Raw genomic sequence first — 71,700 nt, forward strand, 5'->3', positions numbered from 1 at the left:
ATAAAATATAAAATTTAATTTTACTATTATAATATTTTAATTACCTGGACAAATTGAAATGGTTGAGTACATTGATTGAATCTACTTGTAGCACTATGGTACAAAGAATGAGCAATTTGACTTGAATCTTATGAAATTATTAGAATAGATACATGATTATATAGATTAGAAGGAAATTATAATTATAAAATTAAATCAAAACATAGTATAAAATAATATCAAGAAATTATTACCCTTACCTCTTGAACTAGTGGAGTCTTTACTAATTTATCAATTTGACATCTTTTTTTTTCTTTTTGCTTTTTCCAAAGCATTTTTCAATCGACGAGATGATCTATCTCCTTTTATTTTTAGGTTTACATTTGATTCCCTTGATTTTTTGGCTTTCTTTCTCATTATGCCCACTTTCGTCAAATTGACAAACCTGTTTTCCATCACTAAAGCTTCGAGACTCTTCAATTGATAACTGCTTCAAAGCTGTCTCAACTTTGCTCAATGTCTTTTCTCCATCACTCATAGCCATATTAAATGATTGCTCACTCATTGCAGCTCTTGTTGCTAAATTAGAATACCATCGAAACAAAACTTTGTAACGAGTACTTACATCTATTTTAGGATCATTTGATCTAGTGGATGTAGAAGAATTTACCACAACTCCAATCTTCGCTTCCTTGATCCATCTTTTTAATATATATTGATCTGGAACTCGTTTAAAATTCTCAAAGGAAAGCACCTTCAAAGCATGAGTACATAAAATACCAACAAATTCAAATTTCTTACAACTACAGCTGACTGTTGAACTTGATGAATCAAATGTAACTGTATGATGACGAGGTTTTCTTAGAGGAATGACTTTGTAACTAGTAGTACTACCAAGGATTTCAGTTGTGTACAATTCACAATCCCAAGTAAGCCAAAGTTCATTAGAAAACATTTTAAAAACTGTTAAAGTATACACATCTGCTGCATGCTTTAATATCTCCACTAGAACTGGCAAAGATGGCTTGCTCTGGCTGTCTTTGTAGTCTGCTTTCAACTCCTCATAGCGTCTATCAACTAGCAATCTCTGAAAGTGCTGAAAAAAACGTAATAAATCATAGTTATAACCAATATACTTTTTTATTTGGTTATTCATACTCTCACTTCTTTCAGTAGTGGACATGTCAGCACAAAAAGTTTGTCGTCAATAAACCAAAGCCCATTTCTCCTTCAATTCAAATTGTCTATGTAGCCAATTATTATCTTCTAAATTGTATTTTGCAAGCATATGATCCCATGCATTTAGAAAATCTTCCTCTTCATCATGATCATAAACACAACTACTAAAATCTTTAGCAAAACTGCTAAATCTCTCAAATGTATCACTAAGATGTTTTGCTGCGTTTTGATACATATGTCACACACATAAACGATGATATGTTTTAGGCCATTGTGAAGCAAGTGCTTTCGCCATTGCAGCATCTTGATCTGTAAGGATCGTCATTGGTTTTTTCCCTGACATTGCTTTCAAAAATGAATCAAATAACCACATAAAAGTATCACATGTTTCATCATATAACAATGCTGCACCAAATATAACACTTTGCTTATGACGATTAACACCAACAAATAATGCAAAGGTCTACCCTCTTTATTTTTTCTATATGTTGTATCAAAACATACCACATCTCCAAAAGATTCATAATCTAATTTCATCCTACCATATGTCCAGAAAATATTTGTGATGAGATCATCAAGATCAACTTGGATAGCATAAGAAAAATTAGGGTCATCATGTTGCATATTTTGTAGATACTCTAAGACACCACCAGTATCTCCAACTTTCATTGCTTCTGTTCTCCTAGAACGTAAGTAATTATTGTAGTCCTCAGGAATAAAACCAAGATTCTCGAGTCCACCAACTTTTCTTGCCAAAAACCCAACACTCTCCTTTGGTGCTATTCTAAAGCAATCAGCAATTTCAAGTTCAACAGCTTGAAGGAGATTAATTGCCTTTTGAGATCCTAAAAACATACGCTTACGCGAAGAAGCTAATGCATGTGTATGTTCTACAATAAATTTAGTAACACATAATTTATCATCATATCGTGAAACTTTTAATACAACTAAACACCTAAATCTTGTTTCTGGACGATGAGTTTTGACATTGTCATCTCTTTTATTATTTCTTCAAGTTCCTTGGCAAGAACAACAAAAAACCCATCTACCCAATTACCATACTTATCCTTATGTCCTTTACTTCGTCGAATACTAAATCCAACTTCTTTGGCATATCTGTTGTCAAAATCATAAATATCTTGTTCTGTTTCAAATTCCATTCCAACTTTTGGAATAATTTCTTCCGACATATTTGCATGAGCTGAAATCATAATATTAGTATTAAAATCAATCATGTTTGAACACTTATCTTGCTCAAGATTCTACTCATCCATTGGTTCAGTAGATAGGAGAATATCATCTTCAATAAATTCTAATCTTCGACACAATTGATCTTTATTAATTTTATTTGTAGTTTCTTTATCCATACCCTAAAAAATAAAAAATAAACAAATTTAGTTATCTTTTAAATTAACAGAAGAATCATACCTTCTTTTTCTACTGTTTCATTCTATATGCTCAAACATTTATTAATTAAGCACAATTAATGATAAAAATACATCAAATTTAAATTAAACAATACACATACATGTATATATAAATATATAAAGTTCGCCAAAATATAAAAAATAAAAAACCTAAATTAAAAAGTTAATGAAAAGAGAACCACCTACGATTAAATTTGATATCAATATTTTCATGAAAGAACCAAATACATAATGGGACATGAATAATTATGAATAAGACATAAAAAAATTGAATCCCTTTCAAAAGAAATATATGGAAAAATGTTATTTGCAAGCACAAAATTGAATAAAACACCATGTAATGAATCAATAAATATAAAATTGAAATCTAAAGAATTAATAAAAAAAACTTACAAAAAGTACTCGGCAAAGGTGAAAGTAAAGTAAAAGAGGAGTAGGCAGCCAAAACAAGTAAAAGTGGAGTCGGCAGCAAACAAGAAAAAAACCTGCCATGATAATTTTTTTTTAATTTTTAAAGTAACATTAACAGCTAGTGTTAAAATTTTTGGCATTGCTGTTTTAACATCCCATTAAAGGATAGGACATATGACAAAAATTTAGAGAGGAGGCACGGATGGGGGCACAAAAAGGGGACAAAGGATTTGTATCTAATTTATCCACACCTCTTTCTTTCTCTTTTTTTCTTGTTCTTTTTCTTTTGTTTTTTTATTTTACTTTTTTTTTTCTATAACTCAATAGTGAAACACACTTCATCTCTCAAAAGAAATTTATGAGCTTGGACAAGGAAGGACGAGAATCACTCACTACCATTGTGTGAAATTAAGAAAATGCAAAGTTTTCTTTTATCTTATACTTTCTATTTATATTATTTAACTATTTATATAGTTAACCATTATGTGAAATTTTGTATATTGTATTTAATTATTTATATTTTATGCATTATAATTTTATATTTAATATTTTAAATTTAAATAGAAATAAAATAAGAATATTCGATGTTTATGACATTAATTTTTTTTTCAGGTTTGATTAAAGTATGAATAAATTGAAAACAATTGACAACTTTAAAAAAAAAAAACAAATCGTCCAAATGATTCTCTTATATTTAAAAGACCAAGTCTCAATGCTTGAACTTATTAATAAGAGCAATGTGAATCAAAATGTGCAAGGTTCAATCTTCAATAAATTGTTGTTTAAATTCAATGTATTAATAGCATCCGAATATTTAGCTTCTTGGTCAGGGTTTGATCTCTTCTAAAAAAAAGCAAAATTCGAATCTACCTTCCCTAAATAAAAAAAATTTCAACGTATTAATTTTATAAATTTTTAGTCTTTATTTCTCTTTGTTTTTGACCTTCATATTGGCTAGTTCCATCCCAACTAGCAGATTATGCCCCAAGTAGGAGACTATGCTGCTGAGGAATGTCTGCTCGGGATGGTGAACGTGTTTGGGTGCGAAGGATGGTGCTGCCGGTGTCAAGGATTCGAGATTCTGCAAATGAAGGTATTACTTTTATGATGATTTATGGTCGGTTAATGGCTTTAACAACAGGTGAGCTTCACCCACATTAGCAGAGAAGCCAACCATATAGCATTTTAGCTGACAGGCTTGCCAAAGTTGGGGTCATCAGGCAGGGGTACTTCTCATCTCTCTTTTAATGCTGTCAATTTTCCTATGTTTTGGATCATGTTGCTGATGCTCTTTCTCCCTTCCCAATCACTGGTTCATGGATCCTTTCTGACAGGCTTGAGCTTTTGCTAGGAAAATTATGATTTCTCATTCTACGTTTTTGGCTTCTTCTGTTGCAAGCCAAGTTGTGATTGATTGTTCGACGTCGGTATTGTATTGGTTGTCTATCCCCGGGCCAGTGTTTTGCTATGGTATTTGTTTGCGTTGAAATTGCCGTATACTGCTGCCAGAATGCTCTTATTTTTTGGCTTTAGTGTGAACGTGTAATCTAGACGACAGGGGTGGCTCTCTCTTTTAAGTCGTTGATTAGTTTTGCTGGGAAGGCATATGACTTCATGTCACCATTCCTCTCCAATTCCCTTACTAAGCAATTGATGAAATTCTCTTGCCATTAAAAAAAAAACAGCCTCTGTTCTGTAAACTAATAACAGGGATGAGCGAAGTATAAAACCAGTTGAAGAAGGATCTAAAAAACTTGCTCCTTGCCATTGTTGATTAATTACAAAGACTTTTTATTCACTTAGTTTGGCTATATGTTTTTGTTTTCTGGTTTGATATTCATCAGGGAGTCTGTAACGCTTTTTCTGTATTGTCCTTGGGCTAACGTGTATGATGTCATTTTGTTTTGGTGGGATATACCTGGGCATTTTTAGGTATATTGTCTAGTTTCTTGTGTTCTTCCATCAATTTGATGGTGGAATATTTTTTATTCAACTTAGCTTAATGAAAGCATATTATCATTTTTCAAAAAAGAAAAAAAAAACAGATAGAGCCAGGAAGTGGCACTTCTTTTTTGAATAACCTATTTAATGAGAAATTTTTGGTGTAAACGATTAATATCGATCTCCTCAAGTTGTCCCATGAACTTGATGTCCATTTCAATTAAAAGCGCCAGCAGCATTAGAGAATCAGTGTTTGGAAGACCCTTGGAAGATTATTTCTATTACAGTAGCTAGTCTACTAGCTAAGATTATTTCTGTTACAGCAGCAGCTATTCTAATTGCTTTTCATATATTCTGGGGCAGACAGCATATATGGTACAGTGGTTTAGCGTTTTCCCGGCTCTTATTAATGCAGCACATGCTGGAACCGTTTCTGGGGAGATATAACCATGTCAATGCATATGTAAATGCTTCATTAGCTCATTCTCTGAAATTTCTACTCTGCTTCTGCTTTTCTATCTACATTTCGCTTTATAAATAAATGAACGGTATACTATGCTGTTGAACTGCTTCAAATTGATGAGTTCAATCTCTGTGTTTCACTTGAATATAATCTAATCCGTCCTGTACCCCCAAAAAGAACTAATTCTAATCTGCCTTATGGCCCTCCTGACCATAACGAGCTCACTTAAAAATGTATTAACTAAAGACTGCATAATCGGGACAACAGTATCTCATGGTGAATTGTGGCTGCTTCTCATGTCAATTCAAATTTGACTTATCTTAAGTCCTTTGACAAGATTTGGCCTATCATTGAGATCATCATGTTGCCTGGCTTTCTCAGAGACCATAACCAGATATGAAAACGAGAAAACTTCCATCATCTAATAACTTAGAAAACAAGCATGCTAAAATCACTTGATGTGGTCTTCTGAGCTCACACAACAGCCTCACAGGGCAAAAAGACAATAGCACTGCACTAATTAATATGGTCCCTAAAAATTGCCTCATTTATAAGGCATAAATAAGCAAAGAAGGGCAAAACGAAGAAGAAAATAAGGCTACTAGGAGTTGTAACTGTGTAGGATTAAAATTTTGAAACAGAAGAAAATCTCACGGAATTGCTTGTTTTTGATCCAGAGGCTCATAATTGTGGACAGGAGGCTTCGTAGGTGGTATCCGGTAGTCTTCGTTCATAAAATTCAATAAATCTCTGGCAGCTTCAAGAAGCTTTTTGGATTGATGTTTCTCAAGGGAATTATCAGAATCTCGGGGAACTAGTTTTGGGGACCTTGAGAAACATTCCGAGCTGCCCTTGTCAGAAACAGGCTTGGAATATTGGAAGCAGAGCTGGTTTCTACTTGGGAGTTTAACTGAATGCTTCCTAGAAGCTTCTGGGGTTGCAGAGCTTAGGAACTTTGCCTTCAACATGTTTCTGTCATCCTAGGTAATCATAAAAAATGTTATTCAAAAAGGAACAAGAAAAGAAATGACAAATTTATCAATTGCCTGCGAGCTAGAGATCAGGAACCTGATAATTGAACTTCTCTTGTGAGCTCCCAATCTGGTTGTTTAAAGCATTTGTAACCTTTCCTGCATCAAAACGTTGAAAAATTCAAATTGAACCAACAAACAAACCCTTTATTCCAGATTGAGCAGTCTCAAATGAACTAAACAGTTAACGCAATTGCACACCCTCACTCTGCCTTATGCACAATGGAGAAAGAATAAGCTTTTGTTGCACCACGAAATGTGAAATTCTTTTAAACATTCAATTACTATTGCATGCATACAAGTATGATATTTTCCGCACCTGTGTTCACTAGCATTCCCTATATCAAAAAGAAAGAAAGAAAAAATTCCGGAAGCAAAATTGGGAGGTTAACAAAAAGGGAGCTCTATCCTAAAGAATCTCACTTCATTTCCTCAGTTATTCTTAGGCGGATGGGATTTTGGGACATGATAATCAGCGCTAAAAGCTGTAAGACCAGCCTTGTTGGCCTTCCCATGGCGATGAGGATTTCTATTTCTCAGTTTACAATTTACGTTCAAAATTCCTTTCCCTCTATGGCTATTTTGTCCAACAGATTGATCTGCACCTGTAATCTTTGCACTCTCTTCTCCATCCGAACCTTCCACTGTCACTGTCTTTTTATCCAAACCCCATTTTAACATCATTTTCCTTCCTTCAAGCCTAGAATTCCCTACTTCTGCTGCCGCAGGCACAGCATCATAAACTTCCTGGTAAGAAATCCATTTTTAGGATATTAAAAACTTTGAGTTCCCTGTATAAATATAGTAGTAATGAAAAGAATACCATTCTGACAATTATTCAATAAGTAATAACTTTACCTTTCCTAATTTGGCCGGGTTTTTTCTTGCTGGTTCAATAACACATCCATGTGCAGCCAATATTCTCTTCAGAACTGCAAGAAGATCAAGAAATTAACATTCACCTTTCCTGTTAAAAGGGAAAAAAACAAAAAAAAAAAAAAAAGCTTGAGAAGAAGGTATATGCTCATATACCTTGGCTATCTGCAGCTGACTCTCCTGTAAGAACCAAAATGAACACAAGTACAAAGCCAAAAAACCTTATGGACACCATTTTTGTTTTTCTTTCTTTAGGAATATTTGTGTCCAAGAACAAAAGAGAGTAATCATTTGAAAGGGAAGATGGTCTTTATAAAGATTCAAAGCCCAGGACAAAGCTAGAGTTCCAACACTCACTTGTTCTTTGATAAAATCTAGTAATATTCAATTCCATGCATTTACTTGGGGATGATGATAGTTTAGAATATTGAGGGTCTCTTCCGTCCACGTTAAAAAAGAAAAAGTCTTTTACAGTCAAAGAACCGGTGCTAATGGCCTTCATATACTTTAAGAGACCTTTAGTCTTGCTTCTTGTTGGCTTTTCTTCAAATTTTCGGTTTTGAAATGAATTAATTAATAAACCATGGGCTTGGGATTTCAAGACATAATTTTGGTTTTGATTTCTTTGCTACTCAATTGCACTACCTTTTCTATTACTAGAAAAAGAAACAATTTGTTATTATCAATTGATGATCATTTAATCATTACAAAATGGCATAGCTATGAAACCATTGCGTTACGGGCTAAAATTTCAAAGTGGCTATTACCATTTTATAATGATTTATGATTTATGTGTTGATCGGTTGAATACCGTTTTATATAATAACGGAGCCACGCAGCAATTACAAATTTTGGCAGAGAAACCAATAAATTATTCATTAAATTGCATAGATAAATGTGCATAGATTTAAAAGATGCATATATCTATACTTTCATGCTATAATATATGATTAGTGACATGTCATATGAGGGTTTTCTTGATCATGGCATTCAATAGTCATGATCCTAAAATTGGACATGAATTACTTGCTAACCTTGGTTATAGATCATTGTATAGCCTTGTAGGCATGGAAAATTTGTTACTTTGTGGATCCTTTTTGAAAGAGAAGTAATTGTACATGTGCTTTTGTCATAAAATTAGTTTGTCTATATTTGCTTTGTGATTTTTTGCTTTAATACTTGCATTTATGAATAAGAAGAACGCATGACTCCTTTTCTGTGATTTATATATTAATGTTATAATGTTTATTTCCCACCGATTAATTAGATACTTTGTTATGTAAGAAATAAACATTATTTCAGATAACTTCAAATTAATTGAAGGAGTTATATAATGCCTAGTAATTTGTTAAAATGCTTTTTGTTTATTTGATGGAATGTTTCATATATTTCATGATTTGACATAAGCTTTATAGCTAGCTTCGTAAGGTTATACATGGAATTATGATTATTCCTAAAGGCATGAACCATATGGTGGTGATGACTATAGTGTCAATGATTAAATAAAGTTATAAGTAAATTATCCACCACTTGAGTTCGCATGAAAGTCTCAAAAGGAGACTATTTAAAAGTTTTGAAACTTTTTTCTTAAAAAAAAAGGCAATGTCGAGGTATTAAATGTTTGCTAGTAATCTTTCAAGAAGGGTGAGTTGAAGAGTTCTTAGTATGTGTATATATATATATATACACCAAATAGGGAAAAGATAAAAGTAAGATAAAATAATTAATATAAATGATAAATATGATAATTGAAATAGAAGGGAATTCTTTAATAAAAGAATTGATAGCTTTTAAATAAAAAATGATGTTCACGCACTAAAAGTCGAATTTCATCTTTCTTTTGTTTGTTACTCATAATTTTCTAATAGGGGAAACTCAAAGTATGAAACGTACAGGTGGTGTTCAAGCTTTTGAACGAAAGCTGAAAATGTTGAAAATGGTTGGTAATTTTTTTTTTCTTTTTTATAGTTTTACTACAAATCATGCTACGAAAAGCCTATGATCGCGTGAAATGGAAGATACGAGTGTTCGGTGCTTGTCTGCCGCCATGCATGCAACGAGGAGAGGTTGTTTGGAGGCCAAGTTTTGCCAAACACAAAACCCTAGGGCCCTTCAATTTTCAATTGTTTTGGAACTCTACCCCTTATAATTATATGCTTTTAACAGTTTGAGCCTTTGTCCTGGTGCTTTTGTTTGCATCAATATGATCAGCTGTAAAGGTAGGTAAAATGGGATTCCTAGCAGCCCCAACTTGGCGTCTGGCACAGTTTCTTATGACAGCGGAAGGCTGGAGTAGGGTTAAGAAAGAAATATAGGACCACTATAGTTTAACAAGTTCAATTTCCATTCAAATTTACTTTGATTGAATAATGTTTGGTGGGTTTGATTTAGCTTAGCATGTAGCTTTGACTGAGATTCGGACTTACGTTGGGAATCACGATAATTTTTGGAAAGACTCGCTAACCTAAAACTATAAAATATACATGCATATATAAATCACTCAGGTCGGAAAATCTTTAAAGAATAATCACTTTATCAATTCAACTAATTCTACTAATCTTGATCTTCTGACAATGTTTAGAGGCAGTTAACAAATATTTGACCCTCTCATTAATCATGATATATAGTACAAAGTATAAAATTTATTTTTTTGGTACATATATATAATTAGTTGTACTGATTTCTTCCAAAAACAAAAATTAGTTGAACTGATAGTAATTAAGAAAGATATATGATCATATGTTTGGTTCTCTCCCCTTTTTAATTTTTAAAGTAGTAAAAAAAAGGCAAAATTAAGTGTATAGATTTAAAGATGTTTGATTTATTTATATATATATATACGTAAATGTATTTATAAAAATTAGCATTTCAGTTGGGGTATGAAACCAAACCCAAATCTAATTAAGTTTGGTGGTTGCTTATAAAGTTTGGTTCTTGGGCATATAGACTAAAATAGGAAATAACCCTAGGAAACATGTGAAAGTTGTAGGCTGCATGGAATCACTAATAAACCTAGCTAGCAGTCATGATTAACAGCAATAAACAGTGGATTAATTTATGATTGTTGGCTATATATCAAGTTTAGAACACGAGGTGATGGTATGTTGCTAGAGCTAGATCGGTAGGGTCAACATAAACTTAAAATCGGTTTTGTTTAATGCATTAAACATATTGTTCACATTTTTCTACTTACATCGGAAATTGAATCACAAGACGCGGGATAGTCGGCTAAGCCATGTGCGTGCTCAAAGTTTCTTTTGTTCGTTAATTAACTTAATTTTTAATTTTAGGTAAATTAGTTAGGGTTAAAGTGAGTTAATTAATGAGCATTAATGGGCGAGTATATATGCTACTAATTATCATGCTAAAAAATTATGAAGTGGTATGTTCTTAGTGGATGCTTAAAAAATAAAAGCTCACTTTTTAGGAAGACCTTAATTTACTTTAAATTCATTTTTTTATATATTTTGTTTTTAACTTTCATCCTCAAAATTCGAATATAAAATTTTCAAATTAGAATCTTAAATTCTAATTGTTCAAGTAGCTAGCTCTTTGGGGACTATTATTAAATATGAATTAGATTTGTTATTATTCAAAGAAAATTATGAATTACCCAGGAAAGAAAAAGAGGTAAGGAAAAAACATGTAATGACAACAACAATCTTTTCTATTATATTTAATTGATTGAATATATGATTTAGAATGCCTTTAAGTATACATAAATTCAAGTTCACTAGATTTGATATTGCGAACACATGAGAAAGTTTAACCTAATTTTCATAGTCTAGTTTATATCAGTTCAAAGGATCCAATCATGCAAATAAAGAAAACAATGAGCATGAAACACATGCTCAAGATGTTTTCAATTATTAATTATGCATACCAATGTCATTTCCTCTAACTATAGTCAAAGTTTTTTTTTTTATAAAATTATAAGTTTTTTATAAACTCCGTGACACGACTTACAAAATATTCATAGAATTTTGTAGTTATATATACACTAACCATTAAAATTACCATAGATAAATGTCTTCTTAACTGAACGGCTGGCCTCTTACTTTGTTTTGCATGTATGTTTCAAACATGTTAATTTACCGACAAACAAATGAATACTAAGATACAAAGACGAATGGGATGTTAGGTTTGTGATGGAAAATTCTAAAAGGGAAATGCCTTAGGAAGAATTGGTAATTGTCCTTATTTTTTTTATTTAATTCTCATAAAGAGAAGGAGAATTTAATTCAACTCTTCAAATGCGATACATGTATTTATAATTAAATCAAAGATTAAGCTACATTCTCATTGTTTTCTGTTTAAGATTAAGAGCATATATATAGTTATGTACCCTAATTTGTACGGGAAAGGAGCTATCTAGTTTAGGGATTCTACATTCATATGGATGTGAAATTTGTGTAGCTTAAAGTTGGGGTTGAGAATAAGTTTTGGTTTGCGAGTTAGAATTCAAAGAGTTTGAAGGAGAGGGAAATTGGTTTGCCTTTACAGAACATGGTCACATGGAACTTTTACTTAGCTATATATGTATATATATTTTATTTTGATAATGAATTGGACAGCAGGGCGGAGGGTAAGCCCACAACGGCCCCCCCCAAAATTTTTAAAAATATTTATTTTTTATATATATTTTATCAATAACCCTTTCAAAATTTTTTAAAAGTTTTATTTATTATATATTATTAATGATCCACTCAAAATAAATTTTTTATTTAATAATTAATATAAATAAAAAAATCAAACGACCTTACAAACTTATTTAATTTCACCCTAATTTAAGTTTCTCTACACCTCTTTCTTTTTTTCTTTTTCTCTTCTCTTTTGTGTCTTTTTATTTTTATTTTTCTTTTCTTGTAACTCACCATTAAAACACACTTTATTCTTAAAAAGAGATTTATGAGCTTGTGAGTTTGAATAAAGAAAGATAGAGATCACTTACCACCATTGTGTAAAATTAAGAAGAGGTAAAATTTTCTTTTACTTTTTTTTTCTATTTATATTATTTTGACTTTTTCGATTTCTACAGCAACTACAGAAAGAGCTTTTTCAATAATGAAAATTATGAACATAAGACTCTAGAACAAAATGGATGATGAGTTTTTTGCAGATAATTTAGTTTGTTATATTGAGAAAGATATTATCAGTTTTTTCAGTACAGAGTTAATAATTGATGAATTTGAATCTAAGAAACATCGTCGAGCACAATTTTCTTAGATAACTATTATAAGTTTTTTTTTTATTTACATGTTATATAAAATTATTATCTAATATGAATATTTTGATCGTTGATTAAATTCAATATATTAGTTTTAAAAATTTTTAGCTTTTATTTTTTTTTGTCTTTGGCCCCCTAACAAAAATTGGCTAGTTCTGCCCCTGTTGGACAGTTTATTTACGTGCAGGATGTCTTGCAAATGCATTTCCAGCCCTTGTTATGCTGTCCATGGCAAAGATTAATAATAGTTGCCACTTGGCATTTAGCCCTGTTGATACAAAAACTCAATCACCTTTCCCAGTATAGACAATAACAGCAGTGAACAACGTCAGTTGCCTTCCAAAAGATCAAAAAGACACTCGTGCACAGCCATACAAAGCTGGCCACAACACAGACTCATCAACCCGAACAATGCTAAACCTATTTAATTATTCAATCTGAACGTGGCCAATTCCAGCATTCTCAATACAGCTCTCGCTATTCCTGATGCTATCTTGCTGGACTACCATCATCATATCCCGTACCCTTTGGACTCCTTTAGCTAATTGATAAGTTAAACCATTAACTTCACGAAGCGTATGTTGGATTTGCCGCCTGCTAATCTGAGTTTATAGATTCAATTTACAGCATGAAGTTGAACAATTTCCAAGGAGTGGAAATAAGATTGAGTACTCAACTAACAGCATTTACCAAATTGCTCTCCACTAGCAGACAATGAGAATGAGACCATTGTCAGGCGGCAAAGACAATAAGCGTCTCCCTCATGACCAAAAACTCTGGCATAGTTGGAATCCATAATCCGTATATATATTGTTTTAGAAAATATTATTTTCTCCCTACCTTTGTCGTCACGGAAGACACCTCCTGTGTCACCTTCTCCTGGTCTCCCTTTAGATGAACCGTCAACATTAAATTTCATTAGTAACGACACCCACCCAATGTGCTTCCTTGGCAGCTTGATCTGTTGAGGTTACTTCCGTGATTGATGTTATGTCAGTTGGGCATTTGACGTTATACCACCCTGCAACTCTGAACCTAATGATGTCAAAAGCTTGTTCCGCATCCCAAATTTCTTCTGGTTCCGTTACGATAAAGACTAATCATAGTTCTCCTTTTTAAAGGGTAAATGCTTCCTTTGCTCTCATAGTCATAGGCAGAACAACAGTTAAATCGTAGTATATAATTTGCTCAGTAGTTCCTATACGTCACCCTTTTTAGCATTTTCTTATATAATGGAATAAATAGTAAATTATATCATTTTAGGTTAAGAAACTCTTAAATTATCCACTAAAAAATAAGTAAAAATTTTTTCTGATAGAGAGTCAATAATATATAATTTCAAAGAGATATTGTTATGATGAATGATCATCTAATAGATATATTGATTGGTTTTATAATGAAACTGAGAGAGAGTACAGTTTCAGTCTCGATTAATCAACTCCTTAATATCTTGTAGTAAATGGGCATTTTCAATAACGATTGGTAAATAGTAATTCGGATTTCCCTTCTCAAATGAAAATAGAAAATGGTTCAGGAGGGTCCAATACCCACTTAAAAAAAGGTTAGCTGTTGGGTTAAAGGCAGCATAATGCTGGATCCAAAAATGAGAGCTGAATCCGACGCAAAGGAAGGCCCATAGGCCCCAAACAACAAAGCAAATATTCTAGGCTGAACCTAATGAAAAGGGCGGCCCACAGGCCCCATACGACGATAACCAGTGTCTTCGCTTCCTTCAATTTCCCCATTCTTACCCGCGAAATCCAAAATGCACGACTTCATTTCCCGCCAAAGAAAAACAACCCAAGCCAAAACCAGATCCACTTTACTCGACTGTAAACTGAAAAGCACCAGCACAAGCAGAGAACAAAAAAAGCGCCAAAACCCTCCATTTCCACCACCCCCAAAGCCTCCGCCATGAAAATCAAATCACTGAAACTAAGGGAAGCCCACAAGGGAAGTGCCAATGCCTCATTCTGCTCCATCTTGTGGGACCTCAATGCCCACCATTTGGTGACTGCTTCGTCATCTGAACCCTCTATTTCTATTCACGATCCTCTTCTCCCTTCCAATCCGCCGCGGGTTCTTCGCCACCACCGCGATGGGGTCACCGCCTTGGCTCTCAGCCCCAACTCTACTTGTCTTTCCTCTGGATCTATTGATCATTCCGTTAAGCTTTATAAATTCCCTGGTATTCATTTCTTTGTTTTTCTTTTTAAGTTTTTCTGAGTTTGTTTTTTAGAGATGGGTAGCTCTTTCTTTCCTACTCTCTTTTGATATGAGTATTTGTTGTAATTAAGAAATATTTGGTTTAATGGGTAGAATTTGGTTTGGTTTGCTTGATAATGTCTGAAAAAGTTGAAATTGTTTTGGGATTTTATTTTGCGTTTTGAAATTTAATGTAACCCCCCTTTATTCGTTTTTGTATTTTCTATTTCATTTTCTTGTTGCAATTTTGTTTGTGGTAGGTTTCTCAACTGGTTAGAAATTTATTTGATTTCTTAGAACAACTTCAAATAGGTTTAAGATAGAATTTTGTTTCTTGGCGTAAAGTTTCTCACTTAAGACTTAAAAAGTTAGATTATTGTAGGTTCTTGAAAGGATTGTTTGCTCCCTTTATGTGAAATCTTTTTCTCTTAATTTCATAGTGCTGCTGTTATCTCTAGACATCAGTTAACTTATTTGAACTGGATTATTAAATGGTTTTATATTTCCAGTACACACAAACACACATGTTCTCTTATTACCCAATATCCTTGACTATTTCTTTAGCTATGGAAAATTTCAATTATCCATCTAAATTATTCAATGCAGGACAAAACTTCCTTTTCCCCTTCTTCTTGTCCCTCCTTTTCGTTTTCACTTCTTGTTCTGTTGTTATTCTTGCCTGACTAAAATTTAATGGTCCTTTTTGTCAGGTGGAGAGTTTGAGACTAATATCACCAGGTTCACACTGCCAATTCGTGCACTTGCCTTTAACAAATCAGGGAGCATGCTGGCAGCTGCTGGTGATGATGAGGGCATTAAACTTATTAATACAATTGATGGTTCAATTGCTAGGGTTCTTAAAGGGCATAGAGGACCTGTCACAGGCTTAGCTTTTGATCCAAATGGAGAGTACTTGGCATCAATTGATTCCATTGGAACTGTCATATATTGGGAACTCCAGTCTGGAAGAACATTATATACCCTCAAAGGTGTAGCTCCTGACACTGGCTCAGATACTTCGATTTTAAATGTTCTTAGCTGGAGTCCTGATGGTGAGACCTTAGCTGTCCCTGGTTTAAAAAATGACATAGTGATGTATGATAGGGACACGGCAGAAAAGCTGTTTACCTTGAGAGGTGATCATACACAGCCTATATGTTTCATGTCTTGGTCACCTAATGGGAAGTACATGGCTACTTCTAGTTTGGATAAGCAAATTTTGATCTGGGATGTTAACCGGAAGCAGGATATTGACAGGCAGAAATTTGACGACAGAATATGTTGTATGGCATGGAAGCCTATTGGAAATGCACTGGCTGTCATTGATGTCATGGGAAAGTATGGAGTGTGGGAATCAGTTGTTCCTTCCTCAATGAAGTCTCCTACAGAAGACATTCCTAGCTCTCGATCAAAGAACAGTAACGGGCTGCTCTTTTTTGATGAGGAGGATGAGGAGGATCAGGAGCTTAGCATGTCAGGTAGTTTAAGTGATCTTGGTGAGGATAGCCATGGTGAGTCTGAACCTCCTAGCAGAAAAAGATTGCGGAAACAGTCTGTAATTGATGATGATCAGCATGAAGATGTTTATAATGAGTTAAACTTGTGTACAAAAACTGAATACCGGAAAAAAGTGCATCGTATTAACAAGGAAAGTTCAGATAAAGAAAGAGATGGATCAAGAAGCATGATGACATTTAGGCCAAAAATGCAGGAGGCTTTTCAGCCAGGTTCTACTCCACCACAGCCTGGAAAAAGGAATTTCTTGTGCTACAATATGCTTGGAAGTATAACTACAATTAAACACGATGAATATTCCCATATAGAGGTATTTCTTCCTGCCTTTTAATTCAATGCTTGCTTCACCATGTCCTTTCTTTTTTTTTGTGTGAGAAGTGGTTTGTGGATGTATAATTAGGCATTCTTTTTGTGGTTTTATTACAAATTGAAGTTTGCAAGTAGTGAAAGAAATGCACGTCTCTTCTTCTGTTATGTGCTGATATTATATGCATGTTTGATGCAGATAGATTTTCATGATACTAGCACAGGTCCACGAGTTCCACCAATGACTGATTATTATGGTTTCACAATGGCTTCACTCAATGAAAATGGAAGTGTTTTTGCAAATCCATGCAAGGGCGAGAAGAACATGAGTACCCTCATGTATCGACCATTTAGCAGCTGGGCAAATAACAGTGAGGTTAGAGCAGTTACCTTCTCAAAACAATCTGTTTTCATGCTTTGCTTTTATGTGTTAGTTTAGATATGCATGTTCTTATCTTTGTAAATGTTCACGTCAGTGCATTTGATGTGAAGTTTCACAACATGATGACTTTTGGTACATATTGTGAACTCAGTGGTACATGCGATTTGAAGGTGAAGAAGTAAAAGCAGTTGCACTTGGTGGCACTTGGGTAGCTGCAGTGACAAGTCTTAATTTTCTTCGCATCTACACTGATGGTGGTTTGCAGGTTTGTCTACTTAACACTGTTTATTTAATGCTTTATGATATGATTGTTGTGTTAAGATGATTCAACTTGTTATAGCCTCCCGAATTTTCATTATAGGGATGGTAATTCCATCATTTCATAATTAGTTTATATTTGCATATCGGAGATAGCTGAAATGAAGTAATTCATCTATAATCTAACAAATAGAAAGGGTCTGTTTGAATAAGTGAGGCCACTAGTGGTAATACTTAACTGGTTGGGTGGTTTAAGTTTGGCTTAAAAAGCTTCGTGAATAACAACAAATATTTTGAAGAAAACCCCAACAAAAGGAAAAAAATAAAAGAGAGGTTTAAGTCATTTCTTTCCCCTTTCCCACTTCTTAGTTTTGCCCATTTTCAGGGAACAGAAAAGAGTCAAATAGTGATTGCAAAGCTTGATATGGACAATGATTAAACAGATTTTGATTCATTCTATACCAAACATTTCAGAGGATGTAGCTTGCTGTGTTTATCAAATTGATGGTAGCTCATAGATTTTAGCGGTTTGTGTTGATATCTAACCACAATAATGGATGGCAACTCTTGTGCAAAATTTGTGTTGGTTTGCAATTGCTAAGACTAGCTAATAGATGAATAAGTCAAATGAAAGAAGCAGAAAAGGGATGGTGGCGACCAGTGTATGCTTCGTTGTTTAGGCAATGGTTTTTAATCAGAAAGCTAGTTATAAATAGTCTTCATAACTGAGGGTTTTGGTTTTATGCCTGTGCTCATCTTTTTTTCTAATGAACTTTATTGCAGAAACATATTCTCTCACTTAATGGGCCCGTGGTGACTGCAGCAGGCTTCAAAGATGAGCTAGCAATTGTTACCCATATTTCTGATTGTCTTCCATCTAATGAGCAGGTGTGTTACTATTGCTATGGGTTCTGTTACTTGGTACATAACTCAATAACGCCACTAGTATCAACATAGTAATATCTAAATCGATCCAACAACCTTGGTGACCAGAAATTTTTGGCAAATTAGTTAGAAGCTTTTTCTGAGCTCAGTACTTCATATGATAAGATTCTTTGTATTTAAACATGCAGATGCTGGAGTTTAGAATATTCAACATATCTAAAGGGACCCAACCCTTCAAAGGTCATCTTCCGCTAACTCCTGGTTCATACCTAACATGGTTTGGGTTTACTGAAGAAGGCCAGTTAAGCTCTTATGATTCTAAGGTATTCTGAACTCTGTTTTCAAGTTATCATAATTACTGCATTTCTTTTGGATATTGAATCTTGAAAAAATATGCAGGGTGTGCTACGGGTTTTTACAAGCCAATATGGTGGCAATTGGCTTCCTCTTTTCAGGTTTAATATTCTTCTTTTAAAGATACAGAACAATTCTCGTAATTAATACAGCATATTACTACTTTAAATTTTGCAATATGCATGTAATAAATGTGCATTGTTCTTTGCAGTGCAAGCAAAGAGAGGAAGTCTGGTGAAAACTATTGGGTGGTTGGGTTGAATGTGAGCAAGTTGTTCTGTATTGTTTGTAAAAATCCAGATTCTTTCCCACAGGTAATAGCTCATCATCTCCACTTCTGCTTTTTGTGTTTAAACCAGTGCTTTATGGCCATTCTCTCCTGTTCAGGTGCTCCCTAAACCGGTTCTTACTCTGCTAAACCTGTCCTTTCCTCTTGCATCCTCTGATCTCGGAGAAGAAGCCCTTGAAAATGAGTTTATGCTGAACAACCTGCATCTCTCACAGGTACTGTCCCCATTATATATTTATTATTTATTTTTGGCTTTTCACGCTGTTATCAGTTAAGAAAGTACTTTTCCTTTCGTGCAGTTTTTGAGCAATAACTCTCTCTTATTATCTGGACGATTGATTTGCTTCAGATTTTTCTCCTCTTGTTAACTTATATGGAAGGTTCCCAACTTTTAATTAGGGCAGTTTGGTAGCTAACTTTTTAGATGTATAAACCTTGCAGATTCAAAAAAGAATAGAAGTGATGGCTGATGAAGGCTTGGACACCACTCCTCTTGATGATGAGGCTTTTGACATAGAGGCAGCGCAAGATAGATGCATCTTCAGGCTCATTGCATCTTGCTGCAATGGTGAGTCTTTAAAATTTATAGAAACCCTTTCATCAGATGCACTCTTTTTCCTTGCTTACACTTTGCATTATCTGACTTCTGAAAAAAATGAAGTATATTCTAACCAGTTAAACTTGTTTGTGGCGGTTCTTGCAGGTGACAAACTTGTTAGAGCTACTGAACTTGTGAAGCTTTTATCAGTTGAAAAATCAGTTAGAGGCGCCATACAGCTTGCCACTGCTCTGAAGCTTCCTATTTTGGCAGAACGATTCAACAATATACTCGAGGTAAGCCCTTTCATCTAAACAGATCTGACTTCTTTAAAAGTGCTAGCTAAAATTGTATCCTGATGTATTTTCTTATACCTTTCTATAAACAGGAAAGATTGCAAAGTAAAACTGAGGTTTTAAAAACCTCTCTCCCCAGATCAAAGCATGACCGTAACGTTAAAGCAGATGTTGCTGCCAGCATGGCCTTAACTGCAACTGAAAGAAGTGAGATTTCAGAACCAACTTTTTCATCATCTTCAGCTAAACTCTCAGCCCCACTTCTTATAAAGAAAGTAAAATCTTCGGATAGAGTTAAATTTGGAAAGCCAAAAACAGATGGTGATCAAACTGCATGTTTAGAGGACAGCAGGGAGGTGAACGACGCAGGGAAGAATGCTGGCCCTAGCCAGGTGAAGAACTTACAAACTCAACGCCCTTCTAATCCATTTTTGAAGTTGCCGAATAATCAGGAAGAAAAGAAGGTTGAGGAGGTGATGTCTGAATCACAGTCACAGGGTCCATCCAATCCCTTTTTCAAGTCTTCAAACAAGGTCAGGGAAGCAACAGGGATACAGCAATCTCACCGTCCTTCTAATCCATTTTTGAAGTCGACAGCCAAGTGAAGTTCTGTTAGTTCCACAAGAAACATGGGCCAATTCAGGCAAAAGAGAAAGGGGAAACAGGCATCATCAGGCACAACCTAGGAGTATTTATGTGTCAGAATGTAGGGAAGAAATGCCTACTCTACAAACGCAAACTACATTACTTTGTTGGTAGGCCAAAAAAGAAAAAAAAAAGGGTTGGCTTCTAGTCTCTGTAATTAAGAAGTGCATTTCAGAAGCAGCAGCCTATTTGTTTCTTCAAGCAGTAACCATTATAATAATCACAGTATGTTGTTTTTCATTAATCACAAAAGCAAGAAATGTCATTGTCTTAGTTTACAGTAAAATCCTTGAAATCCAAGTGACCATCAAAGCAAACAAGCTAGCTTGGATTGTACTTACTTTACATGACAGCTGATTCATTGAACGCACCTTTCTCTATAGTTGTCTATTAAGTTACAGAGATTGTCCCCATTGAATGACTAGGATTTTTTTTTCTAAAGGTAATATTAATTTGTTTGATTTTCTATTTTCACAAATAGTAAGAAGGTAATAATTGTGAATGTCGGCTAATTTGATCTGACTACTGAACATTTTAATATTTTTTATTAATAATATTAATAAAAAAACATTTTTACTCATTCTCTTATCTTAAATAGCAAGCCTAAATAACTCTCCTATAAAATAGAACTTTCACCAAACAAAATGAATGGCTAGCAATTTATGCTGTAAAAGTAAATAAAAACAAAACAAAATGGTCTATACTCAAAATTATAAGGACAGAGTTGTAATTTCCTGACACAACCCACCGCCCTTTTGACGTCACTTCTCCTACCAAATAAAAACGAAAACAATTTATTTTTTTTTTTCAGTTTTCAACTTTTTAAATTTGTTTTCCCTTCGCTTCTGTCTTCTATTTCAGCAAAAACAGAAAAAAAAAAGAAAAAAAGAAAATGGCGTCCGTTTCTTTCCTACAACTTCACGAGCCGGAAGACGACGTCGTTAACCAGCAGCAGCAGCACCACGAGCAAACCCTAAACCTGGATTCCCTACCTTATTGGTCTCACGATATCCACTTCTTCTCTTCGTCTTCCTCCGATCCCGATCTCCCTCACCAAGACGACGACGTTTCACTCCCCGATTCCCTCATTATCAACGGCCCCGATCTTTTCGACCGCCGCGAGAATCAAGTCGACTTCGTCATCGATCTCTTCCACCAACGCGTCGAGCAATCTCAGGTGATTTCCAATAATACCCCCAATAACAATACCAATTCGAATAATAACGGTAATACTATCAACAATGATGATGACATCAATGCCGTTGATTTGCCTTCTGATTCGTTAAACGAATCGGGTTTCGGTGTTATTGAGGGAAGTCATGAGCTAGATTTAGGATTAGTGTTAGGGTTTGATTCTATGGATACTAATGAGATTGATGTTAGCGGTGGCTACGACGACGATGACGATTTCTTTGTGGAAAGGAGGGTTTCCGGGTTGAGTTCTTGTGAGGCTGCTTCTAGTTTTAGTGGGGTTGAAAGGTTTGGGGATAGTATTCGGCTTGTGGGGTTTAGATCCGATTCGGAAGAGGATGAAGAGAATGGGGCCTTGGCGATGGATTTGAATTCAGGGGATGATTATGGAATTGATGATCATGTTAGTGATGGTTATGATGTTGATGCTGCTGATGATGATGTAAGTGTTAGCATTCCGCTTTGTTGGGATTCGCTTCAGTTGGAGGATCGTAGGGACACGAATGAGGATTTTGAGTGGGAGGAAGTGGATGGCAGGGTTGATGAGAGGGAGGTTTTAAGCGTGTTTGTTGATGCCGATGACGACGAGAACTCGGTTTCGCTTTCCATTTCCCCTGTTATTGCACCTGAAGATGTGGTTAGTTTTGAGAGGGCAGCTGGGTTGGGGAATTTGGGGTGGGAGGTTCTGTTGAATGCTAATAATTTGGAGACGAACCCTGAAATGGAGGAGAATGCTGAGCCATTTTTTGCAGATCGTGATGATTATATCTATACTGCAGAATATGAGATGTTGTTTGGACAGTTTACTGAGAATGATAATGCGTATATTGGAAGGCCTCCAGCTTCAAAATATGTAGTTGAGAATCTTCCTTCTGTGGTTGTGACTCAGGAGGACGTGGTTAACGGTAATGCGCTTTGTGCAGTTTGTAAGGATGAGGTTAACCTTGGTGAAAAGATGAAACAGTTGCCTTGTGCTCACCGCTACCATGGAGATTGCATTATACCCTGGCTAGGGATAAGGAATACCTGCCCTGTTTGTCGTCATGAGTTGCCTACAGATGATGCTGACTATGAAAGGAGGAGGTCCCTAGGAGCTAGTGGTGCACCCTAATGGTAATTTATGGTCTCATGGGATTTTGAAGCTTTTTGGTGAGCACTAGGTTGTTAAGAATGTAGATATTGTTGCTGGAGAGAGTGAATATGTCTTTGTGAGGATCATGTCGTTCTTCACAAGTTTATAAGTATTTTATATGTTCTTTTAATCCTTTGTGTGGTATAAGAATGTCCAATGACTGAATTGTACCTTGAGGGTTTTTTGGTTGGAATAATTGTCCATTATTTATGCATTGACTATGGTTGTCCTGTCGCTGATATTGTTTTGCTTCAATTCTGTTTTGTCCTATCCCTAATACATGATCATCAGGATATCGTGTTATGTGAAGTACGATATTTATTCTAATTTGTTTCTTTTCAATTTTAGCCAATATTCTCTGTACTTTTGCTGATATCACTTTTCAAGGAAGCTATGTTAATGAATGGAAATGGGTCTTGTTAATTTATTCAAGTTGGCAGTAGTGTGTCAGATGATTATTGTAAGAGATCAGCTGCAAAGATGCATGGTTCTTTCTTATTTAGACGAGCATGCATGATTCCCATGGGAATTTGATGATGTAACTCAATGAGAATAAATTTGTGGGAGGTGGTGTCAAGAAATACTTGGCAAAAGAAAATAGGGGGTTGAGATTTTAATCATTCATTAAAATGCTGGAGCATGCCCACATTTAATGACCTTGAACATGATGATTCTCTTCTTTTTACTCAGTTGTAGTGGTTTTGCGAACTATCTGGATATTTCAGCTTCTGTTGGAGGGTTGGAAGTAAATCTTTTGAAAAGCTTTATCCATGTTGCTTCAATGATGGGCTCTACACGCAGGATGTATTTTATTCTTAATGCAAAAATTGGCCTGATGGTAGTTGGGTTCTATCATTTCACTTAAGGTTGTAGTTGCAGCAAGTTGATCTCGCCTGTTGCCAAAATTGGTAGTTGTGAATGTCATCTTGGATCATGAATATGAAAACTTTTGTGGGTTTTATTGCTCCTGGTAGTTTCACTTGATGTCTTAAGTTGCAGCAAGTTGATCTTGCCCATTGTTAAGCGTGATATTTGTTGTTGTTATCTTGGATAATGGATGAGAAAACTTTTGGCGGATCATCAAAAGCTGAGCTCTGCCCTTAAAATTTGTTATTTTCGTAGCTAGATTATTCCTTGTAGGTAAATGGCAATTCGAAAGTGGAGTGTGGTCAACTAAGACATTTTCCAGCTTGTCTAAATTCGCTGATCAAGGTACTTGAGAGTGCGTTATGGTATTTGAACCGCCCTGGCGGCTGACAACGCAAGTCTGTCCTCCTTTGCCATCAGAAATTAAGTTGTAATCCAACCTTGTCGGTCTTGGAGCAAAGGTTCTTCCAGTTTCCTCGTAGTATTGAGTCCTGCCTTCATCACCTAGCACAAAATATGTACTCGTGGATATCGGCAACATTCTGACGTTTGACTGAACATAATCGGCTTCTACAGAGCATCAGAGCCAATGAAATTTGCTCTCTACGGAAAAGGCGCCAATGTACTTTCAGTATAGCAAGCCAGCCAGCCCTTTAATTAATTAATTATTTTCTTTGGTGCAATTATGGTTTGATAATTTGGCATATTTTGGAGCCTAGTTTTCAAATAAATAAATAAAAAGGGGTGATCCAGTTTGAATCGTATGTGAGGAGGAGGCAGTTACCAAACTAGGCTTGTATCAAAACAGGTAGCCCGGTTCTGTGTCTACATGTTTCATGCCGTGAAACTAAAATTTCTTTGCAAGTTTCTCTAGCAGAAAGGCAACACAATGGCTTAACTAAATAACTAGGGATACGTTTCATTCACATAATAATGAAATAAAGACGGAATGGAGTAGTTAGTCAGCAAGAATACCAATATTTGATTGAAAAAGGTAATTTTAAAATAATAAAGGGATAAAAATATTTTTTATAATAATTTTTATTAAAATTTTTGGAATATTTAAATTCATTATCTTTTGGCAATAAATATGTTATAATTAAATTATAATTTAAAATGTTATCAATAAAGTGTTAATATGATTTTATTTTTTTTCTATTTATTTTTCTTTTTTTCTTTTCTCTTTTCTAATTTTTTGTAAATCACTGGAGATTTTACCAACGCAATGGAGTCTCTATCTGAAGCTCCGATCTATGAAGGGAGAAAAGAGGGTTTTGGTGGTGTCGTCCGATGGTAGTAGCGGAGAAGGTTTAAGGAGAGAAAGGGTGAGGTGGATGAGAAAGAGAGAGAAGAGGAGGAAAATAAAAGGGTTTTATAACATAAGTTAAGTTTTATTTTATATATATATATATATATAAGATAAGATAGTAATTTTATAAAATGATTACGAGTGCTTTTGTCAAAAAAATATTTTTAACTAATTTGGACCTGTGTGGAATATGCACAGGACGAATTTCAACTGGGTTATATTGCAACTACAACGACATGGTTTTATTACTGAGTTTGATTATTAATACCAATATCTTTAGAGTTGTTTTCGATCCACGTAGGGAGGGAGAAGGATGAAAAAGAAAAGGCAAAATTTGTTGCCTCCCAGCAACTCTAACCTCTCGACAAATAAAACGTCTATATAATACAAAGTCATTTATACCTGCAACAACCATTATCTTCTCCATTGCTGCAACTGTCTATGGAATTTGCTTAAATGCACATTCCTTTTCTAGTAATTATACTTCTTGAATAACAAGTCACCTGCAAATGCCTTCAACTTCTGCTTATAACCCACCTACACTATTCCTTCTTTACACCTTCCCTAGATGAAGTCTCTTTTTTCTTTGTAAAATCTTACTTAACGTGTGCCCTATGTGTTTGACAAATAGAAACTACGTAATAGTTCCAGTAAAGACAAGCTAGTTCACATCTATGGTTTCAATTAAAAGACAAATTAAGGACTTTCCAGAAAAGGCAGCAGGCTATATATTCTAGTAACTTAATATGCGAGGATGGTCTAAATTCCTACTTTTGCTTGCTTTTGGCTTTACGACTGAATTTAGGCAGCCTTAATTAGAAATTTACCTCATCCAAGAACAGATATCCCAATCCTCAAACGTTTTCTTGTATAAAAAGGCAGGGCTTCCCAATTCCCAAACCATTTTTCTATGGGGCCAGGCCAGCTTTCCCCTACTACTATGAATATACTATACACATTTGTATGGAAGACTAAATGAGTTCATTAACATTAAACATGCTTATCGACGCAGATATAAGCATGCTCCATATATAAAGTCTAATTGTTGAGTTTGTTTGCTAGAAGAAGCAAACCAAACCAAACCAAAGTTGCAATTTGCAACCCTTATCACATTGACTTTCCAGACATTGGAGCATAGAAAAAAGTTGCACCTTGAGGGTATTTATGCAGAGGATTTCAAGGGAAGAGACCATTTTTGGTCATGATAATTGCTTTGTCCAATTCACTTTTCCCAACTTTGGATAGAAATAGTCACGTTCGAGTTACATGCTTGCATTTCTATTTGCTTGTGTCAAAATGTATGACTGACAATGCTTTTGAATCTAGAAGTATAGATGGCAATTCAAGTAAAAGGAGAGTTGAGGATAATAAAGTCTAATGAGAATACTAGGGGCTAAACCTAAAAGTAATATACCTGGCATTTCCCATATAGATAGAACTTCTCATCATCACATGATAAAGAGCACGTCCCGCAAAACATTATTGCCGAAAGTCATACTCAGGATTAACATAACTGACATGGAAGCATCAAAATTTCAACTTCTAACAGCCAAATGAGATTAACAAAAGTAACAAAGAGACCATGATTTTCATTGCTCAAAACATTTTAGAGGTATCAACCTTTCTTCCTCTTAGCAGCACACATTTATTTAACCTGTCAAAATTTGTGTTGTCCCTAGCTCATCCTTCTTTTAATTGTAATTCTAATATGCCTACCTACCCTATAAGCATCATTAATGAATTACAAGACGGACTGAAGAGAACCTGCATTTTAAAAGGAGTAGAATATGCTTGCACAACAAGAAACTCCTGTTAGATTGCTAAACTCTCACCTTTAAAAGCCCTGATTCCTTCTTCAAGCTCTCTCTCTCAGCCACCTAAATATTCAAGCCACATGGAAGCGCCTGATTTCGAGGCGCATCGTAATCAACCTCATGCAACCCCAATTCAAAGTTTCTTTGCTTTCTGTCCCTCACAGAAAACATACACCTCTGCAGCTCACCTAAACATGCAGTCGTTGGAAATTGCTGGAAACCGTAGCGTGCAACACGGAAACTCATCTCAGCATCCTGATTCCAGCACAAATTTCTCTAGCAGATTGTCACCCAATTCTCAAGTCCATTTCCCATTCCATTTATTCTCTCCAAACTCATCATCTCTCAGCACTGAAGATGAAGGAAGAGAATACCAACCAAGCATTGTTGATGACAAGAGGCTCAGGAGAATGATATCCAACAGAGAATCCGCACGAAGATCAAGAATGCGAAAGAAGCAGCAAATTGAAGAGCTGCAGTCACAGGTTGATCAACTTCAAACAATTAATCGTCAGCTTTCACAAAAGCTCATCAATCTGCTGGAAAGCAACCACGAGACCCTCCAAGAGAATGCTCAGCTAAAAGAGAAAGTTTCTACTCTTCACATGGTACTTGCCGATGTGTTTACACCGCCGAGGAATCTGGAAGATACATCCCTCAAACATAAATCAGCTTCTTAGAGATGACGCCGCAATTCAATCGACTCTTTAGCAAGTTTCCTGGATTGACTGGTTAATCTTCGATATACCATAATAATAGAGGTATCATCTAAATTGGAGTGTGTAACAACTACTTTTGAGGTTAAAATGGATGTAAACTTGCTTTGGAGCTGAGTCCTACGGGCTTCTTTTGTTCATGTAATTTAATGTATGGAAGTCATTAGACGCCTCATGGGATTTACAGTTATAAGCATATATAGTTTAATACATGTAATAAACTCTTCAAACAGATTATGTCACGACTTATAATATTCATCAGGATTTTTCTCCATTATTGCAGTTTGTGCATTCAGCTGTTGAGTGGCATGAATAGAGAAATTCAGGGTAGAAAATCTCAATTATGAGGCTGGTAGATGAGTTTATGCTGCAATAACAAAAAGGGTACAGTTAATGTGTGAAAGGACCTGCCATCAATAGATTAAATGTTAGTTACCTGAAATCTGGCATGGTTGAAATATGATTCAGGGTTTCCCTCATCTTATTTGGCATTTTAATCAAGTTTTATGGGTTTCCTGATGAATTGGATGCTTTAGGGTGGATGAAACATATGTCTTTGCTACTTTCCTACAGAGTATGTTGTCAGATATTTTGTTGGTATTTTTTCTTTTGGGATTGTCAAAGCACATGTAGAAACAATTTCCTAGTACAAAATTGACGGGGTTGCCTAATTAAAAATGCTAAAACCAGATTATAGGTAAATTTTCGGGTTTGGAACTTGGAAGCAGATTACACGACAGCATATGAGCACCACCATAGAATGTGGTGCACAATCTGCTTGGTCATTCCTTTCTGAACTTCATGACCAGAAGATCCGCTCATCAAATTCATACCTGATAATCCAGAACAGTGAAGTAGGTGCCATCAGCTAAAAAGGGTTACCAAGATTAAGCACAGATTTTAAGTAGTCTAGAGCAGAGTATCCTAACAGATTCAACTTATGCAGTTATCTTTCCGCACATGATCGGTTGATAATGTTAGGATAACAGTAATCTTCTGACTGAAAAAGAGGAAACTGAATTCCCTATAAGAATTATTCTAGTTGAAAAAATTTTCTTACAATTATTCCATAACGTGTGAAAACCATTGTAAATCAACAATTATTATATCGTTGTTTCATTGTTGTCATGATTATTCTCATAGTTAAAATCCTGCATCCTCACCAGTCAGCAGATCCCTCTCCCAAAATAATTGGTTGAAAGTTCCTTTCATTTTGCAATGGATATGATATGATAATTGATGCTATTTGGTATATAGGTATTGACGAATGTTATTTGTTGACAGACCATGACAAATTGTAGAAAAAATTTCTGGTTTAATACTTCTAATAGCTTTTTGGTCTACATTATCCATGCTTATTTACATACTGTACCATATTTGAGAGAATTTGTGATATCAGCCATTCTTCTTGAGTGGGAACTTCCCATTTGAGATGTTGGTTGGGGTTTCTGCATCAGAATTTGAACCACCATTGGTCTGGTCCTCAAATGCATGAACTGGGTCTGCAAATGATCTAGTGCAAGGCCACCTAGACAAAGTTGTTCAAAGAAATCCAAATCTATGATTCAGCAACAGACATTCGAAGCTATGCATGTTGAAGGAAATTTCATCCTACCTGCTTGACAATATGGTCTCACTGTCTATTGTTGTTTTCTCATCAAAAATGTTGCCTGAAAGAATAAAAGGATACAAAATGTGTTCAACTCATCCACCTAATAGACACACTTAATGGGCAAATAGTATTTAATGTTCAAAGCAGAACAAAACAATAACAGCAATTTATACCTCCATAAAAGTTCTTCTTAGAGAAATACTTTGCCATCAATCGACGAGTGTAGTCAGCTTCATATTTCTTGTACTTCTCAATCTGTTCTGGATCATCAAGAACCCTGACCAAAATCAAAGCATATCATGTTACCGCTGAAATATGCCAAGCTCAAAATAGAATCATTCTTTAACCATACAAAGAAAATTCATGATGTAGCATGAATGCTGAACACACAGGTTAAAGTCAGGCAAAATATAGAGAACTACTCTTCTTTTCTATCATATGCAGAAACAAACCAACATTTGACAAAAACACCATATTTGTTGGGCATTTTATCAGTAGCAATCATGAACTAAAAGTCAGAGGCAAAGTATAAAGTGAGCTAGTTATAAAAAAAGCAGGAAGAATAAAAGCACATGCAACATATAACAACATTCAACATAAAGCTATACTTAAGTCCTGCTAGAGATAACTGTCAAAATTTTTGTTGGCCTACTGCAAATATGCATTGTATGTATTTTAATGTGAAGGAAATTTAATAGTAAATAAAATATATTAAAGGGCTGTAGGCAAGATTGTTCCATAGTTTGACATAAATTCTCTAGAATTAACACTTTGTAGGAGTGGAAAGCTGCTAGCATCACGATCTTGGTCTCATATCTGATGCTTAGCCAGTATAAATTATGAATAAGTTGTAACTGTATATGCATAATTACAAGAATAAATCATTTAGCACTGCTGCTAAGCAATAGTGATGATAAATATTCAAATATGTCCCAGTCATTCAAGTGGAACTTTTCTTTGAATTCTGCAACTGAGCATCACAGTATAATTAGTCGATCAATGCAGACTACTAGTTTTAAGCATGTGACTTCCACAATTTATCCAATTGCACTAGGAAGCCTAAAGTTCATTTATATCAGCAACTTAGATGTCTGACCTCTCCATGCATCAAGTGAGTGCACAAACAATCATCAAGCAAGGAATAAATTGAAGTGGATTCAGTCAGTGCGGATTTATGTTGGTGGTCAAACAGCACAACAAGGACAATCTAAAAGAAGAATCTGGCAGTAATCATGTGACTGAGGCCTTTATGGAGCCCCATAGACAACAAGGAAAATTATTTTTATTCTTCTGCAGATGGCCAAAGCAAATTTGAAATATGTGTGAATTTAAGTGCATGTTTGTGGCATGTGCACCAGCAGTTAATGCATGTTTCAGGATTTTTTGAGGTTGGGGAGATTGTAGGGAAGAAGATAGAATGGAGCTGTACTTGAAGTAGAGATAGAAATTAGAAAGAATTCTGACAGGTGGCAGGTTAATGAATAATGTTTAAGCACAATAGAGTTGCTATTAGACATCTAAGGATGCAGATTATTCTAATGTTGTTTATCCATAGTAAAGAAATTGTTTAAAGGGCTTAAGAATACTTGAAGGTTTCATCCTCTTTAAATGCCATAGCTACACAGACCTTGTCTAGGCAGAGCCTTCATTCACAAGAAAAATTATGAGATTATGATTTATGAGACTTTGCTTCAGTCTCTTTATACTATGGCTCTAAGTTGAAATATGGAGCTATTTGCTTCTCATGCATTTTAATCAATATAGTATGATTTGGAAAGCAATGGTATGCTCAAATGGCAAGGAACTGATGATTCACTGATGCCAAGACTGTTATTTATTCATAAATCTGCAGCTGCATACCAATCCATGAACAGTACCCACCAATCCTTTACAATAACTTGGGACCCTCAACACATTCATAACTCATAGATGCCCAATGTTATTCACTCATTGGTGACCAGCCATGTGATTAAAAGCTAAAAAGATCACAATATACACAGTGTGATCACCTAGCATTATCCACAACTGCAAATCCCAAAAGACTAATGATTCACCAATACATTTTCAGTAACTCAACTAGGATATCCATACCAGCAAAACATAATTTAAACAAAAGATGATCCAAACTGAATTATCAAGCCTCCAGAATAACACACAAACTAATGACCTATGCTGCATACAACTTAAAATACTACCTTACTTAAGCAAAAGCAGAATTCATACTTAAGAAGCAAATGAAACAGGTATAAGACAGATCTAAAACCATTCCAACTAGCATGTCATCGAATTCAGAACAAATGCTTTTCCATTTAAATAGAGGATGGAAAAAGCAGGGCAAAATATAAACATAAAATGGCAAAACCTCGTTCAACAATTTTCGTGAGAATAAAATGTAAACTTTTCGTCTAGCAAAGAGTTTTACAACCGCAGAGAAGCAGCTATCTTCAAGAATTGCTGTGCATTTATGAAGTATTGCCAAAATACCACCCAGGAATGTTCTCCTAATGACCACAACTATTTGTTATAGTACAACTTTGTTTTTCACTAAATTATTGATTTCATTTCTATCTTTTTCTTTTAAAAAAGTTCTGCTCCAAATAGACAGGGTGCTATTCACCAATTACAGCCAATTACTAGTTCAAAGATGATGCTTTTTTCTTCACAATCATCGACTTAAATGGGAAATTACAGCTTCAAAACTGGGTACAATCAGTGTTACAAGCTTTAAAGAGATATGGAGCAATTACTTCCAAGCGGCTTGTAGTGAGAAGAGGCATTGAATGAAATTTTAACTGAATTTTGAAAGTTCGCCAATTAAAAAAAAAGGGGGAAAGAGAGCAAAAAAACCTAATTAAACTGAAACAAAAATGGTAAAAGAAAAATAAAACATTTATCAAAGAGAAGTTAAACACTAAAAAAGGAAAGTTAAAAAATAAAAAAGAAAACCCACATAAAAGCTTCAAACGTAAAAAGGAGTAGAAGAAAATAGCTCACGCAAAATGATCAGCTATTTGAGGCTTTTGGTCATCGTCATTGAGCGTTCCATTTTCAGCGGCAGCATCAACCTGAGGCTGAGGGGGTACAACAGCGGTGGGAATAGTGGCGGAGGACTCAGAATGGGAGGCGGAGATGGAAGGAGGTGATGGCGGAGGAGGAGGAGAAGATGGTAGATTCGCGCTCGCCATTTTATTTTATTTTTCAAAAAGAGATATTTCTGCTTCCCCTGTGCGGGGGTTTTCTCCCGAGTGTGGGGTGATAAATGATAATAAAGCTCCACTATGGCCTTTAGGGTCCACCCGGTTATGCCTAAGTTTTGTAGCTTTAACAAATTACGACATAAATCATTCAAATTTCCCATGTCATCATATCTATTATTATATATTTAAAAAGAAGCTTAAAAAGGCTTCCTCGTTTAGCCACGTATGAACTAAGAAGACGGTCACATTTTCACGAAATAATAATTTAAAGTTTTGTAATTGATTGTTGTAGACTGTTTTAATCTGGATGTGATGAGATTTAAATTGAGTTTTTTTAATTTTTTTGACTTTTTTATTTAATGGATTTAATATGTTATGGGTTGGAATTATTTATTTCGACCTTGCAACGTTGGCTTGGTTTTGTGTTAATGAGCCATTTGAACTGAGAGAGAAAGAAAGAAAAGCGAGGAAAGTAGGGGAAAAGAACGCAAGTAATTAAAATATTAGATCAAAAAATATTTTGATAATTTTTTATTATTTAATTTGTTCTATCTATTCTGCTCTTTCTTTTTGTTGTTTTATTTAAAATCTTGATTATAAAAAATAATTAAATTATTGTTGTAGTAAACAGAGTAAAAACATGGGATAAAGAAAAAGAAAAGAAAAGAAAATATATGATTTTCAAAAAAAAGAAAAGAAAATATATAGGTGACTTGGTAAAGTTGGTGAAAAATGTTTTCATTATTTTAGGGAATAATGATTTTATAAAAAAAATAAAAAGGATATGTAATTGGGTAAATGGTGATTTCATTGGTTACAAGATAATGAATAAATTGAAAGAATATATCAACAATAATTTGATTAATATGAACAAAAAGTAAACATGTTTATGTTTTGTTAATTGTTAATATACAAACGTTGTGAATGATTTTAAAATTTATATCATTTTATATATAATTATTTAAACATTGCATTTATGTTTATAAAATAGACATATATGAATAAGGTTGTAGATAATAATTAATAATATAAATTCTTTATTTTATTTTTTTAAAATATTATAATTACCAATTTTAAGAAGATAAGATAAGTCAAGAATATGAATCTATAATATATTTTTAAAAAAATCCATTTGCTACATGTCAGTTAATAGGTATCTACATCGAGATATGAAAAAGTGGTTTAAAAGCTCTCGGAGATTTAGTTGAGAGCTTGTGATGGGTTGAGAGTTAGAGAGGTTGTATCATAGGTTTGCTGGCTTCTTATCTTTTGACAGGTGGATTCCTGACATGTGTGCAATGGACGGGTCATAACTCTAGTACTTGTAATAATGCCCTTCAAAAATCATAAAATGAAATAATGATAATAATAATTATGAGATTAATCCTTAAAAAAAGATATTAATAAGTCTGTATATTTTTTTGATTAACATAAGACAAATTTTAAAATAAATTATCAAACATATCATTTTTAAGGATTTATTAAGCACAAGCTAGCTTACATATCGTTACTCAATTTATTAAATTGACTTATCTAGTTTAATTGTAGAATAGAACTCGGCATGGATGCATTCGTTCATTCATTCATTTTGTTTTCAAAATAATTTGAGAAAATTATAAATTAAAAATATTGTATTAAATTCTTTCTCACAAGTGAGGCTTTTTGTTCTATGTATGTATTGAAGTCATAGAACGTAGCAAAGGTTTCCAATAGTCGCTAGCCGTCCAACCCTGAAAAGTGAACAGACCCCACCCCCGCCCCCTCACAGCTTAGTGAGCTCCATCAGGGAAATGAAATGTATAGGAAGTTTCTACAATGCGCGTGCGATCGAAGAGGGCGGCAACCAGAAACAACCGCCCAATATTTTACTTTCTTTCCTGGAATGGATGGAGATTTGTTGACTTGACCAATATATATATATTGTTCTATCTAACTAAAACTCAATAGCCCCTCTCCTAAGTCCATTCTATATAACAAGTTGATAATATCTAGAGTAAATCAAAATATAAAATATGGCCATTGCTAGTTCGTGAAAGGCCCGACCTCTATCTTTTTCATGGCAAAGGTTTTCCAGGCATACATTCTTTCCAAATATGTGACAAAGGTCTTCCCATTGTTAGCAAGATGTGCACCACAATTGCCACCTCCTTCACCACCATCTGCAGCTGCTGTTGACCTTGAATTGGCAGCCGAGCCGGCTGCATTGACGGTGAAAGATTCACAAAATTACTTAGCATGGGAAAAACTTATAGTAGCTTTTTGTTTGGGATCATCCCTTGAAATAGCTACCTTATTTGCTCAAATTGGTCCAGCTCGACTTCCCGTGACTTTCACCTTTCTTTCCCTTGCAATTCTATTGGCCTTCACTTGTCTCTGTGTTGGCAAATATTTTAGCAATTCCAAGTTTCTTACGATGGCTCGAATGTTGGAACAACTGGGTGGCTTTTTCGTGGTGACAGCCTTTTTCATAGCTATTGCAATTCCGTTTCCTCTGTGGCTCCAATGCTGTACGGGGGCTGTTTATAGCATCTCCTTTCTATCTATTCTAATCTACAATCTCTTTTGACTCCGTTAAGCTTGGTACATTAATTGTCGGCTGAAACGTATACGTAGTCGCATCCATTGATTGGTGATTTCTTTGGACGGAAACCATTATTCGGTTGTATATAAGTTTCAACAAAGCCATACAAATGCATTTTGGTTTGGAAAGTAATGGAGTCCCTAATTTGGACTTTCACATTTAGATGTAAGCCACCCTACGTGGCTGTTTATATTTTGTGCTATTGTTTATTAATTTACATATATTCTCATTCAAAATTTTGAGGTTCTTACATTTAATAAGACCTTCAAATATATGTTTATATCTATATTATCAATAAAAGGACGATTCGGTGTTACTATTTCAATTCCCTTCAATTGTATGCCCAAATGAATGACAAGTGTCGTTCAATTGGATGCTCTGCTTTTTATATTTTTTTTTGTTTTTTGGCATCCAAACAACGTTGTTTTGAGTTTGTCAGGTGTTGTCCTCTGCCTGTTTGTTTGATCAAAACGACGTTGTTTTGTCCTTTGGTGTGGTTAGATTGTTTTTTCCTGTCATTAGTTGAAAACGACGAATCAATTTAGGTTTTTTTTTTTCCATTTGCATCCAACGAAAAGACAAGAACAATAGAAAGTAAATCATTTTAGGTTTTTTTTTTGTTCCATTTGTATCCAACGAAAGGACAAGAACAATAGGAAGATACAGACAGTCGGAAGCCATTGACAGAAGAAATAAGGAAGACAAAAAAAGCTGAAAAGGAAGGGATGAAGAGAGGCAGTGGTTGAAAGGTTTAACGGAAGCAAAGGAGAGAGGAATATGAATTAGGGAATAAATGGTTGTATAAACATTGGGTTTGTTGTTGTGAGGTTCATCGGTTGTTTTTGGTTCGATGATGGGGAAAGAAAGGTGTGTGGATTGTTTTTGGTTAATTGTGATGGTTTTTTAGGACAAACGGTGGGTTGAGTTAGATTGTTGGCGTTTTGTTATGTTTTAAGGAGTCAACACAGGTAGTAGTTGAAGGGCTTAATAGAAGGAGTGGCGAAAGACAAAGTAATTAAAAAATGAATGGTTGAATAAGCATTGGTTTGTTGTTTTAAGGTTCATCGGTTGTTTTTGGTCGAATAATGGGGAAAGGCAGGGCAATCGATTGTTTTTGCTTGATTGCGATGCTTGGTAAGAAGAGTAGATGGGTTGGGTTAGGCTGTTAGGGTTTTGTTAGCTTTTGAAATTATGTCGTTTTGATCATTGGAAACAAGAAAAAGATAAAGAATATGTAGATTTGTATGCTCTTGCTTGGTCATGTCAGTTGTCAGTTGGCTTGACTTTTCTGTCTAACTTTTATGTTAATGCAAGGACTGCTATTGATCGGTTATTTGAGTTTGTCGGACTATTTTCCAGTTCTTTGAATTCTTTTGCCTTTTTCTATTATAAATATTATACTTATTTCTTTTTGTTTGTAAAAGACACGTTTAGCTTCTGGAATACTCTTTGCTCTTTTTGGTTTATCTACATTTTGGTTTTTGGTTTTTCTCTATTTCACCAATCTCGAAAGGTTCTATTTTTTTTCTTATTATTGTTTTTGGTTCTTGATTCATTATCAATGGTGTAATTTTTTTGTTTTGTTATTATAGTCAGATTGTTTTTATTTGTAACACAAACGTTTGCTTTCTCTAATACTATTGCTTGGTTTTCGTTTGTATATGTTCTGCTGTTTGATTTTTTTGTATTCCATCAGTTTGCAAAGATTGTACTTTTTTCTTATTATTCCTTTTTCTTCTTGACTGATTATTAGTGATTCATTTTTTTCTTTCAATAGTTTAACCTTAGTTTATGTTTTATTTCTTCTGTGTGCATATAACAATAAGTTTTACAACATACAAGCTGCAGGAATACGTTATTTTGTTTAAGTTAATTTCTCTATCATGGTTTGATTGTTCTTTAACTAATAACGAGACCTCTGTATTTTTTTAATATTTTATTATTTTGATTATTTTATATAATTTTGATATTAATCAGTTTTATGATAAGATATTTCAATGTGCAGTGTTTAAGAATTTTTTTATTATTTTGCTTTCTTTTATTCTGTCACTTTTCAAGTATTTATTGCTATATTTTGTAGCTTTGAATTGTGTGTTTGATGCATTGTACTCTTTCTTTTATTTATGATTATCATGCAATTTACGTTGGAGTTACTGTTAACATATTGAAATATTTTTTAGCTCATTTTCATGTATGATTTTGTTGTCGCAGCTTGCTGGAGTTATTGTTGAAGTATATCATTTAGATATTTAACGACTTTTTCGTAGAAAAAATATGTTAAGAGTGAGTTTCAATTATTTATTAATTGTTTATTCCTTATTTTGTTTTTTTAACTAATATAAATTAAGTGTTTCATTGTGTTGCTGCTTTATTAGTTTCACGGTAAGTATTTTATGATTATTTCTGTGTATTATTTCTTGCATTAGTAAATCTTTTTCTCTATGATTTATCTTTCACAATGATCACTATATATGAAGTTTGTTCTATACTTAAATGTTTGTTTTGTTGTTGGCATACAAGTATAGACGTCGAATACTATTTAAATGATAATGATGACTGTATACTTTTTTCCATTAATTTTTGTAACATGAGTATCGTATAATTTTCGTTACATATGTTTTGTGTGTTTCATACAAATATCTTGAGAATCATAAATAATGTTAATTAATTTATGCAACAAATATTTAATATATATTGTATATTGTATAGATATAATGTCGAATCAACATATAAGGAAAAGAGGAAGATATAAAAAAGTTAGTCAGTGTGTAAAATTTCCTGTAGGTTCATCAAATAATCTTTTTTATGTACCTTTTGTTGAAAAGTCAACTTTGATATTTTCTGTGGAAGAATATCCTATTACAAGTAGTAGTCATGTCATAAAAACTGCTAACAGAGTAGGTGGTCAAAATTAATTAAACAATAGTAATTCAGATTACTATAAACATAATACTAAGATATCTAATTTTCATTTTGAAAATCTATATGATGTTCCAATCATTGGTCATGAATCTATACAGTTTTTAGGAACATGTGATTTTCATTTTCAAAATCTATATGATGTACCTATTATGGATGATCAGTTTATGATAAGTGTTTTCTCGAGGAGAATTTGAGAAGGAAAACTTCATGTTCAAGGTATATGTATAACTTTAATAATTGTTAGGTCATGGTATACTGTTCATCTACAATTATCCAACCAATTTTTTGTTCAAATATTGTTTATCAATCTATATTTTTTTTGTTCTGTGAGAAAGATAAAAGCAATGATAGGATTATTTCTTCTCGAGTTGTACGATATGAACAAATAAATGAAAGGTCAAACCAATTAACGTTTATTGGACATACAAGTAAGTAATGTTTGAATTCTAATATGCTCTTTGTACTCTTAAATGTTAAGTCTGTAGTTTTTGTAACATATTATTTACTCTTACGAACAAAATAGGAAAACAGTATTCAACATTTAACTTTGGTGGACCAACCTGCGTTTGTCTCTTTTGTGATGCTATAATGTGGTATGAAGAAAGAATTGATACAACTCAAGTAACAACTTTTTATACATTTACATTATGATGTCAACAAGATACAGTTTGATTACCTTTATTTAATCATACACCACATTTCTTAGATGTTTTGCTAGATTACAAAGGAGATAGTAGAAGTACTAAATTTAGAGAAAACATTAATATTTACAACTCTATGTTTCAATTTACCTCTATCAGTGGTAGAATAGATAATAACATAAATAGTAGTGTCGGACCATATAAATTTAGGATCAATGGGCAAAATCATCATCGTATTGGTTCTTTACTTCCTACAATAGGACACAAACCTAAGTTTGCACAATTATATATATATGATACTGATAATGAGATATCAAATAGAATGTCTATTTTTGCACATGAAAATACCAGTAATATGATAGATAAGTGTATACTAGAAGGCAGTTTATCGTGACATTATAGTTGAGCATAAAACTAATGGACTTAAGCAAATAAGTGAGCTTCATCCCTGTTTTATGGCAATGTAACATCCTATGTTGTTCCCATATGGAGAAGAAGGATATAGATTTGATATAAATTATGTTGACTCTCCCATCAAAAAGAGACCCAAAAGAAAATAGATTTCAATGAGAGAAAATTATGCTTATGTTATTCAGCAACGAAGTTTGAACGAAAGTACATTGCTTAGAGGTGGTAGGCTCTTTCAACAGTTTATTGTCGATGTGTTTTGTGCAATATAAGAAATGAGATTACAGTTTGTTAGAAATAATCAAAAAACTTTAAAGGCAAAGGTGTATAAAGGATTGAAAGATGCTGTCTCAAGAGGTGACCTACAAGGTAATGTAGTTGGAAAACGCCTAATATTACCTGCAATGTTTACTGGAAGTGCACGCTATCTATTCCAAAATTATCAAGATGCGATGGCAATTTGTCGACACTATGGCTGTCTAGATTTGTTCATAACATTTACCTGCAATGCAAAATGGTCAGAAATCAATGAAGCTTTATGTATGATTAATGGCTAACAGGCACAAGACAGACTTGATATAGTATCGAGAGTATTCAAATTAAAGCTTTAGTACTTCATGGACGATCTGATTAAAAATAAGCATTTTGGACTAGTTTCAGTAGGTAAAGTTTTTCTATATATTGTACTTTGTTACAATATTGATTTAATTGTCAATGTTTGTTTTTATTTTCAATTATATGACGTTTATAACTTTAATGTTTTTCTATCTTTCTGTCTGCTTTAATGTTTTGTAGTTACATCTACAATTGAATTTCAAAAACATGGTCTTCCACATGTTCACATACTGCTTTGGCTACAATCTGCTGCAAAGTGTAAGAATGAGCAAATAGAATAATATCAGCTGAAATTCCAAATAAAGAACTTGATCCAGTCGGGTATGAAGCTGTTTCAAATTTTATGATGCATGGACCATGTGGTATGTTCAATCTTTCTTCTCCATGTATGGTTAAAGGTAAATGTTTAAAGTTCTTCCCAAAACAATATCAGTCAAAAACTATGCTTAATGAATATAAGTTTGTTTTCTATAGAAAAAGACAAATAATTGATAAATCATGTATTGTTGTTAAGAATAACGTCGAATTGGATAACAGATTTTTTATGGCTCTTAATGTTGATTTGGTTGTTAAATATCAAGCTCATATTAATATAGAGCTTTGCAGTAAATCAAAAGCTATTAAATATCTATTCAAATATATTAACAAGGGTCCAGACAAAGCTAGGGCAATCATTCTCAATAGTAATTTAAGTAGTAGCATAGAACAACAAGAATTACCAAACTGTTTTGACGAAATTAAAGTATACTTGGATTGTAGATATTTATCAGCCTATGAATCGTGTTGGAGAATGTTTGCATTTGATATACATCATCATCAACCAGCAGTTGAAAGATTAGTGATTCATTTACCAGATTAGCAAAATATATGCTTCAATCATGCTGATAATTTGTATGGAGTGATCCACAGGCCTGATGTCACAAAAACAATGTTCACAGAATGGATGAAAGCAAACTAGTTGTATGAAGATGCAAGACAACTAATCTATGTAGAGTTTCCAACAAAGTGGGTTTGGTCAAAATCTGAAACAGTTTGGAAGAAACGACAAAAAGGAAAATGTATTAGAAGAATTACATATGTTCATCTAGCAGTAGGGAAACTTTACTTTCTTCGGTTACTATTAAATGTTATAAGAGGTGCAAGAAGTTTTGAAGAACTAAGAACAGTGCAAGGTATACTATATTCTACATATCAAGCAGCATGTGAAGCAGTAGGACTGCTTGGAAATGACCAATAAACAGAAGCAATGAAACAAGCTTCAAAATGGGCAACCAGTGAACAGTTATGACAACTTTTTGTTTCCATTGTGATGTTCTGTGAAGTAGCTAATCCTATATTATTTTGGGAAAATACTTGAAAGTACATTAGTGAAGACAGAGAATATAAACTAAGACAAGCTTTTGGGATTGTTGAATATCAAATTCTAGAAACTGACGTGAAGAATTTTACTTTGATGACTCTAGAAAAAATTTTCAATAGAAATTGCAGTTCACTATCAGAATTTTATCTGCCACTCCCAACAAAAGGTTCTTTGTACACACTGCAAAACAGATTAATTCATGAAGAAGTCAATTACAATTTGGAGGAACTTTTGAAGGAACATTTATAGTGTCTGTCAAATCTCAATTCTGAACAATTGAATGTTTACAAGGCTATGGAAAAATCTGTTGAAAACAATGAAGGTCAGATGCTGTTTGTTTATAGACATGGTGGTACAGGAAAAACATATTTATAGAATACAATAATATCAGGAATTAGATCAATGGAAAAAATTGTTTTTGTTGTAGCTTCATCTGAAATTGCATCTTTGCTACTACCAGGAGGAAGAACAACACATTCCAGATTCAAAATTCCATTAAATATTGACGAATGTTCAACATGCTAGATAAAAAGAGGTACACAACTTGCTTCATTAATTGAAAATACTAGTCTAATTGTTTGGGATGAAGCTCCAATGATTCACAGATTTTGCTTTGAAGCTGTGAATAAAAGCTTACAAGTATACTCACTGATAATTGTCTAGAAACTGAGAATAAGGCATTTGGTGGAAAGATTGTGCTATTAGGAAGAGATTTCAGACAAATATTGCTTGTTGTCGAAGTTGGAACAAGATCAGACATTGTGAATGCATCAATGAATGAGTCACTATTATGGAAAAATTACTGTATATATGAATTGAAGACAAACATAAGACTTTTACGGTGTAATTTTGATGAACATATGTCAGTTAAAATCCTACTACTTAAGCATACATATCGAATAGATAGTATATTAGCAAACAGAGTATTGATCCCATAAGGAATTGATCTAAAATTTTACTAAGTACTAAAATTATAACAATTTAATCTTATCCAAACAATCAAATTTGAATAATTAAATTAATTAACTAAAACTAATTAACCAAACTTTATACTAAAAAGAAAAATCAAAGCAACAATATAATTGGGTAAAAATCAAATCAAACAAGCCTAAGATTACAATATCCCTCACACTTCATCTAAATCTTACCTTTTTTCCTTAACTTATTTTAAGGGGTTGAATTGCTAACCTAGAGTCCTAAATTATTTATGAGGGTCTCCTAACTCATCCTATAAAAATATCTATTTTAATCAAAACACTATATCCTTATGTGAATTGAAATTAAAACAGATTCATTAAGTTCAGGTTCTAATTTGGCTACATATGGCTTATAGATATATCTCTATCTTATAGTCAAATCAATTAATATGATCATATGCTATCCCAATTTCAGTATACTCTAAACTCCCTTTCCCAAGTTTGTTTAGATTCCTAAATCAATTTAATTAGTGGCCAAGCAATTAAAAGTATTAAGAACAAATTGGAATAAACAATTCAAATCCCTTTAAAAATAAGTAACAAAGAGATTAAAAACTTAGATTTCATGTGAGTTCAATTGCAATCTTAGAAAAAGAAAATTAGCTACTCATAATTGTAAAAACAAATAACATTATAATAAATTCAACCATTGAGAATAACAAGAAAAATAAAACCCAAGGAAGAAAATAAAACAATATTTGTCGCCTTGATCTCCAAGTTTCAGCCTTAACTTCTAGCTTCTTGAATCTCTCAAAAGTTCTCCCATTTTGAAGTTATTAAACATATCCTATTTACACTAATAAGCTTAACCTAAAGTTCCTTAAGCTGACCTAGGGTTTAATTGAGCTTAAAAGTGTAATGAGAGGCCCAAAAATCAATTGTCAATCTTTACAAATTTTCATTCCCGATACAGTACATCCAGTTATTTTCTGATGTGATTTTCTCTATCTTCGAGGCAGAACTGGCAAAGTGATCTTCACAAAAGTTGTAGCTCTGTCTTTTAGCTTTCCAATGGTCTAAGAATCGTATCATTTGGAGTTTTGTAACTCGAGATATGGCCAAAATACTGAAGCATATGCAAACAGATTCTAGGTCTTACAACACCTTACTTTTCAAAATTAAGCCCAATCACTTTTAATCCTACAAAAGAAATATAAAAACTAATAAATAATAACCAAATTAAAAAAATAACATAAAATTAAAATAACTAACTTAAAAGTAACCTAATTATAAAAAAAACTAAAAATACGTAAATTATAATTAAAAATTTAGGACTTAGCTAATATTTCATAACAAAATTGGACTAAAATAATTCTATAAAATAGAATTATCAACATATCAGATTTGAAATTTCAAGTTTTGCTCAATGGTTACTAGACATAGGAAACGAAAACATTCCGGCCTCTAACTATGAAGATGAAGATGAACCATGTTGGATTTGAATACCAAATGATTTATTGTTACCATTTATTGAAAATTCGATAGAAACTATTGTCTCAGCTGTATATAACCAACTACAAGAAAAGTTTGCAGACTTAGACTTCCTGAAACAAAGGTCAATTATCACTCCCTATAATGAAACTGTTGATCTTATAAAGTCATATGTGCTTAATTTGATTCCAGGTAGATTGAAGTCATATTTCAACATCAACCAAATATCAAAATCTGCAAACCATTCGATAGAGCATGAATTGTTATATCCTGTAGATTTTTTAAACTCATTTAACTTCCCTGAAATTCCTAATCATCAGCTTGATTTGAAGGTAAGTACAATTGTTATGTTATTGAGAAACGTAAAGCAAAGTGCTGGACTTTGCAACGGAATTAGAATTCTGATTACTCAGCTAGCTCCTAATGTCATAAAAGGCAAAATAACGTCAAGATGTTATGCAGGTAACATAATATTTATACCGAGGATAGTACTAACAATCAAGCAAGAAAAATGGCCTTTTGTATTCCAAAGAAAACAATTTCTAGTTAAGTTATGTTATACCATGACAATAAATAAAAGTCAAGGACAAACTCTTGACACTGTAGGTTTGTACTTACCAAAACCTGTTTTTACGCATGGTCAATTGTATGTAGCATTATCAAGAGTTACATCACAAAAAGGGTTGAAAATCTTGATTGTGAATGAAGACAAACAACGATCAAATCAAACAAAAAATATAGTCTACAGAGAAATTTTTGATAACCTACAATCAGGTCATCATAATTTCCTCCTCTCTTTAAGACAGTTCTCTATGTTTCTTTCTTATGTTATACTTCGTTGATTACAGACTCATTCTTTTTGACATTTATAGTAGCTTATTTTCTGTACTATTTCCTGTACAAATTGTTGGTTTCATTAACATCTTTTTGTTTATTATACTTGAATATTATTATTCATTTTAAGTATAAAATAAATTCTTATATTCCATACTCGTACAACCTAATGTCTATAATTGCCAACTCCATTGATTATAATCTTTACCAATTATGATTACTGTTTCAATTGAAAAATAATTATCTTTTTCCATTCTACTTTTGCAAGAAGAAATGGATCATGAATATCTTACTGATTTATAGTTGTTCAAACCACCAACACCAATCAAAGTTAAGATTCTTAGGATTTGAAAATCTACAACTCTTGATAATCTAGAAAATCTACTCAGTCTTGACTTTTTAATTGCTGATGTAAAGGTAAATTTCACAACACCATCTTCTTTGCTTGATCGTAAACTACAATATATCAAACAGTAAAACAAGTTTTAAACTTAATCATTATTCCTACTGATAGAAAAATGTTATGCAATCAATGATTAGAGGTTTTGATGCACCTTTGTTTATACCAATCTTGAAAAAAGGTGATGTCTATCTCATTGATAAATATCAAGTTATGAAATCAAAGCACAACTTCAATGTTCTTCTTGGAGATTTGATAATAGTTTTTATTAAGAATGTTAGAAGTCAAAGAAATTGTTAAAGACAACACTCAATATCTAGACTACCACTTTAACCTTGTTGACTTCAAAGATCTTCTTGATAAGATATATAAAAAAAAAAAAAATCTTGACAGGTAACCTTAAAAATACTTCAAAATCTTAGTTTATTTTACAACAGCTTTTCTCACTTTTTCCTAATTGTTTTTACATCAAATAACAACAAATGTTATTGGCATTGTTACAACAATAACACCTGTAACAAAAGTGCAACTAAACAATAGAGATGTTCCTGTACAAAAACGAGATATCTACATTCAAAGTGTAAGGTAAATGAAAAATACTATTAACTCTAAAATTTTCAGAATTGTACTACAACAATTTTATAACTAATAACTATCACTTTTTCATGACTTCATACAGTTGTGAGAGCTTAAAAGTTATGTTGTATGGAGATAAAGCGTTATCCATACAAGAACAAGAAATACTACAAAGAAACACAAATGTTGTGCTTGCATTTACTGGATTGATGATCAAAACTTACATGCGTGAGTATATCTCATATCACCATTATACTAATAGCATTGCATATTGTACATAGAAAATATACTAACAAATAAGTGTTGCCAATTTGTAGGATCACTGTATGCATCATCTTGCTCAGCAACAAGAATATACATTGATCCTAAAATTCTAGAGGTCCATGAACTCAAACAAAGGTAATGTCATTACCACTTTTCTCATTACATTCAATAATAAACATTAACATTAGCAGAAAAAAAAAAAACTAACAATACATCACTAATTATTAGATACCAAAAACAACCCATACAAGCAGACCTTCAACTGTTGGAAACATGCACTCAAAGTCACTCTGCACAACAATCCATAGTGCCAGACATTCATGTAGCTGATTTGCTAGCAATTGAACCAAAAAAGACATTAGTAAAATATACTTCTACTTTTTTCTATCAAACAAACAAAAATTAGTAGTTTAATATCCTTAATAAACCAAAAATCATACTGTTTTTCACATGCGCGCAATATTGTTTTTGAAAATGACAGAATATGAAGTTTCAGCTCACTACAAACATTATTGATGTTCAAGCACTAAACGGATGGTACTACAATGCCTACAATCAATGTGCAGCAGGTTTGCGATTCTGTGCTGGCAAATTTTGGTGCTCAATCCATGACGAAAAAACACCAGTTCTAACGTAAGTACCTTTAAAGTTTCTTGCAACTGATATTACTAAAAAATATATTCTTATAAATTGTATAAATCACACAAATTTTCAACTTTCATTACAAAAGGATTCTGGAACTAACAGTTGAAGATCTAACTGGAAAAATTCAACTGCTTGCTTTTGGTTAGCAATCTAAAAAACTAATCAGTGCTACCATTGGTGAGTTAGCTGCAATCAAAACAATAGACAAAATGGTGCTTCCACCTCCTGTCAAAGCACTGATCAATACAAGAAAAACATTCAAAGTTGGCCTTACAGGAAAAGCAATTGAAGCTAAACTCACAATTTTCAAAATCTTTGACTTTGCCAACCCTACAGAAACCTCAACTAAAACATCCAAAATGCACAAAGGAACAACATCAGTAAATGAACAACCTACATGTTTCCAACCATCACCGCTAACAATCCAGGACACCTAATTGGAAATGCCACCATCACCAATAAATGTATAAGTTGCAAAGGAATTATTCCCAGAGGAGTCCCCAGGAAGGAAGATGAAAATTGAATAGGTAAGCTCTTTAAATTAACTTACTTCTTCTTACAACAATAATACCATGAAAACAATCAAACTAAAAAGTACCTAACTTTGTCATATAAACAACAGATGCAAGACACAAGCAAAAGGATAGCCATCAAACTTTTTGCACAAGGAAGTAAGTTCTACCATATATGGAGCACGCTTTTGTTATCTCCATGTTACAACAATGTGTATGAAAAAAATCAACAAATAATATCACAATGACAAAATTTTGTATGCCACTATTTTGCCACTACTGTCAATATATCTACAACATTTTTGTATGCATATTTTAAGAACTACATAAACACCTCTTACTCTACAAATATGTAATATACAATTTCTATTACTTTTGTTTTTCCAACACTCCAATTGTCCACAAATGTACAAATTTATTTTCTCTTCTATATCAAATAAACTATTACGTAAGAAAATAACAATTTCACAACCACTAAAATTTTATGTTTAACCAAACTAAATAATTTATATCAATTTACTCCATTAATATTTTTCTATTATTGAAAAAATTTTCATTTAATTAACAACCCGCAGCATCGCGCGGGTTATCTTCCTAGTATACAATAAAAGAAGATATTGCTTCTAAAAGATTCAATGCCTACTCCATCATATTACAGTCAGAACAAGTGGTTTTCCACAGCAATTTTCTTTTAATTTTGGACTTGCCACAAATTAAGACCAGCATGTGATCCTTGTTTAAAGTTGGCAACTTCAAATTGGTTTGTCATGTGCCAAATCAAGAGTGAGTAAAAGAAAATATTGACATTTTCGTCTCGAAGAAAAATAAGAGAAGAGGACAATAACTGAGGAAGTAATCAATGGTAGGTTTGAAAAGATATAATTAGAATGAAATTGTAATTAGAAACATTTCTTACTTTCTCTCTTGTTATGATCATTCATATTTAGGCGTAATAGATGAAGAGTTGTATGTTCTTTCAGGATATAATTAAGTGAATATAGAATCAATAAACTTGTGTGCTTTATAGTAAAACTTCTTGTGTTTTGACTAGCATAATTTGTAATGGATGACTCCAAATTGTTATTTGGTATGAAGGGTTAGAATTAGATAATTCCCTTGAAAGAAGTCGTCCATCTCCTCTTTAAACAAAAAATTTCTCCCATTTAATTTTAACCATTAATTGCATACGTATAATTATTTGAATAAATTAAAAACCAATGCCCTCATGGCTCATGGCCTCAAGTTCAAGTCTCCACATATAATATATGTAGGACTTCAAATACTAGATATAGTTTAATATATCCATACATCTCTTTTATTCTTATTTGAATTTATATAGATGTATATTGTATACATGAATATGAGTGTATTTAAATTGACATGCAAGGAGTAAATTTGCCCAATAATCTGCATCCCGAGAATAATATTAAAATTCTATTATCGCTGAAAGATGATCCTATACATTGATAAATGACCAAGGTCACCAATGTGATAATAAGTGAGGTGATTCCATCCTGGAAAACCCTATTATCGCAGGACTACATATGAAGCTAAACTGCAATATTTCCTTTAGAGGGTTAAAATATCTTTTCACTTGAATTTTCTTTTTTAATTTAAGAGAAAAAGATATTAGAATTCAACTCTTTAACTATATTCATGCATCTACCACTAAATCAAATGTTCGGATAAAATATTCTTACTTGAACTTAAAAATAAAGCTAGTTAGACCATGTTTTTGACTACATTCATACTTCAAATCAACTTTGGATAAGAGGCAGAGCTGCTTGCACAAAGATATATAAGTTGTCTGTCCGGAACAATTTTAAACAGATAAAAATAACAGAACATCGTGTAGTACATGCTACATACACATTATTTTTATTTGGTACAATACATACACATTATACATCACTCTAATTCATAACAACAGAAAAAAGATAAAAACAAAAATAATAAAATAGCACTTACCTCAGATTGCACATTGATTGAAGCTGTTCTTTGACCTCATTCTGTGGCCAATGCAGTGCCTCCCACCATACTTGTTCTGCTTCAATGGATTTCAGATATGCTGCATTGTCTTTGTCAAATGGTAGTGATTTCAATTCAGGGCACATGTAGACCTGAAGCTCTTTTAAGGAGGGCCATGCCAATGACTTATCTACACATATAGTCCTTAGTTTTGGCATCTCAATCAATATCAATGTCTCTAGATTTGGAAAAGCAGGTGAAACTTGTCCAGCACTGTCAGGCTTCTCAATTAGCACTTCCAGCTTGGCGCACTTTTGAATTGCTAGTTTGCGGAGTACAGAGAGTTGTTGAATCACCCTGAGAGAGAAAACTTTTGTCAACATTGGGCAACTCGTCACCACCACCGTGTGTAATTTGGAAAGACTTTTGGTTGACAAGGAGCCCTCCAAAATGGTTTGCAGACTCCGCAAATTTACCAAATGCAATTGCTCTAAATTTGGTAGGATGTCTCTACCTTCTGTCCTGTTGTTATCTGTAATAGTTGTCATTTTGTTGCACCTTTCAATTAGACAACCACGAATCCTGTTAAAGCTAGCAACATTCCCAAAATCTGTCAGACTCTTTATATCTTTGTGTTCAACCAACTCCAATGCATCAGTTTCAGCAAGCAGATCACAAATTGTTGAGTCATCACTGTAATTGCCATGGCAATATCCCAAATACCGATTGATTTTGTACTTAAAACACTCAAGAATTTGAGGACGTTTCCTGTTTTGGCAACCAACAAAGAATCGAAAAGAAGTCAGTTGTTGGCGATCTTTCCAAGATGGACTGTGCTGCATAAAAGTCTTGAGGACCTCTGATCTAGGAAAGCAGATTCTCAGAGTAGTTAAATTCTCCAAGGTAGCCACCTGCCTCATTACTTCTACGACCTCATTGCACCAATGATCATAAGAACCCACATCAATCATTAATTCTTCCAGTCTGGCCAGCAATGGAATCACATTACAGTCAATGTCCATATCTTGGCAGTGATTTAAGTTGCTAGATCTGTAGTATGAGATTCGCAAGCACCTTAAGTTAATCAGTTTTTGAATATGAAATGGAATGAAGCTTATCCTGCAGCCTCGAATGTCAAGCACCTCGAGACAATTAAGTTCTCCAATTTCGGGAGGCAACTCCGTTACATTGATGCAATTATTTAAGTAAAGCCCCTTAAGACCTGTCAACTTTGCTAAAGATGATGGCAGTGATTCAATCCCAGTTCCATATAGGTCCAAAACCAAAAGTTTCTTCATATTTTCAAAAAAAGATTGGGGTATTCCTGACAAATTCGAATTCCTCTGTAGTAATAGTGACAAAAGCATGTTACAGTTGGGGCTTTCTGGCAAGTCTCTCAACTTTTTGTCAATCATGGAGATCCTCTTTGCTTGTTGCCAATCATTTTCTTCCAAGCAATCAGGTGAATTTTCAGTCATTCCAGTCAAAAATTTACAATCAGGATCTTGTGAAGAAATATACAAAGCAACCTGTCGGATACTATTGTTCATTTGAACATAAATCATCCTTTCACCTTTCTCTAGTAATGACACATTAGTTAGATACTTCAATGTGTCATAACCCTCATCACGTGCATCTTGAAATCTCCTCTTCTCATTAGTATTGCCAACGAGTCCTTCAGCAGTCCAACACTCCAGTAAATAATCTGTATAAATCTTACTCTCTGCTGGATACAATGCACCATACAAGAAGCATTTCCTTTTCTGATCATCCTTTAGTTGATCATAACAGAACTTCAAGAATGAATGCAATTCAGTTAAGCCTGGAATCTCAATTTCTGGCCATTTCCGTAAGTCTTTGAGCCCTTTCCTCCATTCTGGCACACTATCTTTCAACTTGAAAGCACCTGCCACTGTCTTGATCAGAAGTGGGAGTCGAGCACACTCCTTAGCTACCAGCTGAGCAACTGGTTCAATATCAGGCAGATCTACGACATCACTGACCATCTGCTGAAACATCTTCCAAGCCTCATTTGATGATAATGGGTGCACCTCAATCAATCTGTCTGCCATTGACGAACAAACATGACGGAATTCAGTTGTCAATACCACTTTGCTGCCATTTTTGTTGTCAGGGACTCCAATATCTTCCAAATCAACTGAGTCCATGACGTCATCCAAAAGCAGCAAATACTTCTTGTTATTCAACTCTTCTGATATTGTTCTGGCAACGTCCTCAGGATGGACAACGCCTTCCATTTTTAGTTTAAGTCGCCGTGCGATATCCTCTTGCAATTTTTCCTCGGTCCTCTCACTAGAGACATTTTCCCAAATGACAATATCAAACATTTTAGATACTTCATCATGGTTATTCAAGTTTTGCATTATTGTTGTTTTCCCAACCCCTAACGTGCCGCAAATCCCAATACCTTTCAATTTGTCATTTCTTAACAGCTCCAATACCTGTTCTAGCGGCCTCTGAAGGCTAGGAAATCCTTTGATCTCAGGTGCATGCACCTTTAAGACAGGATCTACAGGTTTATCAACCAAAATACCTCCCAGAAATTTCCCCTCTTCCACAAGCTTTTGAATTTCTTCATACATTTTTACCAATTTTCCACTATAATTTGATCTTCGCTTCACATGAATGTATCTAGATGAAGGCCTTCTATCTTCTTCAAATCGATCTTCTAATTCTTTTGCATTTTCAAGCGTCTTGTTAACACAGCGTCGCCATACATCATAGCTGCTAGTAGTTGTCTTCATTTTATGTTTCTTGACTTCCCTTTCATAATCATCCCTCAAAGCCTGGAGTCTTGCTACTTCATTTCTTAACATTTCATAGTTTTTCTCCATACTCTGTGATAAACTGACTTTGCTTTTAGCATAATTAGTTAAATCTGCCCCAGCTTGGCTCACAGCTCCCGCGAGACAAGAAGCTAATATGTTGTCAGCCATGAGGAAACTAACTTGATCCTGCAGCAGCAGCAAGGAGTTCGCATGGTTATAAAGTTAATGCAAAGTGGACAAGTGTTACTTGGATAAAGATGTTTTATTTATGATCTGCTCACCTATTCATTTTAATTCCCTATCCCCAACCACACTCTCAATCTATGTCTGCAGTTCTTTCACATATAATTCATGGATGGAATCTGATTTGTATACTTTTTGCTTCCCTCTTGTAGTTTTGTAGTTAATTTAAGCTCCTCTTAATTGTTTATGTACATCTACTAAATTTGGACTTAAAAAGATACAAAATATTGATGCAAAATTTGCTAGTAATTTAATCAGATTCACCAATTGGAACAAACAAAAAGGAAAAAAGTTCGCCTCATGACTTAACTATTAAAGTAACGATTAATTGTAAGCAGCAGATCCTGAGAAAACAGAGGCAAGTTAGAGCAGAGTTGAGATAAGGATGCAGCTATCTACCTGGGGTGGGAAGGACTCAACTATTGGAAACCGTACTTGCGTGGCGGGCTCTATTTCTCCTTTTACCTTGACAAACTGCAAAATATAAAGTCCATAAGGGTTACAGAATTGAAGCCTCGCTAGCCTCCATACGTTGGCATTAGTCCAAAAGAAATATTTAAAGCAGTTCCTTAAATTCTTTTCTGGAAAAAGAACTCATTTAATTTCCTTTTCTAAATATGTTCCGTTAAAGAAGGGTAGACAGCCAAGATGATATTAACTTCTTGTTGAAGTACCATTCTCGTTTCCCTCTTTTTGTTAAGAACTGAGTTTAGATATTGCGGTAGATCATATGTTATACTAGTAACTAATTGAATCCAAAGAATAAAGCTAAACGGAGGAGAACCGAAGATGCATAGAGAAAGAGAGGAGTGCAGTAAAGTCACCTGAAACTCGTCGGAATACTAGTAAGTTGTGGTTAGCGAAGTGTTGTGAGAGATTAGAACGAGCTAAGGGTATCAAGAGAGTTGACTTGAGGTTGGCATGGACTGTTGGGGTAGTTTCCTACAGGGGTATTTTATTTTTTCAAACAATGACCGGTAAAGTTTCTAGTTGTCTTCTCCGCGTTGGTCCCCTCTCAGTGGCGGTAAAGTTAGTTCCCTAGCGAATGCAAATCGGGTCACAACACAGCACCCAAAATATAATATCATGCCATCAATACACACCAACATATCACAAACCACGCTAAGCAAAGGCCATTAGTAAGTTAGTTATCCACTGGATCCCTTCTTTAGCAAAGAATCTTAAAGATGGCTTTTGTGTTCTTTTTGGATCTAAGTCCCCTATGGAGTCTATTTTGGGTTTTGCTAAAACAGAGAATGACAAAGAAGATAAATACCACTTGAGTTTTTTAACTAATGACGGCTTGTTCATGAAGAAGAGTAAAGCTAAGAACAATCCAAAAATCCCAAAGATGACTGACGCTTCCAAGATTGGAGAGTAATGATTGAAAATATCAGGGAAAGAAAAAACCAAAAGGAGTTAACTTGCCGTTAATAAACTTCTATTTATTGGACAGATGGCATAAGTTTATAAGAGGGGCAGGGAACGGGACACCAACTCGGGGCAGAAGATTTGCATTCGGTCCTCTCTTAGGAAATGCTTTGGTTGGTAAATGCTTTGAGTTTGAGGATAGGAATCGAACTACCTTGCAACTACCATGCAAAGACATTCATCTATCTAGCTCGACTTTTAGCTTTATTTTCTCGTTAACAATGACCTAAACCTCATCTCTAACCAGAGCTACTGTACATTCTAGTCAAACGAACTTGCAGGTCAGTTTACTACTTCTCTTTAATTTCTTCATCTCTTTCTCATCAATTAATGTAGCCAGCATTTATATGTGTGATAAGCTCTTGTTTCCGATTTGTGTTAGGCTTAATCCATTAATCTTTGTCGTTGTAAAAGATAAGACAATCCAATTGAAAAGAAAAAAAAATTAGCGTTGAATTTGAGTTCCTCCCCATGTATGTATTAAAATTTAAATCATCAATAAACCAATTCATGTTCAAAGGTATTGTATATGCGTTGTCAGTTATATGATAACTTGATTTTTTCATATATATATATATATATACTTTTTTTTCTTTTCTTCATTCTCAAAAATAATATACTATGCATTTATTGAAATGAAAAATAAAAAAAAGGAGAAAAATAGATGCATGATGTATGCATATATTTTTTCTTTTTCTTTTTTTGCAACAGGCATATATTTTGTAGGGTAAAATTATACAAATAAATACTTAAATTCATTAAAATTATTTTTACTTTTGTCACAGAGTTCCTAAATTTTTAATTTAGACAATATATTGTAGACGCTCTCCATTAAACTGTCACGTTAGCATTTTTTTCCCTTCTCGATGCTAACATAGAAGCAAAAAGTAAAAGTTAATTTTTGCAAAAAAAAGAAGAGATAAAAAGGAAAGAACATTAGGAAATGTGATGATTAAAATCATTAAATTCTACGAAAATCACTGCACCAAATTAAAATAGAATATAGAATGAAGGAGATTATCTCTTAGTAATTAACATATATCTTTAATTTCTCAATTGCTCTGATGATTGTCTGGTTAACGTACATAATGAAAGAGATTATATCATATTCTTCAAAGTGTAATTGATGCTTTACGAACAGGGTATTTTGTGAGGGAAGATCCTCTAGGCCAGAAAAATTTACGTAGTAGACACATACTTCAGCCGAAACAAAATGCAGCAATCTGTTCTCAAGGCAAGTGGCTCAGGATTGACCCAGCTACGCGAGGAAGAAGAATGGGCAGGCAAAGGGGTGCTTTTCATGAATGATAATAAAGCGTCTGAGCTACATCCATCTCCAAATTGCCCTTCACCGATTGCGTTGTATTTGCAAGGGAATTATGAGCTGACAGCTATTCCTCCCTTCTTCTTCCGGCGCATGGCCCTTCTCCAAGTGTTAGATTTGTCCCACACTAGCATCAAATGCTTGCCAAAGTCTCTTCCCAGGTTGGTTGCACTAAAGAAACTCTTGTTACGGCGTTGTCAACTCTTCATGGAGCTATCACCGCAGGTTGCGAAACTCAGTAATCTGCAGGAGCTTGATCTTGATGAAACTCAGATCATGGATTTGCCTAGGGAGATTGGAAAGCTACTGAATTTAAGACATTTGAGAGTATCATTTTATCTGATCTGTGGCAAAAAGAAGTCGAAATCAAACATTCTGATTCACCCTGAGACAATATCAGATCTCTCCCTACTTACTGAATTAAGCATTGATGTAAATCCGACGGACAAGAGGTGGGATGATTCTGTGGAAGCAGTTGTGAAGGAAGTATGCAACTCAGAAACATTGACGACTCTTAGCTTGTACCTGCCGAAATTCCAACTTTTAGATAATATATCATCGTTATATCCTTCATTGTCAGGCTTTAGATTTACTGTTGGTCATCATAAAAGGAGAATCATATCTCGTGTACCTCATGAAGTTGAAGCAGAATTCAGAAATTGGGACAAATGCTTGAAGTTTGTGAATGGTGAAAACATCCCAATTGAAATAAAAGATGTACTAAAATATTCTACTTCATTTTTCTTGGACCACCATGCAACCGCTATGAATCTATCTGAATTTGGGATTGAGAATATGAAGAGGCTAAAATTTTGCTTGTTGGTAGACTGTAATAAGATGGAAACCATTATTGATGGCGAGAGGCGTTATGAAGGAAATGAAGATGATCTATCGGAATCTGACCCAAGTCCTGTGGAAAATGTGCTTGAGTCCCTGGAATATTTGATCATTTATTACATGGAGAATTTAGAGAGTATTTGGAGAGGACCAAATCGCTATGGATGTATGTCTAAGCTAAAATTCCTAGCACTGCATACATGCCCCCAGCTGATTAATATTTTCTCTCATACTTTGCTTGGAAATTTTGTCAACTTGGAAGAGTTTATTCTTGAGGACTGCCCTCTAGTCACCAGCCTGGTAAGCCATGCATCTGTCAAGCCAATGGTGTCAGATAAATTTCTCCCTAGTTTGAAAAGATTGCTGCTTCTTTACCTTCCTGAACTGGTCAGCATTTCTAATGGACTACTAATTGCACCAAAATTAGAAACCATAGGCTTTTATAATTGCCCAAAGCTTAAAAGCATATCAAAAATGGAATTGTCAAGCAAAACTTTGAAGATAATCAAAGGAGAACTTCAGTGGTGGGAAGATATGAAGTGGAATGAAGCAGAGTGGGGAAACCGGCCAGATTATCTAATGCGTATCTTTTCCCCTATCGACAAAGAGAAAGATGTGATGAACCAATTGGCAGAAGATAGAGATCTATTTGAAGTCACAATGCAAAATGAAGGCCAACAACTAGGTAATATATGTTTTGTTTGATATCAGTTGAGTGAGATAAATTTACTGAGTACTTGAACTTCTTTTTTTTTGGGATAATTGAGTAGGCTATCCAAAGAAAAGCAGGCAAGCCCTGCTACAAATAGTACAAACTGCAAAAGTAGGAAACAAAGAAGCCCCCAGAGAAGATTTAGCCCATTAAACATCCTTTCATATAGTCCTCAATTCATCCAAAGTTCACTATTAATAGGACCTCTAGAAATATTTTGAAGTCCACAAAGTCTGAGCTAACAACTTCAATGATACTGCGAAGAAGTTCAGCTCAAGTCTTTTGCGTGCTGCCAAATATCCTGCAATTTGTGTCTGACCAAATAGTATAAATGTATGCACTCCAAGAAAGTTGCATAACAACCAAGATGAAAGCCTTCCCTTTCAGTCTTTGCTTCGCCCAATGAAATTCAGTGATCCAGCCACTTTATAGTATTTGAAAACAACTTAAGTGAAGAACTTGAGTCAAAACTTGCTTTAAGAAATCACAAGCAAAAAACTGATGATCCCTGGACTCCTCAACATGATTGAAAAAAATGTACAAGAATTCATGTGAGAAGGACCTGGTCCCAAGAACTAATCCTCTTTTTATTTGGCAGCCTATCTAGAATATCCATCCAGATAATGATTGCATGCCTGGGAATATGGTTTTTGAACCATTATCTATGCCAATAACTTTTCTCGTGCTTGTGTCAAATAGCTACCTAGGTTCCATTGCAAATGCTCTATGATATCTACATGTATATACTTCACTCCTTTTTCAATTTCGTTCTCTTTAAAGTCATGCTCTTACGATAAAAAGATAAAAAAGGTTGAATCAGGATCACTATACGAAAAAAGTGCATCTTCACTCACTCATCTCATTAACAAATATTCTACATGTTATACATAGCCCCAACTTAAAAAAAAAGAAAGTTTACTAACGACTAGTGAGAAGTGAAGATTTTAACGTTGCATATTTGAAAATTGGTAGATGATGAAAAGTTGATTGAAGTTTCAACACAAGATCATGGAGGCCGTTGGTCAGGTGATTTTTCTTTGCGACTCTTGTAAGACAATTTTTTCTTATTTTTATTGTCGTTAACTCTTTTAGGCAATTGCCGTTCATTACTGTCAGATTACACGGAGGAGAGAATAACTGGAGCAGATGTGACAAAGTCAATTTCTTCGGTATGCATACTTCCATCCACTCCATGGACCGAGGTAAGTACTATATATCAATATGCAGAGCAACCAAACAGAGCATAGCTTTATCTTAAACTCCCTTGTTTTGTTTCTATAAATCTTATTCACTATATTCAACTTCAGCAACTGAACTATTTCGGTTTTATTTGTCTCAATTCAAAATATATTTTTGAATACGTATATTTTAATGAATTTGTTGTTATCTAGATTACTTTTTTTCTTTTAAAAAAGAAACTGTATAAATCTCAAATATACATATGAACCTTCCCCATACAAATATATATATGCTTGAGCCTTCAGCCTATTGGGAACAAGGCTAAAGAACATATGAAGAGAGAGTTACCTGCTAATAACACAAGTAGATAACTATGCAATACAGCCAAGCGGCAAGAATTTTGTGATATTTTGGTCCAAGTCCCGAGTTGATCCCTCATATTGAGGCCAATCTAGCCGACATAAGGCAGAACTTATTGTGATCAGCCTTGATTGCCATTAACATTTCGCTGGATTTATTCAAATTTCAGGCACCAAAACAAGCATGGAGCTTTTCACCAGATGAGAACAAGAGGCTAGAAGATGATTATTTTGATCTGGCTTCAGAAACCAGTGAAGCAGACGATATTGTAGATGAACCTAAGGCCAAAAGATGGTCAGTTAAGCTTTCTTTTGGATGTACACCATGAAGTAGACATTGTTGTTCTTTCTTGATACTTGGTACTATATAAGCATTTTTACTTGACAGTAGTGCTCCTCACTCCCTTAAACCAGAAGGGCTGCTTTGCTGTGTTTGAGGACCCCATTCCGCCAATGTAAAACACTTTTAGATGTCTTTCAATCTTTATACCAAGGATGAAAGTAAACTTATGGAAGTCAATTATGCAAGTGGTTTGGTCAAGTATGATTAGGCTTATGGGTTGCAAAAATAAATGTTCTATGAAAGTGTGTGTTTTAATGGAGTGGTTTTTTCTTTTACAGGAACTGTACTGAGAATGAAAACAAGGGTGTCATACGTTTTGCAAGCAAAGTTGCGACAGGGGATAGAACTGAATTTCAAGTAAAAAGAAACGTTGATATACTTGATGATGGTTATAAATGGAGGAACCATAGAACGAAGTTAAAGGGATATCCCTACTCAAGTTGATTACTTTGTTAAGTTGTAATACTTGCATGGTTGCTGCAGCACGTGGATGCTTTCAAATTAACTTAGTTTTCTTCATTTTATCAGTTTGCTTCGTTGTATTGGTTTTTAGAGTTAATACCATGGCTGTGCTGTCCCATTACGTGTAAGGTTGTATGTAAACTTGTTTTACACTTGTTAGGCATGGTTACAAGTGTTCTTCATGTACAACAGGGTATATAACCTCTGTGTTATCTTAATGAAGCAATATATGACTCTAAATTCAATCTCCCTTTTAGACTTAGTGCTTCTTTTCCTCTGTTATTTACATTAATGTAGTATCAGAGTATTCCTAAGATCTTGTTGGACCTGAGAATACAAAGAATCCTTCTTTCTTCTTTGTTAATTCATCTCTTGACATTTCCAGCATGTCTTCACCTTCAGCTTCACATATATCTCCATCTATATTTGATGGCAAAAATTATCAAGTTTGGGCTGTCAAGATGGAGGTTTTTCTCAGAGGTTATGACATCTGGACAGCCATTGAAACTGAAGAAGAACCTACTGCTTTGAGAGACAATGCAACCATAAATCAGATTAAGCAATATTATGAAGAATAGCAAAGCGATACAGAGCTTTGTCCTTCATTCAAGTTGCTGTGTCTGAAAAGATCTTTACCAGGATCATGAGTTGTAAAACAGCAAAGAAAGCAAGGACTAAGCTTGAGGAAAATTATCTTGGTACAACAAAAGCCAAGAAAATGCAAGCTCAGAACCTTTGAAGAGAGTTTGAGTTGATTAGGATGAAAGAGTCACAAACTGTAGAAGATTATATAAAACATGTCAGTCATCTGGTAAATCAAATGAGGCTGTTTGGAGATGATTTACCAGAAGCTAGATTTTTTCAAAAAAATTCTCATAAGCTTACCTGAAAGATTTGAAGCAACAGTTACATCTATAGAGCAAACTAAAGACCTGCCACAGCTCACAGTGTCAGAACTAGTCAATGCACTTCAAAACTGGTCAGTGCACTTCTAGCCACTAAGCAAAGAAGAACATCTCGACTAGAAGCAAATGTGGAGAATGCTTTGTTTGCTTCAAGCCAAGGGAAAGCTAATGTAGAGGCTCAGGTTAAGAAGATGACTAAAGACAAGTTGCAGAAGAAATCTTCTCATGCAAGTCAGTCTTCAACCAAGAAAGGTAAGTTCAAAGTTTGTACTTACTACAAGAAAAGAAACCATTCAGAAGATTATTGCTGGTTCAGATCAGATGCAAAGTGTCAAGCTTGTAATGAATTGAGGCATGTTGAGAAAGTATGCAAGAAAAAGTCCTCTGCTACTGATAAAGCACTTCAAATAGTTGAAGCTTTTACTAATCCTGAAGAGAATCTGTTTATGGCCTTAGAAAACATGGCAAATGAAGTTAATAATCTTGATTGGTTATTGGACAGTGGGAGCTCTAATCATGTTACTCTAATTGAAGTTATCTTTTTCAGCTTAGATAAGAACTACCAATCAAGGGTCAAAATAGGAAATGGAGTTTATCTTCCTGCTATTGGCAAAGGTACAGTTTGTGTTCACACTTCCACAAGTCCCAAGTATATTTCTGATGTTCTATTGGTTCCTAAACTTACCCCAGTATTGGACAACTAGTTGAAAACAATTATGCACTATTGTTTAAAGATAATGCCTATTTGATGCTTCTGGTTCTTATTTGATGACTATACCTATGCATAAGAGGTGTTTCACTATGATTGCTGATCAGCTTTGTTTGAAGCAAGAAATGCATATTCAAATCTTAAAAATTTGTGGCATAAACGACTTGGTCATTTCAACTATAAAGGTCTCAAACAAGTCAATGTTTCTGGTTCTTTGAGAAACTTACCTAAGTTGACTGATGAAGGCTTGGTTTGCAGTGCATGTCAGTATGGTAAGCTTTCAAGAAAGCCTTTTCCATTTGCAAGCAACATCAGAGCTATAACGAAGCTTGATTTGGTTCATTCTGATGTTGCTGGACCAATGAAAGTAGAATCTTTGAATGACAGCAGATATTATTTGATTTTTGTTAATGTCAAAACACGATGGCGTTGGATATACTTTATGAAAGCTAAGTCTAAAGTATTTGAGTTATTTTAGATATTCAAAGCTAAGGAGGAAGTTGAAACAGGCTTCAGAATCAAGGTTCTTAGAACAGACAATGGAGAAGAATATATCTCCAAAGATTGTACTCAGTTCCTTGCAATTGCAGGTATTTGTCATCAATTCTCTGCACCTTATTCTCCTCAACAAAATGGGGTTAGTGAAAGGAAGAATAGGTCTATTCTGGATATGGCAAAGACTTTGTTGTTTGAAAAGAATCTTCCAACCAAGCTTTGGGCAGAAGCTTGTAATACTATAGTATATTTGCAGAATATACTTCCTACTCAGGCATTAGGTGGCAAATCACCATATGAGGTCTGGCTTGATCAAAGACCTTCAATAGAGTATTTGAGAGTCTTTGGTTGCATTTGCTATGTCTTTGTACCAGAAGCTATGTGGGATAAGTTGCTGTACAGAGCTCAAAAGGCTATTTTTATTGGCTACAGCACTAAGTCCAAAGCTTATAGAGCTTACTTTCCAATTTCTAATAAGGTTGTTATCAGTAGGAACTTGTCATTTGATGAAGTTGCAAGCTGGAATTGGAATTTGCAAGGCACTGCAAAATCTCAAAAGCCAAGTTTAATTCAATCTTTTCCAGAAATTAAGGTTGATGTTGATGACGAGCCTATGAGAGGAAATCAATCACTTAGTGATGTCTATCACAGAAACTATGCTTGAAGAACCTTCCACATATGCAGGTGCAGCTAGAATGGTTAACTGTTATGAAAGAAGAGCTTCACATGATCAACAAGAGTGGTACATGGTCACTAGTTGATTGACCTTCAAATAGGAATATAATTGGAGTTAAATGGATTTACAAAAACAAATTGAATCTTGATGGCTCACTCAACAGACATAAAGTTCGATTGGTGGTGAAAGGTTATAGCCAACAACTTGGTGTTGATTAGTAGGAAACATTTGCTCCAGTTGCCAAGTATGATACAATTTGATTGTTATTAGCCATGTTAGCTGCCTTGGGATGGAAAGTTTATCATCTTGATGTAAAGTCTACTTTTCTCAATGGTTTTCTGAAAGAAGAAATTTATGTTGATGATTTGTTGCAAATGATGAACCAAACAAAGTTTATAAGCTTCATAAGGCTCGTATGGCTTGAAGCAAGCTCCACGATCTTGGTATAGTAGGATTGACTCATATTTGGTTTCTAAAGGATTCACAAAGAGCAGTAATGAAGCTACATTATACATTCTCAACTCCAAAATACAATCTCCTTTGTTTGTTTCACTTTATGTAGAAGATTTAATGGTTTCTGAAAGAGATCATACTGCTCTGCACCTGTTCAAAAAACAGATGCAAAGTGAGTTTGAGATGTCTGATCTGGGATTGATGAGTTTCTTTCTTGGTTTGGAAATTAAGTAATCTGATATAAAGGTATTTCTATCTCAACAGAAATATATCATTGAGGTTCTAAGTAGGTTTCACTTGCTCAATTGCAAATCTGTAGGTACACCATTAGCTGTAAATGAAAAGTTTTCATTACATAATGGAAGCAAGTTAAAAGACCCTTCTTAATTTAGAAACTTGATTGGGAGTCTCCTTTACATATGCTCTTCAAGACCAGATATCATGTATTCTGTGAGCTTGTTGTCTAGGTTTATGAAAGAGCCCACACATCTTCATTTTGCAGTTGGAAAACATGTGTTGAAGTATTTGAAGGGCACTCTAGACTTTGGAATCTATTATACCAGAAATCCAAACTTCTTCCTTACTTCCTACTTTGACAATGATTGGGCAGGAAATAGAGATGATTCCAAGAGCATTTCAGGCTATGTTTTTACTCTTGGAAATGGAGTATTTTGCTGGAACTCACATAAACAGTCCATTGTTGCTCAATCTACAGCTAAGGCTGAGTACATATCAGCTACTTCAACTTCCAATCAAGCAATTTGGTTGAGAAAAATACTTTCTGATTTACAGTTTCCTTAGAAACATCCTACTCCACTGTTGGTAGATAACAAGTCAGCTATTGCAATCCCCAAGAACCCTGTTTTTCATGGCAAGACTAAGCATATTCAAGTAAAATTTCATGCCATTAGAGATGCCAAAAGGGTAGGTGAAATTAATGTTCAGTATTGCTGTTCTGATTTGCAACTAGCTGATATCATGACTAAGACTTTGGGAAAGCCAAGATTCGAGTACTAGAGAAGCAAATTGAATGTCCAGAGTGCAAGTATTATGGAGGAGTGTTGAGTTGTAATACTTGCATGGTTGCTGTAGCATGTGGATGCTTTCAAATTAACTTAGTTTTCTTCATTTTATCAGTTTGCTTCGTTGTACTTGTTTTTAGAGTTAATACCATGGTTGTGCTGTCCCATTACGTGTAAGGTTGCATGTAAACTTGTTTTACACTTGTTAAGCATGGTTACAAGTGTTCTTCATGTACAACAGAGTATACAACCTCTGTGTTATCTTAATAAAGCAATATATGACTCTAAATTCAAGCTCCCTTTTATACTTACTGCTTCTTATCCTCTGTTATTTACATTAACATACTTCACCTAATATTGGTTAGAAGTTCAGAAGTTGCTAAAAAGTTTTGTCAATTTAATTATTCCTTTTTTTGTGACTTCATTCACTTTGTATAGCAACCACTACAAATGTATGATAAGGGGTTGTCCAATGAGGAAAAGGGTTGCCCGAGACTCCCAAGATGCGTGCGTTTTGGTCCTCACCTACAAAGGGATACATAACCATGAGTGGCCTTCTGTCAAGGCGTTGAATAACGTGGAAGATGCAGCTGAGGCAGCTAAGACTATCAGCCCTACAAAAGGTGGAGGGGCACTTGATCATTCATTGAAATAATGCCTTAAAACTTGCATTAATACAAATGATTTTATCCTTTGTTTTGTCATTATAAGTTGATGGTTAATATCTAAATCAGCAAATTTACGGGGCATATTCTAAATCATCTTGTAGTTGACAACAAATACATCATCATTTATTAGTGTGTATGTGTAATATGTCTGTATATAATGCTTAGGGGAAAATGGAATGTAAATCTGAAAAAAGAATAAAACGAATGATATCAGAAAATGTAGTCATATCATAAAGAGGTCAGTAGGTGAAGGAATGTGCTTTAGTGTACTCAATGCCTAAAAAAAAGGTTGTTCGAGAAAAACTGTTACTAATGTCTGGTGCATTCGAAATTGGCAGGTTATGGAGATGTATTGGAAGCATCAATACAAGATAAAGGTCTACATCCTGGTAATTAATTATCTTGAACCTTAAGGCTTCTAATTTTTGGCTGTCAACTTCTATCAAGATATGAAAACGCAAGCTGTTTATCTCTGAATGATGAACAGCAATTTCTTGCAATATGAATTTCCCATGTCATATTACAAGTTGATGTTTAATAACCATCCAAGAGGATGCATCCACAAGAATTTGTGTGGGGGCCGGACGATACACTCATCTTCATGTATGTATTGACACTTGCCTAGAATTATTTATCATAATTTTGCTGTTTATATCTCCTACTGATGCATTTGAAATTGGCTGCAAATGCAGGTATTCCTGAAGCTTCAGTACCAGATGAATCGCAACAATCAGGTCATTGTTCAATTCGAGCTTCCGCAAAGACCTTTTTTTAGTATTTCCTAGTCTAATTTTTATCAACCAGTAATTTTTTTATTTATTTTTCTCAGTCAAATTATTTTATTAATATCACAAAGTGATGCGTAGAACCTTAGCACAAAGCCAAGCCATGGAAGGGGACAGTTCATATAATAAGAACTTGGTCAAGACAAAGAGAATACCACCTAGTACAGACACCATATTCCTTATGACAGCAGTTTCCATGCCCTCTAAGCATAAAAAACAACCTTAGGAGTCCAACTTAAACAGTAAATATCTAAACCCGTCAAAGATAACATATCCTAATGACAACGTAGAATCGGATTTGCTTCCCCGTTGCCAAACACAACGCCAAAGTCTCCTAAAACACCAAGACACCATTGCATTTAATTCTAAAAAAAAAATAGGAATAACTTTTACATTTTAAAAATAACTATTAAAATAAATTTAATTATTTTTAATTATATTTAATCATGACTTGACAAAAATACCCTTAAAACTATTTTAAATAAATTAAATCATTCATCACAATTTTTTCTATTTGTGCTCCTGATTTCTCTCTTTCACCATCTCACTTTTTCAAATTTTATTGATTTATCTCTTCGACGTTCGTCTGCTATGCTTTCGATTTCTCTCTCCCGCATTTTTAGATTTCTCTTTCTTATACTTTTAAGACATCAAACAATGGTTTTGATGTACTTAGATGAGTGACTATTTGAAAATTTTGATTTTTAGGTATTTTGGATAAAACGAAAACGGTAGAAATGATTACAGATGTTTGAAATAGCTCTTAATTAATCAATTCGGGACTTAGACACCAATAAACTAAAAATTTTTGAAATTTATAAACCTAGGTTTTCAAATAAAAAAATTTTTTTTTAGTTGAAATAAGTGTTTTAGATAAGAAAATTTATGTTTTAATTTATGAAAACATGTTAGAAACACTTTAATTGGTGCCAAATTGTCACAAAAAAAAAAAAGAAATGAGGAGAGTTGAGAGAATTTGAAGTTTTGGTTCATAAGTAACAACAACATTTTAAGCATTAAAGTGTAACGAATTATTTTTGAATATGACATGTAATAACAATATATTTTTAACATGGCGTGTAACAATAGTATTTTTTTTTCAACAAGACGTGTAACAACAATATTTTTTTTTCAATATGACGTGTAACAACCTAATCATAACGTGTCACATGTTTTTGTACATGACGTGTAACAACCTAACCATGAATTGTAACAACTTAATCATGACGTGTAACATGTTTTCGTACATGGAGTATAATAATACTATTTGTTTCCAACATGTCGTGTCACACGTTTTTGTACATGATGTGTAATAACCTAATCATAACGTGTAATATATTTTTGTACATGACGTGAAATATCATAGCATGTAATTTCATTAGAGGTAATTTTGTCTAACTTAATTAAAAATAGTTAAAATTATAAAGAGAACTATTTTTGAAAATATTTTATCTTTAAGAATTGTTTTTAAAAATGCCCCATTCTAATACATGAAACTTGCAATTTCCCAGCTGTATCATTCCTTGCAATAGACTCACAGCTCCCCCGTAACCATATGAAAAGAACCACGACACAACCTGCAACCACCACAACCTTAGACCCCCAATAAACCTTAACAAACCAAAGAAAATCAGTCACCATATCTGATATCACCCCACCTGCAACCGCCACAACCTTAGACCCCCAATAAACCTTAACAAACCAAAGAAAATCAGTCACTATATCTGATATCACCCCATTATCTCACTTAGTAACCTAATAAAGGAAAAAGCAACAGCCACCTCATACCACCACCTACGAACGTACCCTCCTATCACTCACAGAACCTCAAGTGTAAGACCAAAGCAAAACAAACATCCCTTAACACTTCCAGGAAGTAGCCTGCCAAACACAATTTCAAAAGCACCCACCAACCACCGCCCAAAGAAACATACAAGGACACCAAAACAGTTGGTCACCTTCTCTCATCAAAATATGTTGTCAAATCTTTACTCAAGAAGCCAAAAAACCAAAGCATCCTAAAATCGAGAAGAGAGGCAAATCAATCATTAATTGTACCCTACTGTTTTTGAAGAACCTTTCGTTCCCATAGCACCACCAAACCTCCAACCCTACCATTGGATGGACTTATCACCCATTATTGATGTTTTAATCAGCATGAAGCATCTTTCAAAGCTCGCAAAATTGGAACTTTCTTCTCCCATGCTCACAAAATAACCAAACAAAGTTGCAATTTCTTTGAAGGTCATTCGGCTCCATGAATGAATTGGAACCCCTCAAATCACTAGCCAACATTTCCTTTTACCCCAATTAACATCCGGGTTCCAATCACAAAAATTACAGAGCCATTTTCCCAACCTTATTCAACCTTCAGTTTCGTGCTTCTCCATTAATTCTCGCTATTCAATGGACACCAAAATTCTCTCCTCATATTGTCTGGACTGCGATCTGCAAAACATGGCATACATGCATGAGTGAGTTAACCCATAATGTTGTAACACGCCCTGCATATAACGTACAATGTTGTAACATGCCATGCATATAACGTAAAATGTTGTAACACACTATACATATAACGTAAAATTTTGTAACACTCCGTGTGTATAACGTAAAATGTTGTAACACGTCATGCATATAATGTAAAATGTTGTAACACGCCATGCGTATCAAATCAAATGTTGTTACACGCCAACGCTGACACGCCAATCATTATAATTAATGTATCCTTACACTAACTGTCCTAAAATACCCATGACGTGTGTCACGCTAATCAGTGTAATTATTGACTCATTACACGAACTACCTTAAAATAATCAATGTCGTGACACGTTAAAAACCTCAAAAAGTAGTTAACCCACTACACGCCATATTTGTTGTAGTTCAAAACTTTCGTACGACTATAAAATCGGAAAAAAAACAATTTAAACATAACAATTGAAAACGATTGAAAAAACACGAACATATCACACAAACCTAGCAAAAAATTAATGAACAAAATAAAGTTTTAAAAGTTTTATTTACAAACTGACTAACCTTTTCACTGATAACCGACATTGTTGCTGTGGTGTCGTCAAGCTTGCAAAAAACAAAGCCGAACACTCTGGTACCTTTGGGAATGAGGAATGAATCAAATCAAACTCTCTGAGTTCCTTAACACAGACGTTTGTGATTTTTGAAAAATATTTAATTTAAATGAAATGACCTCACAATTTCCTTTATAAATATTCATTTATTCATTGAATTCATTCAATGGACGTCCAATCGGTTTCCTCGTTATTTGTCCCTTTTTTTTTCCTTTTTCAAACTAGGTCGTGTCACATGTTCAAGCCATGCCATGTCATACACTCTAAACCCTATCGTGTCATAGATCTCCATGGAGTCTGACAAACTCTGAATGCTGACGTGTCACAGATTCCCTCCATGGCGTGTCACAAACTCTGAACCTTGCCGTGTCACAAATTCCCTCCATGGCATGTCACAAATTCTGAACATTGGTGTGTCACAGATTCCCTCCATGGGGTGTCACAAACTTTGAACCCTACTGTGTCACAGATTCCCTTCATGGCGTGTCATAAGCTCTGAATGCTAGCATGTCACAAACTCTGAATGCTGGCGTGTCACAGATTCCCTCCATGGCATGTCACAAACTCTGAACCCTACCGCGTCACAGATTTTCTCCATGGCGTGTCACAAACTCTGAACACTGGTGTGTCATAGATTCCTTCCATACCGTGTCACAGATTCCTTCCATGACGTGTCACAAACTCTGAACGCTGGAGTGTCATAGATTCCCTCCATGCCATGTCACAAACTTTGAATGTTGCTATGTTACAGATTCCTTCCATGCCGTGTCATAAACTTTGAATGCTGTCGTGTCACAGACTTTAAACCCTGTCGTGTCACAGCCATGTCACACATTTCCACCATGTCATGTTGCACATTCCTAACATGCCGTTTCACAAATTCTAAACCCTACCCTGCCACAGCAATGTCACATATGGTCTGCTGTAGCACGACCATTTCGTGCTTTGGATTCACATCTTTCTTTTTTCGATTTACTACCGTATAAGAGATTTTTGGTTTCACATCATTCTCCAAGCTTTCGATTCATCACAATTGGTTCCTCATTCGGTTTAATATTACTTTTCTCCTATTATCTGAATGCCATGTTCGAAATTTTTGAAAAACCATCTCATGCAATATTATTTTATTTTGCACAAGCTTCACGAAAAAAAATGGATGTTTTGCACAAAATTAGATATTTGCAAATTCTTTGCATATTTATTTTTTCATTTTTTTGTCTGTTTGAGAGTACGCGTCAACGAAAATGACTCATTAAGGGTATTTTTGTTTCAAAATCTATTTTCGTGACTAAAAACAGTTAAAATTATTTTAAAGCTTATTTTTAAAAACACGTTATTTTTAAGAGTTAAATTTTTTTTTTAAAATAATCGTTGGGTATTTTTCTACCAGCTTAAACTTTTGAAATACTTGGTAATCCAATGCAACTTGGTTTTAATTAGAGCATCAGCTCTATTGGAATTTCTTTTTCTAATTTGGCTAGAATTCTCTCCCCTTCACGTTCGGTCAATCAAGACATGGGATTTTTTGTTAGTCTTTTATGCGAACCAACACTGAACATCATATTTTCAGCACTCCATGTGTCTTCGACAAAAACAGCTTCCTATCAGCATCGCCATGCCTTTACATGGGGTAGGTCAAATTCCACTTGCTTCAATACCACGCATCAGAGTTCCGGCAGACCTGACTTTGCCACGTCAACACTCTCCCACCACATGTCAACTCTTAAGAGGTCCACCTGATAACAATTTAACACATGTTGTCCACGTATCAGATTTCTAGTGGTCCACATCACTAAAGTGTCGGTAATTTTGACTGATTCGTACGTCACGTGCCAATGTTTTAGTGAGCCACATCATTAGTTGACTCACCCAAGTTTGACCTATTCAGGTCATGGATAGAGGTTTAATCGTCTGGTTCAAGTGTCTTTTGATCGGTTCTTCTTGCTTTTCGATCGATTTTAAAAGTTTCTTACTGTTTTCTTTCTTATTTTGACCTTTGTTTTTCACAAATCTACTTCTATGATAATCTTTTTGCTTTCTCTAGTTTGATTTGTGTATATATTTTAAATAATTATGGAGAAGTTTAAAATTTCTAGGCCTATTCAAACTCTTTTTGACAGTAATAATTATTTGCTTTGACTGAAGAAATTATGGCTAGTTTTCTTAAAGGGAGGAAGCTTTGGCAATATGTCACTGGCGAGATCAATAAACCAACAAAAAGGAAAGATGAGAATGATGCCGAATTCTATGAGCGATTTCCAGACTGGGATTGCAAAAATCATCAAATGTTGACTTATATTTGCAATACCATTACTTCTGAAGTCAAAAGTTAGTTTGGCCGTGCTACCATTGCTGGAGGGTATTCCATCAAAGGATCCAATAACAGTGTAGTTGTATGTCCTGCAAACTAATTAGTTGGCTGTATATAGATATATTTTGTAATTTAAACATTTACATTTAATAAAAATATTTTTTATTGTCATAAAATTATTAATGTTGACAAGGTGAAATAAAGTTCATGGAATGTCTTATGCTTTGCAGAAAGAATTATAAAGTGTTATAATTGTATGATCTTTAGGTTACGTTTGGTTAACGAAATATATAAGAATAAAATAGAATAGTTGGCTATATATCTTGCAAAGGATATCCTGCAATAACAGTGTCGTATATCCTACAAACTAATTAGTTGGCTGTATATATATATATATATTTTGTAATTTAAACATTTACATTTTACAAAAATATTTTTTATTGTCATAAAATTATTAATGTTGACAAGGTGAAATAAAGTCCATGGAATGTCTTATGCTTTGCAGAAAGAATTATAAAATGTTATAATCGTATGATCCTTAGGTTACGTTTGGTTAGCAGAATATATAAGAATAGAATAAAATAGTTATTATGTGAAAATAAAATAAAATGGTAATAAAATAAAATAGTTATTACGTAGTTTGGTACGACAAATGAAATAGATTAAGAATAGTTATTATGACTTATTGCAGTATTTTGTTGGTAAAAATAACTTTGGAATAAGAAAGGAATAGAGTATAAAAATATAAAAATACCCTTTATTATATATATGATTATTTATTTTTATTTTATATTATTTTTTAAATATTAATAATTTATATTTTATTTAAATATTAATAATTGATCATCTAAATATTAATATTTTATTTATAATTTAAAATGCTATTATGATTATTTATTTTTATTTTATTTTTAAAATATTATATTTATAATTTATTTAAAATATTTATAATTTAAATATTAATCTTTTAATTATAATTTATAATTAATATTTAATTTATAATTTAAATGTTATTATGATTATTTATTTATTTATATTTATTTAATTTATTTTTAAACATTAATAATTTATAATTAATTTAAAATTAATAATTAATCATTTAAATATTAATATTTTATTTACAATTTAATCATTAATGTTTTAAAATATTAATATTTTATTTATAATTTAATCATTGACATTTGAAAATATTAATATTTTATTTATTACGATTAAAGCATAAATAATTTTATTTAATTTTTAAAATTAAAATGTTATTTTTTAAATTTATAATTGATCTTTTAAACTTTTTTCTTTTTTATAATAATATTAGTAATTGATAATTTAAATATTAATATTTTATATATAATTTAATCATTAATATTTTATTTATAATTTAAATATTACTATGGTTCAAATATTAATAATTTTAATTAATTTTTAAAATTTAAATATTATTTTTTATAATATATAATATGTAATTTTTTTAAAACTTATAAAAGACATTTTAGTTTTTATCATTTTTTGAGGTTATTCCTTAACTAAGGAATAGCTAATTAATGCCATGGGGGGTGTTGGTTTAGCTATTCCTTGATTTTAACTTATTTTGAGAAATAGCCATTTTAGAGGAATGGCTATTCCTTGAAGCATGTAGGAACCAAAAAAAGGAACATATGTTCCTTAGGAATAGAGGGGGAATGGCTTAGCCATTCCTCAAATCAAACATGCTATTATTGTATCAAAGCATAAATTACTATGTTGTTGCTTATCGATATTTTATTATCACGAAAAATAGATATTGATAAAACTGAGAAATTGACACATGATTATGTTCTTCACTTAAGAAGAGAACAATCAATTTCATAAATTTAAGTATGAAATACTTGAACTAACATGTAAGTACTTGTTATAAGAATAAGTTCATTGAACATGATCCACATTGAGAATTCCAAATGCTACTTCACTCAAATGTTTATATATGGAATAAAAACTCATGTGACAGTTATGTAAGTGATTTTTGAATATTGATTTATCGAGTTGTCTTATGCATGGAGTGTTATACTTTGATGTTGTCTTTAATGGTCTTAACTAAGGATGCTTATAAAGGATGGATATTGGATATAAGATGAACGACATGAAGGCAATCGATAGAGAATTCACTTTTCTTAGTGATACTTCGGGGAATATCCCAATTGCATTTTGATAAGTAATAACTCAAAAGCGTCTTTGGCCAAGGTAAAATGAGAATTTGGAGAAGAAGTTGATTACAAAAATCAAGAGCGAACATGCTATAAACAACATAAAATAGACATCAAGCAATAAGTTATGTCTTACAGGGATATTAGTAGATGAAACTATTCATTAAAAGGTTAAGTCAAACCATTATGACTATTCTTGGCATTTGAGTAGTCATAATGCATTACTAGATTTCAATCTTGACTTATAAGTATGAATTAATCAATTTGAGAATTGATGATGGATGTAAGAAAGTTTGATTCATTTAAGACATACATACTTCAAATTATATTTTATATTTATTATCAACATATTAAGAACTTAATAGATCACACACATGAAGGATGATTGAGGTTAGGTTGATGCTATTGTTGCCGAATTGTTAGCCATCTATGAGGCAATTATGATCTTTGTTGCAGCTGATTGGTGCAATGGTTTGGTCTTATTATTGAAAGTGATTCAAAAAATGCCGTCACTTGTGTTATAAAGCCTTCTTCCTCTCACTGGAAGCTTCGAAATCT

The 71,700-nt window shown here is 33.8% G+C and overlaps 7 protein-coding genes across 10 annotated transcripts; 4 read left to right on the forward strand and 3 right to left on the reverse strand.

Moving 5' to 3' along the window:
- Window positions 6,051-7,542, reverse strand: LOC18604918. Its single transcript, XM_018117080.1, has 5 exons — window positions 7,464-7,542; window positions 7,290-7,363; window positions 7,037-7,178; window positions 6,469-6,530; window positions 6,051-6,380 (listed from the first exon to the last, which is right to left on the reverse strand). The coding sequence occupies exons 1-5, from the start codon at window positions 7,540-7,542 to the stop codon at window positions 6,051-6,053; spliced, it is 687 nt and encodes a 228-aa protein (XP_017972569.1).
- On the forward strand, window positions 14,335-20,552 carry LOC18604919 (WD repeat and HMG-box DNA-binding protein 1). Its single transcript, XM_007037622.2, has 12 exons — window positions 14,335-14,722; window positions 15,450-16,564; window positions 16,760-16,936; window positions 17,094-17,207; window positions 17,984-18,088; window positions 18,274-18,408; window positions 18,485-18,540; window positions 18,651-18,753; window positions 18,827-18,943; window positions 19,170-19,296; window positions 19,432-19,562; window positions 19,655-20,552. The coding sequence occupies exons 1-12, from the start codon at window positions 14,449-14,451 to the stop codon at window positions 20,165-20,167; spliced, it is 2,967 nt and encodes a 988-aa protein (XP_007037684.2). The 5' UTR covers window positions 14,335-14,448; the 3' UTR covers window positions 20,168-20,552.
- On the forward strand, window positions 21,035-22,839 carry LOC18604920. The gene has a single exon (XM_007037624.2). It carries the CDS (start codon window positions 21,100-21,102, stop codon window positions 22,507-22,509), a length of 1,410 nt encoding a protein of 469 aa, XP_007037686.2. The 5' UTR covers window positions 21,035-21,099; the 3' UTR covers window positions 22,510-22,839.
- On the forward strand, window positions 26,270-27,810 carry LOC18604921 (basic leucine zipper 8). The gene has a single exon (XM_007037627.2). The coding sequence runs from the start codon at window positions 26,601-26,603 to the stop codon at window positions 27,198-27,200; it is 600 nt and encodes a 199-aa protein (XP_007037689.2). The 5' UTR covers window positions 26,270-26,600; the 3' UTR covers window positions 27,201-27,810.
- Window positions 27,881-32,168, reverse strand: LOC18604922 (proline-, glutamic acid- and leucine-rich protein 1). 2 transcript variants are annotated; one of them, XM_018116635.1, is made up of 5 exons: window positions 31,843-32,168; window positions 29,022-29,125; window positions 28,852-28,906; window positions 28,609-28,764; window positions 27,881-28,069 (listed from the first exon to the last, which is right to left on the reverse strand). In XM_018116635.1, exons 1-4 carry the CDS (start codon window positions 32,031-32,033, stop codon window positions 28,632-28,634), a joined length of 483 nt encoding a protein of 160 aa, XP_017972124.1. In that variant the 5' UTR covers window positions 32,034-32,168; the 3' UTR covers window positions 27,881-28,069; window positions 28,609-28,631. The 2 variants fall into 2 exon arrangements, with proteins under 2 accessions (XP_017972124.1, XP_017972123.1); XM_018116634.1 differs by lacking the exon at window positions 27,881-28,069 and having other exon boundaries at window positions 28,462-28,764.
- LOC18604924 (disease resistance protein RPS2) lies at window positions 47,976-52,157 on the reverse strand. The gene is made up of 3 exons (XM_018118551.1): window positions 52,036-52,157; window positions 51,611-51,685; window positions 47,976-51,154 (listed from the first exon to the last, which is right to left on the reverse strand). The coding sequence occupies exon 3, from the start codon at window positions 51,134-51,136 to the stop codon at window positions 48,176-48,178; it is 2,961 nt and encodes a 986-aa protein (XP_017974040.1). The 5' UTR covers window positions 51,137-51,154; window positions 51,611-51,685; window positions 52,036-52,157; the 3' UTR covers window positions 47,976-48,175.
- On the forward strand, window positions 52,822-58,107 carry LOC18604925 (disease resistance protein At4g27190). Of its 3 annotated transcripts, none has more exons than XM_018116960.1 (6): window positions 52,822-52,923; window positions 53,784-55,488; window positions 56,488-56,541; window positions 56,608-56,717; window positions 57,224-57,348; window positions 57,675-58,107. In XM_018116960.1, exons 2-6 carry the CDS (start codon window positions 53,856-53,858, stop codon window positions 57,838-57,840), a joined length of 2,088 nt encoding a protein of 695 aa, XP_017972449.1. In that variant the 5' UTR covers window positions 52,822-52,923; window positions 53,784-53,855; the 3' UTR covers window positions 57,841-58,107. The 3 variants fall into 3 exon arrangements, with proteins under 3 accessions (XP_017972449.1, XP_007037695.2, XP_017972450.1); XM_007037633.2 differs by having other exon boundaries at window positions 52,823-52,923; window positions 56,632-56,717; XM_018116961.1 differs by lacking the exon at window positions 56,488-56,541 and having other exon boundaries at window positions 52,823-52,923.

This window comes from Theobroma cacao, chromosome 3 (assembly GCF_000208745.1).
Source record: "Theobroma cacao cultivar B97-61/B2 chromosome 3, Criollo_cocoa_genome_V2, whole genome shotgun sequence".
NCBI classification, from domain to species: Eukaryota; Viridiplantae; Streptophyta; class Magnoliopsida; order Malvales; family Malvaceae; genus Theobroma; species Theobroma cacao.

Excerpts from the sequence above, each read along its gene's own strand:
- LOC18604918 (XM_018117080.1), bottom strand. The coding sequence starts at position 7,542 with ATGGTGTCCATAAGGTTTTTTGGCTTTGTACTTGTGTTCATTTTGGTT. Across the intron at positions 7,364-7,463 it reads GTCAGCTGCAGATAGCCAAG|TTCTGAAGAGAATATTGGCT; the intron begins GTATATGAGCAT and ends ATCTTCTTGCAG. Across the intron at positions 6,531-7,036 it reads AGAGAGTGCAAAGATTACAG|GAAAGGTTACAAATGCTTTA; the intron begins GTGCAGATCAAT and ends GTTTTGATGCAG.
- LOC18604924 (XM_018118551.1), bottom strand. The coding sequence starts at position 51,136 with ATGGCTGACAACATATTAGCTTCTTGTCTCGCGGGAGCTGTGAGCCAA.
- LOC18604920 (XM_007037624.2), top strand. The coding sequence starts at position 21,100 with ATGGCGTCCGTTTCTTTCCTACAACTTCACGAGCCGGAAGACGACGTC.
- LOC18604925 (XM_018116960.1), top strand. The coding sequence starts at position 53,856 with ATGCAGCAATCTGTTCTCAAGGCAAGTGGCTCAGGATTGACCCAGCTA. Across the intron at positions 55,489-56,487 it reads AAATGAAGGCCAACAACTAG|ATGATGAAAAGTTGATTGAA; the intron begins GTAATATATGTT and ends GAAAATTGGTAG. Across the intron at positions 56,718-57,223 it reads CATCCACTCCATGGACCGAG|GCACCAAAACAAGCATGGAG; the intron begins GTAAGTACTATA and ends TTCAAATTTCAG.
- LOC18604922 (XM_018116635.1), bottom strand. The coding sequence starts at position 32,033 with ATGGCGAGCGCGAATCTACCATCTTCTCCTCCTCCTCCGCCATCACCT. Across the intron at positions 28,907-29,021 it reads TAAGAAGAACTTTTATGGAG|GCAACATTTTTGATGAGAAA; the intron begins GTATAAATTGCT and ends TTATTCTTTCAG. Across the intron at positions 28,765-28,851 it reads GAGACCATATTGTCAAGCAG|GTGGCCTTGCACTAGATCAT; the intron begins GTAGGATGAAAT and ends AACTTTGTCTAG.
- LOC18604921 (XM_007037627.2), top strand. The coding sequence starts at position 26,601 with ATGGAAGCGCCTGATTTCGAGGCGCATCGTAATCAACCTCATGCAACC.
- LOC18604919 (XM_007037622.2), top strand. The coding sequence starts at position 14,449 with ATGAAAATCAAATCACTGAAACTAAGGGAAGCCCACAAGGGAAGTGCC. Across the intron at positions 18,409-18,484 it reads TAAGCTCTTATGATTCTAAG|GGTGTGCTACGGGTTTTTAC; the intron begins GTATTCTGAACT and ends AAAAATATGCAG. Across the intron at positions 18,944-19,169 it reads ACAACCTGCATCTCTCACAG|ATTCAAAAAAGAATAGAAGT; the intron begins GTACTGTCCCCA and ends TAAACCTTGCAG.